At 55.2% G+C, this 69,112-nt stretch overlaps 2 protein-coding genes across 8 annotated transcripts; both read right to left on the bottom strand.

Moving 5' to 3' along the window:
• Positions 1–216: 216 nt before the first annotated feature.
• Positions 217–21,368, bottom strand: GNG2 (G protein subunit gamma 2). 2 transcript variants are annotated; one of them, XM_032112276.1, is made up of 4 exons: positions 21,083–21,368; positions 2,464–2,530; positions 1,451–1,566; positions 217–633 (listed from the first exon to the last, which is right to left on the bottom strand). In XM_032112276.1, exons 3-4 carry the CDS (start codon positions 1,535–1,537, stop codon positions 505–507), a joined length of 216 nt encoding a protein of 71 aa, XP_031968167.1. In that variant the 5' UTR covers positions 1,538–1,566; positions 2,464–2,530; positions 21,083–21,368; the 3' UTR covers positions 217–504. The 2 variants fall into 2 exon arrangements, with proteins under 2 accessions (XP_031968167.1, XP_031968168.1); XM_032112277.1 differs by lacking the exon at positions 21,083–21,368 and adding an exon at positions 3,357–3,449.
• Positions 21,369–25,539: 4,171 nt separating this feature from the next.
• Positions 25,540–63,979, bottom strand: FRMD6 (FERM domain containing 6). Of its 6 annotated transcripts, XM_032112143.1 has the most exons (16): positions 63,771–63,979; positions 63,473–63,545; positions 43,377–43,498; positions 36,133–36,318; positions 35,257–35,347; positions 34,972–35,114; positions 34,282–34,358; positions 33,605–33,791; positions 32,456–32,611; positions 31,860–31,925; positions 31,702–31,770; positions 30,852–31,026; positions 29,626–29,961; positions 29,406–29,531; positions 28,600–28,691; positions 25,540–28,517 (listed from the first exon to the last, which is right to left on the bottom strand). In XM_032112143.1, the coding sequence occupies exons 4-16, from the start codon at positions 36,229–36,231 to the stop codon at positions 28,233–28,235; spliced, it is 1,902 nt and encodes a 633-aa protein (XP_031968034.1). In that variant the 5' UTR covers positions 36,232–36,318; positions 43,377–43,498; positions 63,473–63,545; positions 63,771–63,979; the 3' UTR covers positions 25,540–28,232. The 6 variants fall into 6 exon arrangements, with proteins under 6 accessions (XP_031968034.1, XP_031968035.1, XP_031968037.1 ...); XM_032112144.1 differs by lacking the exon at positions 43,377–43,498; XM_032112146.1 differs by lacking the exon at positions 63,771–63,979 and having other exon boundaries at positions 63,473–63,697.
• Between the last annotated feature and the right edge of the window lie 5,133 nt (positions 63,980–69,112).

The raw sequence follows: 69,112 nt of genomic DNA, 5'->3' as shown, positions 1-69,112 counted from the left end.
CAAACACTGAGTTAACAGCACGGCCACCTCACCTGTCGCTATATATCTGACAACTTAAACCAAAAATATTAGCTTGGAAAGGAACCAACAACGTCATTCCAAGAAGGTTATACACATCCTTAGCAGTTAACTTTGCTCAGCACAACTCTGGTGCTTCAAATACGGAACAATCAAACAATTTTGTGAGCAGAAAAGTGACACGGATTTATTCTTTACATGGGTTTGGGGTTTGGGGTTTTTTTTTTTGTTGTTTTGTTTTGTTTTGTTTTGTTTTTCTCTTTCTAGGCAACTCTACAGACTTCAGATCTTTTGCCTCGCAATGCAGATCATCTGATTCCCCCAAAGGTGGCCAGGTTCTTTAAACATGCACATCTCTGTAGCTTCCAGGCCGTGTTTTTTACTTATTTTTGTTTAAATTCTGCGGACCAGCAGGTCGTCCCCATTCCTAAAAACTCTACATCAGTGTTCAGGGTGGCCTGAGTGCCCGTCAGGCTCCTCCAGGGTTTACAGGATCACGCAGAAGAACTTCTTCTCTCTAAAGGGGTTTTCTGAGGCCGGGACGGGGGTCAATAGAGGGTCCTCCTTGGCGTGGGCTTCGCAGTACGCCATCAGGTCTGCTGCTGCTTTGGACACCTGGAAAAGGAGGAGCCCTGTGTTAGGGACAGGACATGGCACCTGGAGAGGTGCCACCAGCAGGGAAGAGCTGGCAGCATCCCTGGGCAGGGAACCACAGATCTGAGGCAAGAACCCGACCGACGCCGTGGCAGCACATCCCTGCTGGGGCTGGTTCTTCACCTCTGGGCTCTGAGCTGCTCTGTCAGCCCATATTCTCATTCCCAGCCTTCCCAGCCTTCTCCCCATCCCCATCCTTCACCTGACAAGGACCGACTCGAGCATCCCTGCTGGCTCTCTCACGCATCCCTTGGCAGGAACATCCACAGCAGCATTTCCTGCCCTCAGCCACCAACCTTGCTCTTTATTCCAGACATGGCAGCAGCTCCCAAACCACCAGAGCTCATCCCAGCCCTGGAGCACTTCTCCCCCTGGATTTAAGCTCTTAGCAAGGAGCTCAGATGCCTTGCGGACAGTCACTCCTTCCCACCACCCAGCGGGGCTCCAGGTGATGCTTCCAGCTGCCTCTCACCCCTGGCAGTGTCCAAGGCCAGGCTGGACGGGGCTTGGAGCAGCCTGGGCTAGTGGAAGGTGTCTCTGCCCATGGCAGGGGGTTGGAACAAGGTGGCCTTTAAGGTCCCTTCCAACCCAAACCATTCCTGGATTCTATGATTCCATGGGTGAGCATCTCCCTCTGTTCAGCCAGGGCCATCAGGATCACTTGGAAGAGCATCCTCCACAAACACCACCTGGCTCCACATCCCAGCTCCTGCCACGAGCTTTGGGCAGCAGCCAGGACCTCCCAGCATTCCCACAGGCAGCTCCCAAGAATCCCTACCTTTATCCTGTCAATGTTGGCCTCCATCTTCAGCTGCTCCACCAGCTTGCGGGCTTGCGCTATGCTAGCAGTGTTGTTGCTAGCCATGGGCAGGCCAGGAGCGCTCCCGGGACGGGCTGCGGGCAGGAACACACCGGGATCAGCTGCTGGGCTGCTCCCAGCCCTGCAAGCCCCCAAAGGATGGGTTGGGGTTGCACGTGTGGAGTGTTAGAGCCGCTGGAATGACGGGGTGAGGGACACAGTGCCAGTGGTGCCATCGTCCCCAGAGCAGGGATGCCCCTTAGGTGACAGTGGCACTGTCCAGAGCCCAGCCTGCAGCAGCAGGACTCCAGCTGAGCTGTGCTTTGGTGTTTGCTGTTCCATGAAAACCTGTGGCAGCAACAGAAATCAGGGAACAGGCTCCTCCAGCAGCCCGAGCTGCCGTGCCAGGCTCATTCCCTGCCCATCATCCAGCCCGTGCCGGTGCCCAGTGTGTGTCCCTGTGCCTCGCTTTGTCCCTGCTGCCAGTTTGCACATTGAGATGCTAAACAGGATGCTGGAGTTTCCTGTTTCTCGAGATTTCTACCCCAGGCAGGCAGGGGATGCTCATTAAGGCCACGCCGGGCTGGATCCCGGATGTTTTTCCGGCACCTTCTCCCAGCAGTGAGCTCTGGCAGAGGCAGCAGAGTCCCAGCATCCAGCTCCTCCAGCAGCAAGGCTTTTCCAGCAGTGCTCCTGCCTGGCTGGGGCTGCCTGCCAGCTCCAAAAAGGGGGTTTTGCGGGATGTCCTGCAATAGCGGGATACAGCGAGACCCCTGGGCGATGGGACAAGCCCTAAAATAAGGGAATTGTGGTGTTTTAAGGAAAAGCTGAGGGCTCAAGTTCATCTTTTGGGATTTAGAGGGTTTGGAGAGAGAGGGGTTTATCGAAGAAATCACCGTGGCACTGGTGCCTGTGCTGGGAGAACGAATCACGCCAGGGCCAGCCGCGGTTTGAGGACGAGGAGGGGAGCACAAGGAGGGGTTAATTTTTACCAGAAGCCGATCTCTCCGGTGATTTGTGCCTCTAAGGGAAGCTCTGCTCCTCTTGGCCCTTCACTGCCTACAAATAAAGAGAACAGAAAATGGGGCTCGGCTCCATGGGATCATCACTCACGGCACCAGGGACCCCAGAAGTCCCTCGCAGACGCCGGGTGCCGCACCCCGGGTTCCTTCCGTGTGTCCCTCACCCTGTGCCGTGCAAGCCCAGCCCCCCAGTGACATTTTTTGTTTGCATTCAGCGAGGTTTTCAGCACAGGAAGAGGTTTCAGTCAGCGGGCAAGTAGCCCAGGGCTGCTGGCAGCCCCGGCAGCCGAGCGGGCTGGAGGATGCACAGGGACAGGGCAGGGACTTAACTCTGTCTGGGGCACAGAGCTCGTGCTGGGGTGGAAGGAGCATCCCCTGGGGAATGCTGCCAAAATCCTCCAGCCCAGCTCCCAGTGCCAGCCCGAGCTCCTGGCTGGATGTGCTCCCCCCAGGCCCAGCTCCGTGCCATTGCTGGAGGTTCTGCTCAGCCCCTGCGTTGTTTCTGGGTGGGTTTATCTCATCTCTCCCATATTTTATTTTTTTGGGGGGGGGGCTGGAGAAGGGTTTGAGCAGCAGAGTGCATCCCTCCTGCTTTTCCTTTTCCCTGCAAAGCCATGGAGTGTGCCGTGGCTCTGGCACAGCAGCTGGGAAAGCTGGGGCAGGTTCAACCAAGATGCTGCTGCTGCTGCATGGTTTGGGTGCCACAGAGACTTTCCTAAGGCAGCAAATGCCATCCTGGTGGAATTCTCATCCCTGGAAGTGCTCCAAAAGATGTGTGGATGTGGCATCTGGGGATGTGGGTAATGGTGGGCTTGGCAGCGCTGGGGGAATGGCTGGACTTGATCTTCCAGGGCTTTTCCAACCTAAACGATTCCGTGTTGTGCCCTTCCATACAAAGGACCTGCTCCAGTGGCAGGGAATCGCTTCAGGGACTTCAGTCACTCCATGTTTAGGATCTGTGGGAGCAGGGAGGACTGCTGAGATCATCTGCATGGCTCTTACAGCCCTGCTCCTTTAAATAATTCTCTATATCCAACCCTGCTGCCACCCTCCTATGAGGAAACCCTCCCTTGCTCTTAAGGCATCCAGCCCTAGGGGCACTAAAATGAGGAAAACAGCCCCAAAAATAAGGTGAGGGAAGGGTGGGAGGGGTCACCTATGAGCACAGGCCTGCTAGGACAATGCTGGGGACTCTGGGGCAACTCAGCCACCTCAGAGGAGCCTCCCAGGAGCCACCACACCCTCGGCCGCACCTCTCTGCAGGTGCTTCAAGCAGAAACGAGAACCAGTCTGGGGCCAGGGATGGTTTTAGAGCATTTCCACCCCTGGGGAAACCTGGGGCGTTTCCTCCACCGTGGATAACAAAAAAGCAGCAGGTGACACTTCAAAGTGAGCTCGTGAAGGTCCCGCCCTGGAAAACAGCCCTGCAGCAGCAGCAGGGCAGCCACAAAGGCAGCTTTTAAATCCCAAAGTCAGGAGACCCCACTGTGCCCCCGGGAAGGTGTGGGACCGCCAGGAGTAAACACAGACTCCTATGGGTTTTTTGTTTGGATTGGATTTATCACAGAGGGATGGAATGGGTTGGGTTGGAAGGGACCTTAAATCCCATCTCATTCCACCCATGCCATGGGCAGGGCCACCTTCCACTGTCCCAGGTGGCTCCAAGCCCCGTCCAACCTGGCCTTGGGCACTGCCAGGGATCCAGGGGCAGCCACAGCTTCTCTGGGCACCCTGTGCCAGGGCCTCCCCACCCTCCCAGGGAACAATTCCTTCCCAATCTCCCATCCATCCCTGCCCTGTGGCAGTGGGAAGTCATTCCCTGTGTCCTGTCACTCCAGGCCCTCATCCAAAGTCCCTCTCCAGCTTTTTTGCATCCCTTTAAACGAATTCCCCCCTTTCCACACACGTAAATAACCCACGGCCCCTCTGCACAGCAGACACATATCCAAACAAGCTGGCAAGATCCCGAGCTGCAATTACAGTGCAGAGCCCAAACGAGACAATATCTGTGTCCTGGCTGTGTTAAACATCATTAGCATGAACATAATGAGAAAGGACTCATTAACCTGTGGGCTCCAAGGCAGGAATCCCATTATCCAGACACTGCACGTGCCATTAAGTGAGGGAAATAAGGCGCTGTCTGAATTCCCTTGGGAATGCCATAAAACTCCTTCCCGGGTGTGAGAGCAGCCCTGTGGTAACGGGAAGACCAGGAAATATTGGGAAGCACGTTGGTTTCAGCTTCATGCTTGGGATTTTGCTGGCTGGGGCCAGGAGCTGAGCTCTGATGGAGGGGACCTGCTGATTAATTGGGATAATGCTGGCACAGCTCCCTCAGTGACCTGTATCCAAGTGCTGCCATCACTCCACCATCCTGGGAATGCCCAGATTCCCCAAATGGGGTCCGGCAGGCTCTCTGCATCCATCACATCTCCAACCCTGGCTCTGCAACTTCCCATCCCTGTGCCTGCCCAGGGAGGGATGTCACTGCCAGGAAATACAATGCCTGGAAAATCAACTTCCCTCTAAATGCCACGCTCAAATATTTTGGCATTTTTCCTCGGATCTGAGGATACTTTCTGGGGTGGTGTTTGGTTGACTGCAATGAGTAAAGAGGAACCAGGGGTTGAAGGAGAGGAGGATGCTCCAGCAGCTCAGCTGGGCTTAAATCTCTTCCCTGGGAGGGTGGTGAGGCCCTGGCACAGGTTTCCCAGAAAAGCTGAGCCTGGAAGTGTCCAAGGCCAGGCTGGGCGGGGCTTGGAGCAACCTGGGATAGTGGAAGGTGTCCCTGCCCATGGCAGAGTGTTGGAATGAGATGGGTTTTAAGGTCCCTTCCAACCCAAACCATTCCATGATTCCATGAAAAACGCTGGCAATAAATGTCTGGGCACGGCAGTTTTGCTGCTGATTTTTCCCAGATGGTCCCTAAGCTCCAAAAAAACCACCTCATTTGTTGCTGTCTGCTGAATGAAGAGCCTTTGATACATTTGGATGACATTTTCCTCTGTCACCCAGCCCAAACAGGCACCAAAAATCGGGATTTAGGTGGGCAAACAGCGAGGCACATCCTAGATCCCTGATGCAGCTGTGTCCGCTCATTCCAGCTTTGCCAAAATCTTCATCTTTCACCCGTGATGTGGAGCAACAAATGTGGATGTGGAGCAGCTTGATGGGATGAGATCGGGGTTTAAAGTGCTCTGAGCTAAAAGCCACCATTACTCTGGGCCAAGGGACAAGCAGCCCTCCTCCACCTGGATTCCTGGATGCATTCCCACACCAAATGGCACATCCAACCCAAAAAAAGCCACCGCAAAAGGAGCATTTCTTGATGCTGAGCCCTCCTGCTAAGCTGCCATCCCATTCTCCCCTCCCAGCCTGGGCTCCTGTGGGGCTCTGGCACCCCAGAGCTGCCAGCTCTGCTTGCAGGAGTAATTAAGCTTCGTTTGCCAGCTCCTCGTCAGCACCAGCTGCTGCCTGCTTTGCACAGAGCTGAGCTGAGAGGCTCTGGAGCAGAGAGGATCCTGGAATCTGGGTGCCTTGTACTGGATCCATCACCAGCTCCGGCTCTCAGCCCATGGAATCAGAGCTTAAGCACCTCCTTGAGGTTCTTCTCCTCTTTTAGTTGAGTTTTAGCTCAGGGTCTGTGTGGGTGGGGATTGGAATTCTCCTGAATGTTGAAAAAAATGGTATTTCCCCTGGATCCCTGGAAGTGTCCGAGGCCAGGTTGGACAATGGGGCTTGGAGCAGTCTGGGACAGTGGAAGGTGTCCCTGCCCATGGCTGGGGTGGAAAAAGATGAACTTTGAGATTGCTTCCAACCCAAACCATCCCACAATGTTATGATTTTAAGGGTGATTAATTAGTGCAATTACCCTAAACTGGCACTGCCATTGCAGAAAGGGTCTCTCAAAGCACATTTTGCACTGGGTTGGGCCTGTCACTGTCCAAAGGCAGCACTGACCCTGGGAAGCATCCCTGGAAAGCACTTCCTGACACTCCTGGAAGTGCAGACAGGCACTCAGTGAGATCTCATGGCTGTCACGAGACACCTCCTGCATCTCTCGAGGCCTGAGGCCTTTGCCCACCCAGCTGTGGTCCTTCCCACTTTTAAACCTGTGCAACACATCCTCTCCTGCCAGCTGGAATTGGAATAGGCAGGAAGAGGCACTGGAATTGTCAGTCCTGGAGGGATTTAAAATCCATGTGGATGTGGCACTCAGGGATGTGGGCCAGTGGTGGCCTTGGCAGAGCTGGGGGAATGATCTTAGAGGGCTTTTCCAACCTGAATGATTCCAGGATTCAATTTTCCATGCTTTTTTCACCTCCCAGCCAGCTTTTTCTCTGCTTTCCAGAAAACCCTTCTCTCCCCTCTGAACCAAAAGGAAAAGCAGGAATGAAACAGAAAGTGCTGACATTGGCCAGGCTGAAACCTCTCCGTTCCCTCACCGCAAAGACCGAAAGCAGCAGCACCCACCCCGAAATCAGCTCCTTTTTGGGGTGAAAGCAGAAACCTCCCTGCTCCTTGGTTTCAGAAAGAGTCACATTTTTCAACCCTGATGCACCAGCATTTTCCACTCAGTTATAGCAAAGTGGGGGCATCCCACTGGGACAGCCAGGATTCTGGGGAGAGCAGGGATCAGGTTTGTTCCTACCAGGCAGGCATCACCCAGGAGGGAGGTTGGTTCGGAAAAGGGGTGGGTTTTTTTGGACAGAAAAGGGGCTCACTGCATTCTCACTGCAGGCTCTCCCAAAAACTGCCTTTTCCTCCTCAAAACCAGCCAGGATGCAGCATCCAGAAGGGAGAACTGGGAATGCTGCCGGTCACCGTCCGGCTGGAGCGTGGGAATCCTTCGTGAGGGGCTGGATGGCTTTGCCAGGCATCTTGTGGCTTTTGCTAAAAGCCATGGCTAAAAATAGGCAGCTCAGCTGCAAAAAAAATTGCTAAATATACCCAGAAAAGTACAAAAATACAACAGGCAAAATAGAAAATAGCAGAGCCGTGTTTTCCAGGGGGTGGGAGATGGGATGGTCCCACCGATCCCAACGGGAGTTACAGATCTGACTGGGGAAGGAGCCTTAAAACACCCAAATTCCAAATGTTTCACTCTTTCCTTAATGGTCTGAGCTCGGTTTGTGCCTGTGGGCTTCCCTGGGGCAAAGCACCTTAATCCTGAGCGGTGATTCCAGCCACAGCTCCCAGCCCCTCTCCACAGGGATTTTATTCCCTTTCCCAGCCAGTTTTTTATCCCGGATATCCAATACGGTATTTAAATCCCTGGGAAGCAGCCTGCAGGTCGGAGACGCGCCGGCAGATAAATAAATAAATAAATGAATGAATTCAAAGACGACGGAGTGGAGAAACGAGCCTGTTTCCATGGAAACGGCTTCATTATCCCAGCAGCATCCGATCCCTCCTGCCAAACGGGAGAGGTGGGATGGGCGCCCGGTTCAGTCCCAGTTATTGATCCCAGAATGGTTTGGCTTGGAAGAGACCTTAAACCTCACCCAGTGCCACCCCCTGCCATGGGCAGGGACACCTCCCACTGTCCCAGGCTGCGCCAAGCCCCGATGTCCAACCTGGCATTTCCAAGGATGGGAATTATCAAGGCAAGGCAAAGCACTGGAATTGGCTCTGCAGAGAGCCTGGCTCGGGATGTGCCCTTCACCCACCTCGCGTGCCAGAGCTGACCACGACCGCAGCCCAGATGGAGTCAGGAGGCTCCAGCCTCACATTCCCGGTCTGTCCCTTCTCCCTGGAGCAGCCCCTGCCCCGTGGGCATCGCGTGCAGTGGGAACCTCAGCTGTTTGTTTTCTCTCAGGCCCCTAACGGCTCAAACCGAGACAAACAGGAACCATCCTCCACTTCCTTCTTTTGTTTTTTAGGGTTTTTATGGTTTTTTTATAAAGATTGTTCAGGTGAAGGAGCAGCAGCTTGGGACATCTGCTCCAGTCCCTCCCTCATTCTCTGGGACATCTGCTCCGGTCCCTCCTGCCACCATTCCTACAAGATGTTGGCTCTCTCCATCCCAGTACCACAGGGAGGGAGCACAGACCTGCTCCAGAGTTGGAAAAAGGGTCCAAAACCATGGGAATGCCACTAGGGATACACTGATAGCTGAGCAAGCCCCCAGCCTGCTCCAGGGTTGTTGTTTGGGGGAAAACCCTGGGAAAAAGTGTTGGTGCACAAGGGATAATCCCAGTGGTGGGAGCAGATCAGGCTCTGGGTGTGCCCTGCCCTTGGCCAAATACTGGGGAATAAGGATGCCCAAATTCTGAGGAATAAGAATTCCCAAATACCAAGGAGTACAAATGCCCACACAGAGGGCAAATAAGGAATTCCCAGATACCTGGGGAATAATGCTGCCCAAAGACCAAGGAATAAGGATGCCCACATCGAGGGGAAGAAGGATTCCCAGATAATTGGGGAATAAGGATGTCCAAATACTGAGGAATAAGGATGCCCAGACACTGGAGAATTCAGGGATACCCAAACACTGAGGAATAAGGATATCCAAATATCAGGGAATAAGGATGCCCAGATACTGAAAGATGAGAAAGCCCATACAGAGGGAAATAAGGATTCCCAGATATTTGGGGAATAAGGATGCCCAAATACTGGTGGAACAAGGATGTCCACATTTTGAGGAATAAGAATGTTCAAATAGTGAAGGATAAGGATGTCCAAATCCTGAGGAATAAGGATGTCCAAATACTGAGGAATAAGGCTGCCCAAATATCAGGGAATAACAATGCCCAGATACTGGAAAATAAAGATGCCCAAATACTGGGTGGAAGAAGGATGTCCAAATTTTGAGGGATAAGGATGCCCAAATACCAGAGAATAGGGATGCCCAAATCCTGGGGAATAAGGCTGCTCAAATACCAAGGAACAAGAATGCCCAAATACTGGGGAATTCAGGGATACCCAAAAGTTGAGGAGAAAGGATGCCCATACAGAGGGAAATAAGGATGCCAAAACAGTGGGGAATAAGGATGCCCAAATACCAGGGAATAAGAATATCCAAATCCTGAGGAATAAGGATTCCCAGATACTTGGGCAATAAGGATGCCCAAATACTGGGGAATAAGGATTCCCAGATACCTGGGAAATAAGGATTCCCAGATATTTGGGCAATAAGGATGCCCAGATATCTGGGCAATAAGGATGCCCAAATACCAGGGAATAAGGATATCCAAATCCTGAGGAATAAGGATTCCCAGATACCTGGGGAATAAGGATGCCCAAATACCGGGGAATAAGGATTCCCAGATACCTGGGAAATAAGGATTCCCAGATATTTGGGCAATAAGGATGCCCAGATATCTGGGCAATAAGGATGCCCAAATACCAGGGAATAAGGATATCCAAATCCTGAGGAATAAGGATTCCCAGATACCTGGGGAATAAGGATGCCCAAATACCGGGGAATAAGGATGCCCAAATACCAGGGAATAAGGATTCCCAGATACCAGGGAGTAAGGATTCCCAGATACCTGGGCAATAAGGATGCCCAAATACCAGGGAATAAGGATGCCCAAATACCTGGGCAATAAGGATGCCCAGATACCTGGGCAATAAGGATGCCCAAATACTGGGAGCAAGGCTGGCATCTCCTCCTGCTGTGACACAGAAGGGAAGGGGCCCGGGCTGTCACTCGCTGTGACACCCCAGCAGGGACAGAGCAGGGCACACATCCTGTCACGCCATCCCCAGCTCCAACCCCGTGCTCTGCACCAGGGCTCAGCCCTGCCACAGCTGCACTTCACAGAAAATGAAAATGCTTTAAGGTTTAATGGCTTTTTTTGGGGGGAGGTTGGGTTTTTAAGGTTTAATAAAACATTAAACAACACCCAGAGGCCACTGGGAGACTGGAGGCTGCTGCAGCACAGGAGTGGAGGAGAGGAGAGCACACGGCTTTGGAAATTCTCTGAAATCCATGGATGGATCGGAGTATCTCCTGCACACAGATCATGGAATTCCAGACGGATTTGGGTTGGAAGAAGCCTTAAAGTTCATCCCATTCCACCCCTGCCAAGGGCAGGGACACCTTCCACTGTTCCAAGTTACTCATCCAGCCTGGCGTTGAACATTTCCAGGGTTTGGGCATCCACAGCTTCTCTGGGCAACCTGTGCCAGGGCCTCACCACCCTCCCAGTCAGGAATTTCTTCCTTATCTGCTCATCCAGCTCTGAACTCCTGACCCTTAATTAAGGGAAGCAGCCAAGACCTATTATTTCATGTTAATTAACAGATCCAGTCTTGGGTTTCAGTTTTTAACATCCCGCTCTTAAGTATTGGCCAGGGTCGAGATCAAGATCTTGATGGGAAGATGGGAAATGAGGATTGGAAGGGAAGGGAAGATGAAGAGAGAGCTGCAAATGGAGCTGTTTCTCCCAGCAGCACATTTCCAAGAGGATTTGGAAAGGGACAAACCCACCCCAAGCCTCACATGAATCACCCCGAATTCAAGGCTGGGGAATGGTTCAGCTCCATGATCTCAGGGGTCTTTTCCGGCCTAAATGGTTCCATGATTTACCAATCCCTGCTCGTTGGCGTGAGGATACAGCCACCCCAGAGGAACTGGGACAAGACATTGCCCTGATTTGGCTAAAAAATCCTATTTTTAGGGGGCAACCTCCACAGGGAATGGGAAGGAGAATGTGGATTTTCATGCCAGGTTGCTGGGCCCACCCCTCTGCAAGGCAGTTTTCAGCTCAAATAAACCCCCAAATCCCTTTTTTTTTTTTTTTTTTTTTTTTTTGGCTAGAGCCTCACCTTTTTTTCCCCAAAAAACCTCCTGCAGCAGGCAAAGTCTCGGGCTGCAGAAATCCTCGTGATGAGAAATCATCCTCGGATGATTTCACCCCCATCAAACCTTTATTAGAATTTTATTTTAAGTAACACTCGCAGGGAGCCCAGTGACCCTTTGCAGCCGCTGGGAATCACCCAGTGAGTTACATCAGCAGAGAAACAACCCCGTTCAGCAGCCCCATTAGTTTGAGCCCCCCCCCAGGAATTACCTGAGACTGCTTTAATTAGGTATCCAGCGTGCAAAAGAATTAATTAATTGGTGAGAAGCACCTGAACCACATTACTCATAAGGCTCTATTTCGAGCTTCAAATACAGCAAACAGGCCGCAGCCCAGCTGAGAGGGTGGAGAGAATTCCCAGGGCTGCTGCCTGGTGTTCCTCTTCCCATCCTTACCACGGAAGGAGCAAGGCTGGGAATTTTTTTTTACCTTTTTTTTTTGGTATTCGTTTTCCTTCCATCCTTGGAAGTGTCCAGGGCCAGGTCAGATGGGGCTTGGAGCAACCTGGTCTATTGATTTTTCTTCTTTAACCCCATCCCTGGAAGTGTTTAGGATCTTGTTGGACAGGGCTTGGAGCAACCTGGTCTATTGATTTTCCTTCTTTATCCCCACCCCTGGAAGTGTCCAAGGCCAGGCTGGACGGGGTTTGGAGCTACCTGGGATAGTGGGAATTGTCCCTGCCCATGGCAGAGGTGGGACTGGATGATTTCCAGGTCTCCTCCAACCCAAACCATTCAGGGATTCTGTTTCTTTTCCAGGTTTTTCACAGCATCCAGAGCTGGTGCCTTTAGAGCCACTACTCCAACAGTGGCTGCGCCACACGGAGATGGGAGTTCTGTGATAATTTTGGGGGATTTGGTGTGTTTTAGGCGTGGGTTGTGGGGTAAAAACCCCGTTGTCTTGGGGCTGTGAGGGTTTCGCATCCCTGAGACAGCCGTGAAGTGAGTGAAGCATCTGCTGAGGGCCACATCCCAATGTGCAGGTGGAGGCTCCACATGGAACGGGGGAGGGTTTAGCAGATTTCTGAGGGGAAAAAAAAAAAAGAGGGAAAAGAAAAAGAGAGGAAAAAAGGGTATGAAAGGAGGGGGAAAAAAGAGAAATAAAAAGAGAGAAAAAAAGGGAAAAAAAGGAGGAAATAAGAGGGGAAAAAAGAAAAGATAAAAGAAAGGAGAAAAAAAGAGGAAAAAATTCCCTGTGTATTCTGTATTTCCGCAACCCAGAATTTTGAAAAGGAATTTACTGTGGCTTGTGCTGGCTCTGACATTTCACAGCCTGGCAAAGCTGAAGCTGTGAGAGGGGGTGCTCCACAGGGATGAGGGCAGGAATGCAGGCAGGGATGCAAACAAGGAAAAGGCCAGGGATGCAGGCAGAAACAGAGGCAGGGATGCAGGAACTGGAGCAGGCAGGGATGCAGGAACTGGTGCAGGCAGGGATGTGGGCACGGATGTGGACAAGATCTGGGCAAGGATGTGAGCAGGATGTGGGCAGGGATGCACACAGGGATGTGTGTGGGGATCTGGACAGGGATCTGGGCAGGGATGGAAGCAAGAATGAGGGCAGGGATGCAGGCAGGGATGGAGAAAGGGCTGTAGACAGGGATACAGGGATGTGGGCAGGGCTTCAGGAAGGGATACAGGAAGGGATGCAGGAAGGGATGTGAACAGGGATCCAGACTGGGATACAGGAAGGGATGTGAACAGGGATCCAGACTGGGATGCAGGAAGGGATGTGAACAGGGATCCAGACTGGGATGCAGGAAGGGATGTGAACAGGGATCCAGACTGGGATACAGGAAGGGATGTGAATAGGGATCCAGACTGGGATGCAGGTAGAGATCTGGGCAGGGATGTGAGCAGGAATACAGGCAGGGATGCAGGAAGGGATGCGAGCAGGGATCTGGGCAAGGATGGAGAAAGGGCTGTACACAGGGACACAGGGATGTGGGCGGGGATCCAGGCAAGGATGCAGGCAGGGACGCAGGTGTGGATCGGGGCAGGGATGCAGGCAGGGCTGGAGCCCTGGCAGAGCTCAAACCGGGTTAGCTGGGCGGGCAGGCAGAAGTAGGTTGTCGGTGCTGCCGCTCCCCCTCGGTCGCCGCGCTGACCCATATTATCCCAATTAAATTTAACTCCCTGCCCCGCTGCTGCCTCCTTTTCCCCTGTGCCCTGCTGCATTCCGGGCTAAAGTAGGCCCTGCTACGGAGGCAGTGAGTACACCTGGGCCCTTCCCGCGGAATGAGGAGAGGAGGGCACGGCCGGCGTGGCAGAACTGGGACAGGGACGTGGCGCGGGGCCGAGAGGCAGCAGCAGCAGCAGCAGCGTGTGCTCAGCAGCTTCCTTCTGCTCCAGGCCTGACCCACCTACATTTTCCCTGACCACACTGCTCCTGCAAAACAACAGAATTGGCTTTTCCCTCCCCAGCTGCGCCCTCGGAGCCTTTCCGTCCTCACCCACCCTCATTGCTTACTGACCTCCACACATAACATCTCAGCTTTCCTACAGAGCCCTGAATCCCTGAACCAGCCTGTTTTCCCCTTAAAACACTGGCAGAACATCCCTGCCACGCTTCCTGCTGAGTCAAGGGCCTTGCTTTTCCCACCATCCCGGCTGTGGAATGACACATGCTCAGCACAGCCCAGGATTACGCGGGCGGCAGGAGAAGCCGCCAGCCTGGGCGGTGGTTTTACACTTACACGGCAAAAAAGAATAAAGGATGAAAAACTGGAAGCCCGAGGAAGGCTGCAAAGCCTGGATTAAGCAGCACAAGACAGCTGGATTCCCTCCCTTCCCATGCACGGATCCCTCATGTGCCAGAGATCAACCCATGCCGTGGCCTCACGTGCTTCATTTATCCCCCTCCGTGTCCGCTCCCAGAGGTTTGATCCTTCTGGAATCACTGCCTTTGCCACCACGAGCTGCCTTCCCGAGGATAAACACCTTCCCCTGCCTACCTGCTGCTGGGAAAACCTCAGCTCCAGTGGATTCCTGTATGTTTCCTGAGCTGTAAAAGCACTGGAAGCAGCTGCTCTTTGTGGGCTCTCAGTTCCAGGGAGGATGTAGGAGCAGCGTGGATTCAAAACCAGCCTAACTTTTCCATCATTCAACAGAAGCACTTACACAGGGCTTAGATTTTGGGCTTAAAAAATAATAATCAGCGCCTCCCTTATTTGCTGCTTATGCCTCTTCTTAAGCCTGGCTTGCTGCATTAAAATAATCTTTTTATTCCCTTCATTCCCTGTTTTTGTTCACGGTGTGGAGGGAGGAAGGAGGAGGGAGAGTCCCCCCCCGCTGCCACTGGCATTAAGTGGGGAGTGAGGGAAGCACCGGGGGTGGATACAAATCCCTGAGCAAGGATGTGAGGCTGAGCAATTCTATTAAACCAGCTGATAAATAATGCAGGGATTTTGATGGGGCCGGCCCTGCCGGCGCCACACAAACACCTCCACGTCTCCAGGATATTCAAAAATCCAAGGGATGCAGCACAGGCAGGCTTCAAGAATTGAACCCAAAGCCTTTCCCAACAACTGAAGCTGTCCCAGGGTCACACTGGAGCTCTGTCCCCACCAGGCCCTTGCCTCTTCCCAAGGTTCTACACAAAGCCATGGAATCCACCAGGCCTGGTCCATGTGCAGCGTTTCCCAGGGTGGGAAAGCTCTGCTTGGGCACTTCCCAGCAGGATCAGAGCTGCTCTGGCAGCAGCCACAGGCCTGGAGATTAATTAGAAGAGGTTCAGATAGGCTGTGATCCCCCAGCTACAGACCCCAAACTGCTGCAGACCCAGCAAGGGGGGTAGGAAGTCCTTGAGAAGGCACTCAGAGACATGGAGAAGACCTGGAGCATGGAGAAGACCTGGCCATGTTCCTGCAGGACATCCTGGGGACACCTGGACCCCCATGGACTCATTTGATGGCCATGGGGACAGCTCTGATCTGCCCTGAGTGGTGGGTGAGAGCAGAGATTCCTTCCCAATCTCCCATCCAGCCCTGCCCTCTGCCACTGGGAAGCCATTCCCTGTGTCCTGTCCCTCCATCCCTTGTCCCCAGTCCCTCTCCAGCTCTCCTGGAGCCCCTTTAGGCCCTGCAAGGGGCTCGGAGCTCTCCCTGGAGCCTTCTCTTCTCCAGGTGAGCACCCCCAGCTCTCCCAGCCTGGCTCCAGAGCAGAGGGGCTCCAACCCTTGGAGCAGCTCTGTGGCCTCCTCTGGACTTGTTCTGGGCACTGGGAATTTTTCCTGTCCTCAGGAGACTCAGCCCAAGCCCCGCCTGTTTCTCCCAAGGTTTATGTGCAGAGGACCTTTGGCTGCAGACATAACAAAGCTGGAACGATGACAAATGTCACAGGTGGAGACACGCTGGCACTGCCCTGGTGTCTCCTGGTGACAGCGGGATTGTGGAGACATTTTTCTGGCACTCCTGACTCTCAACACCTTCTTCATTCTCCTTCCTTCCCTTCCGTGCATCTGCTCCAAAGGAAAACCAAAGGCTCCAAAGGGGAATCAAATCAACGCTGAGCATCTCACATCTGCTGACAGCTGGTGCTTCCTTACCCAAAATGACCCCAAAACTCCTCCAAACCCACGCCTCCTGCACAGCAAGTCACGGCTTCAGGGAGGATTTTAAGACAACTGAAGCCTGAAGAATCCCTTCAACTTCCTTCCAGCATCCCTTCAGAATTCACAGCCTCAGGCTGTGACTCGTGGACACCTGGCAGCGCTCCCTGTGCCATCCCAGGGGATGCTGCAACAGGTGAAATATTCCTGAACTTCATCCAGCTCCTGGTCTCTGCTCTGGGACACAGCTCGGATGGGAACAAGAGGGAAAACAGGGCTCCTCCACATCCCTGCAGAGGGACACTCTGCCTGTCCCCAGGGAGCCGTGTGGGTCCCACCACGATGGTGGCTTTTCCCTGGCTGCAGGGGCTCAGCACCACGTCTGTTCCTTGGCAAAGGAACCGGGAAAACAAATTATTAACAGGGAATTGGCAAAAACGGCACAGGAATTTCAGGCACTGCCCAGGGTGGAGTCCCCACCCCTGGAGGGATTTAAAAGCCGTGTGGATGTGACACTTGGGGGCAGGCTTGGCAGTGCTGGAGGAATGGTTGGACTTGAAGATCTTAGAGGGCTTTTCCAGCCTAAGCAATTCCATGATTCTAAGCCAGAGGTTTCCCAGTATAGCAGGGCTGACATGAGACCCCACAGCACCCGACCGACCAGGCCATAATGACCATAATGATCATAATGACCATAATGAGCATATGAACCCACCCCGGCAGTGCCACCGTTTTCCTGGAGGTGCCAGCCTTGGGAACACTGGGGCTCCAGGCAGGTGCAGGAGGAGACAGAGCAGGGGGATTCTCAGCACTGATTTTCTCTGGAAGCTGCCAGAAGCAGGTTTGTGTCTCTGCACAGAGGGGCTGGTGGTGGCACAGGGCACCGATGTCCCCATGGCACCGATATCCCTGCGGTCCCCGCTGCAGCTGCTGGCTCTGCCTGCAGGGATGGGCACAGGCAGCTGGAAGGCACAGGAAAAGCAGGAAGCAGCCAGGCTTTGGAGCAGGGATTTATCCCCCTGGACAGGGGATGCTGTAGGCAGCAGCAGGAAGGATGCTGAGCAGCCTGGTGGCACCAGCAACGCCGAGGAGTTTGCAGTGGGAATATCCCATGCTCTGCCAGGGATTTTTCCCTTCTGGAGGGATCTCCAGGAAGGAGCACGGATCCCTGATGAGCTCCAAGGCTCGGGCAAGGCTGCCCCTTCCCACACAGATCCCTCTTGCAGCTGCCCATCCAGGACCTCTCCAGCCAGGAAAGCTGTTCCTAGGGATGGACAGAGCCAGCTTTCCTTCCCAAATCCCTCGGGAGAGCAGGTGAGGGCAGGAAGATAAACCTGTTACACTGAGACACCAGCCCAGCGAAAGGAGCTCATCCAGCGGCTCCGGGTGTCCAGCTGTGCCAGGAGCAGCACTTTGGGAAGCACAGCAGCACCCCTGGAATAACCAACCCACAGCTCAGCTGGCTCGGGGATGCTGCATGAGAGCATCACCCACACCTGAGAACTCCAACCATGATCCAGCAGCACCTGGAGCTTCCCTTGGATGAACTAATTAACCCGGGTTCTAACGAGGATGACGATGCCAGACAATGGGGGAAGGAAACTGCCAAGTGAAAAGCCAGGGAAGGACGAGATAAGGTGAAAACGAATTGTGTTTGGGAGGATAAGCAGGTGCTGGTGCAGCTGCTTCCCAGGAATTATCCAGCTGCAAGGTGCTGATTTTTCAGAGCTTGGTCCAATGCCATTTCGGGAGGGATTTTTATTCCCAGTGGTCCTGTTGGTGCTTGGAGTCCAGCATTCCCGCACGAGATGCAGGAGATGAGCGGTTTTAGACTCCAGCCTCAGCACGGCTGTGTCCTCGCCCATCCCAGATGGTCTTTTAGATCCCTTCCAACCCCAGCCACCCCGTGATTCCCTCATTCCCTGATCCTGCATCAAGCGCCGGCGATTCCCTTGCACATCTCTAATCGAAGGCATCATTAATTAATCAATCAATCAATCACTGGCCTGACCCAACATCCACGCCCGACCAACACCGTCCCAGCCACTCTGGAGGGGATTTGGAGCAATCCTGATTTCTCCACGGAGCCAAATCCGTGTTCTCCTAGCAGCTGGATCCTGTCCTTCCCTGTCTCTCCATGGAGCTCGTGCCAAACGTGTGCAGAGAGCCGGGAGCCACAGCCCCTGTCCCTGCAGCCATCCCGAGCTTCAGGACCAGGACACCCCCCGGCCATTCCCTCCGGGATTTTGGGTGGACAAGGCTGCTCCAAAGGAAGAGGTTTTGGGCGGTTTGCACCATGCATGTGGCACCCAGAAGGAAAAATGCACATGGAAAGCTGTGCTGGGAGTGAGCAGGGAATAAAACTGGGGAAGGGCAAGCACAAAAATTCCCTGGTTAATGGACCTCATCCTGTTCCGTGGAATGAGGTTCCACCTCCCACTGCCTTTGCCCCCATCCCTCCTCCCCAAGAGGGGCTGAGCCCAGAGAGGGAGAACAACGAGAAAAGAGCCTGAAAAGCAAGAAAAACTGAAAATCCAACCTAATCACTCTGCTCGTTCCTCCCGCTCCCGTGCTGGCTGTGAACACACACGGACACATCCCGCGTTCCCATCCCGCGTTCCCATCCCGCTCCGGGCACAGGAGTGAGATCCTTGGACAAGTCACGCTGAGAACTGATGCCACTCGTGCCTAAAATGGTGTTTTCCCGAGATAAACCCCTTATTCCCAACCCGAAACGGGGCGATCCAGAGGGAGGGAACAGTCCCGTGGTCCCGGGAGGCACCACACGCGTCCCGGGCTGGAGCATCCCGGCTGGGATGCGCGGGATGGAGCGGGACAGCCGCCCCTGGGCAGCACTTTTTGGGGACGGGGGGGTCCGTGGGGCTCCAGCACCGTCTCTCCAGCCCTAATTACTGTGGGGACAGCCGGCATCAGCGCCTGCCTGTCCTCCTTCGGTGACTCACCGGGATTCAGCGGGAGAAGCAGCGCCCCAGCCACCACCGTGCCCCTGGAATTCCAGCGGGAGCATCCGCGGGGCTGCCAGGTGGGACGGCACTGCCCATCCCGACAAAGTTGCCTTTTTATTGCATTTTCCACTTGGCACGGGGTGGCAAAGCAGCAGGCGGGCTTGGGGATTAATAATAATAATAATAATTATTATTAATAATAATAATAATAATACAGCTTCTTCGCCGGCTCGCAGCCATCATCAATCCATGGGAATCCCACCGGGATTGCCTGCTCCTGGCCTTGAGAACCCCCATGCCAGGAAGCAGCCTCAGTTATCATCTCCTCCAGATCCAAAATGTGCCCCACGAGGCCACCACCAGCTCATGGCTGCGAGGAGAAAACCCCCCGAGATCCTTCGTGCTGGTGTATTATCCACTGGCAGCCGAGCTGGCAGCTCCCAGGGAATCTGGGAGAGAGGATGGGCACATGTGGGCACCGTGTGAGGACCACAGGTCCTCCCCAGCTGGGAATATCCCATTTTGGAGGCGAGGCTGCCTCCAGTCGTTATCCAGGTGATGCCGAACTCGCGTTCCAGGTGAGCAGCCGGCAGCACGTTGCATCAAGCAGCATCCCTGCCTCCTCCTGCAAGGCTGGAAATGCCGGAAAAAAGCCCCAAAACTGGTGCCAAGGAGCAGCTGGGGCGATGCCCGGCCTTGGAGGGCCAACACAGGAGCTGGGGTGGGATGGGGCTGAGCCACATCCCTGAATCCCACGGCACAGGGTGAGAAAAGCTCCATTAGAACCCCGGGAGCACCTCCAAACCTCCTCCTGGAGAAAGGCTTGGCCCCAGGGCTTTCCTGGCAATAATTAATTGAGTCATATTTCAATCCAGCCAGCGGCCATATGGTAGGAAAGAGGATTAAAATCGCATGCTCCAGTTGCATCCAGGGAAATCCAGTTATGAGGAAAAATCCTCAGTGCCTGGCTCCAGCCTGCTGCCAGGCTGCTGTCATCCATCCACACGGCCCCAGCCCCTTTTCCAGGATCCCTTTTCCAGGAGTGAGGAGCGCGGGATCGCTGGTGAGGAGATGGATCGTGGGCAATTCAGGGGGGAAGGGGGAAATAGGGACAGAAATAATTGATGGAACCTGCAGCAGCAGGAGCAGCGGTGGCAGATCATTGCTGCTCCGAGCCACTGCCCTCTGGGTACCGTGCTCGAAGTTCATTAGGAACTCATTAGCAATTGATTAATGAGGGGGCATCGCTGTGCGCCAAGATTCTCCTTAAATATAAATCATTTTCCACCAAGGAGGCGAGAATCATGGGATCACAGAGGTTCGGGTTGGAAGGGAGCTTAAAGCCCATCCCGTTCCGTGCCATCCACACCTTCCACCATCCCAGGCTGCTCCAAGCCCCGTCCAACCTGGCCTGGAGCAATTCCAGGGATTTGGGGCAGCCACAGCTTCTCTGGGCACCCTGTGCCAGGGCCTCCCCTCCCTCACAGCCAGGAATTTCCTCCTAATATCTATTCCAAATCTTCCCTCTGGCAGCTTTTTGCTGGATTCCCCTCCCACTGGGGCAAGCGAGCCCTGGACCAGTTTTCCTTGAGCTCATCTTCCCGGCGATTTTCCCGGGAATCCTTCACCCAAAGCACTGCTGGGAAAAATACGGATTTTGGCAGAAACGCTGGGAGAGGGACAGTGCTGTAAGGGATAGCAGGACGGATGCCCTTCCACCTGCGTGGACATCACCCCAAATCCCTCCAAGCCAGGCTGGGGCTGATCGCAGCTGAGGCTGCTGCGGGGATTTGGGGTTGGGAAAGTCTCCCTGCTCCTTCCTTCCCGTGATTAAAAAAAAAAAATCGGGAAAGAAAGAACACTACGCCTCATTCATCCACGGAGAAAGCCTTGCCTGTGATGGCAAATCAGTTGATTAAGGAGGATCAAACCCTCTAAATCCAACCTTTGTTGGGAGACTGAACTCCCTGTACAAGGCACCTTCCCGGCTCCCGGGGGCTGGGACCCCCGCGCCCCCATCGCCCCCCGAGACTGTGGGGTCCCCGTGGGGTCGGAGCATGCTGCGATTGGCTCCCTGCGGGATTTGGGGGGATTTTCTGCCGATTTAGGAGCGGCTCGGTCCCCACGGGGGTCAGTGACAGCGAGTGGCGGGGGTGGGGACCGCCCTGCCCAGCCCCACCGTGCGCCGGTGCGGGCAGTGCCAGCCCTCCCAGTGCTCCCAGTGCTCCCAGTGCCCCCAGCCCCGCTCCCCCCTGTGCCCGGCGGTACCTGGAAGCGGGCGGCGGTGCCCCGGTCCCCGCGGGGCGGGCGGCGGCGGGACGGACGGACGGATGGAGGGATGGATGGACGGACGCTGGGATGGATGGATGGGTGGAGGGAAGGATGGAGGAAGCGATGGAGGAAGGGATGGAGGAGGGAGGGCCGGAGGGATGCGGCCGCAGGAGGAGGAGGAGGGTGGTCAGCAGCAGCCCCGAGCGGCGAGTCCCCACCCAGCTTTGTCTGCGCTCATCCCGCTGCCTACAGGAAGCGGCTCAGCCCCGACTTCCTCCTCCTCCTCCTCTTCTCCTCCTCCTCCTCCTCCTCCTCCTCCTCTCCTCCTCCTCCTGCTCTCCTCTGCGATCCCCGGGTTGTGCGGATCGCTTTTGCCCAGACCCCTCTGCCTCCTCCCCTGCCCCGCACCCCGCGCCAGCCCCTCTCCGTGGCTCTGCTCATCTCCTGTCCCTTATATCGCCCCTTGTCCCTCGTCCGCCCCATTCACGCCCCGACCCTGCACCCCACACACGCTACGTGCCAACCCCACAACCCACACAGCCACCCGCTGTACCCCCATCCTGCACCCCACACCCGTCTGCGCCCACATTTCCTACACCCAGCCCCCCCCGCACCCCATACACACCCCCTGCACCCATCACACCCCCTGAACTGTCCCTGAACCCAAGATACACCCCCCTGCACCCATCACACCCCCTGAACCCCATATGTGCCCCCCTGAACGAATCACACCCCCTGCACCCCCCCTGCACCCATCACACCCCCTGAACCCCACATATCCCCCCCCGAACCATCCCACCCCTAAACCACCCCTGTACCCCATCACACCCCCTGAACCCCACACACCCATCCCTGCACCCACAGCCCCCCTGAACCCATCCCTGCCCCCTCTCACCCCCTACACCACTCCAAGCACCCCATGCCTTGATCCCTCCATGTCACCCAAGCCCCCCAAAACCCTGGATCCCTCCCATCCCTTCCCTCACCGACAGCCCCCATCCCTCTGGCACACCCAGACCCCTCCCTGTCCCTCAAACCCTTCCTCACTCAAAAGCTCCCATTTAGGGCCCAGCTCAGGGGAGGATCACTCAGTATTTTATATTTTCTTTTCCATCAATTTGAGCCCACACCGCAGTTTGAGGGATTCCAGGTGGAAGACTTTGGAGGGAGCTGATGGGTTTTTTATAAGGCGGCTTTTCCTTTTCCTCCACCTGCCCCAGCTCAGCTGTGTCCTCATGGAAATCCTTCCCTGGGAGGGTGGGCAGGCCCTGGCACAGGGTGCCCAGAGAAGCTGGGGCTGCCCCTGGATCCCTGGCAGTGTCCAAGGCCAGGTTGGACGGGGCTTGGAGCAGCCTGGGACAGTGGGAGGTGTCCCTGCCCATAGCAGAGGTGGAATGGGATGGGCTTGAAGCTCCCTTCCAACCCAAACCATCCTGGAATCCCATGATTTATAAGAAAAGAAGTTCCTGTGTCCCCCAGGCAGGGCTGGGGCGGGGGGCACAGCGGAGCTGGGGAGGGGCGCAGCCCCCAGAGCAGCGCTGCCAGCGCCCACAGCAGCAGCAGCAGCACCGCGGGATGCAGCTCCCTTTGGGAACATCCCAAAAGGGTGACATCGGGAGCCCCCCGGGGCCGCAGCGGGGGACACGGGGGCTGTGTGTCACCCCTCCCCCGGCCAGGCTCCGCAGGGTCCTGGCAGAGCCGCGCTGGCTGCTACGGTCCGGGTTTCCCCTCGCGTTTCCACAGCAACACCCGCTGACTGATTTCCTTCGATGACTGATTTCCTCCGCTGCCCTGCACAGCCTGGCACAGCATCCCGACATCCCAAAAACGCACCCAGAGCTGCCCCTGGAGCGCTGGCACCCGCCTGGGACGCCCCTGACACCCAGCATGGAGCTGGCAGGGTCCCCCCCCAGCCCTGCACAGTGACCCCGGCACGGCGCAGGGCACCCGCGTTAATTAAAAGTGTTGCATCCAGGGATCATTTCAGGGTGCCAAAAAATCCCTAAAAAGCCACCAGCACACGGGGGATTTTTGTGATTCTCACCAATTAGTCCCTGCTGCCTCACTGGGGTGGTGCTGATGGGCACGTCCAGCCGTGATTGTTTTGGGAGGGGCTGATAAGAAGAGGGTGCAGAGCCAGGCACCCACCCCTGCTTAACAGCAGGAGAAAGCAGCTCCCGTTTGGATCTGGTCAAGAAATTAATTAATAAATTAAGGATGCCACTGCAACATTTCCCTTTTTGCAGTCGGCTCCACGAAAGTGACATTTGCCCGTGGTCACTCCATAAACCCAAAGTCTCCAACTTCTCCGGCCGCCCCGGAATAGTGAGGGGAGCTGCAAAATTCGGAAATGAAGCGACTGGAGAAGAGATGGCCCCAGGGCAGCCTTTGAGTCAGGCATGGAGCGGTAAGGCAGAGCAGCAGGAGGGCTGCCAGCAGCAGGGAGCATCCCAGAGAAAAGGCCAGCGTGGGTGCCTGGGGACACGCCGGGATGGGAACTCGAGGACCTTTCCCTCCCCTGGGGACCTCCCCCGTGCTGAGATGAAGCAGGAATGGAAGTCAAGTCATCAGAGGGAGGGGGATTCATTAAATTCGTTCCCATTTAGCCTTTCCTAAGCACAGCCCGCGGGGAGGGGAGAGCTCCCTCCTCCTCCTCACCCCCGCCAGCCAGGGCTGGCCGGTGCAACAAACCCTTCCCCATCTGGTTTGAGGAAAATTCCGGGGTTTTATAGGGCAGGGATGAAATCTGGAGGCTATAGTTAGCAGCAGACAATGCAGCCCCCCTCCCAGAAGTGGCTCATGGCCTCGTGCTCCTCCCTCCTGCCCCGAAAATGTTGCATCTTAGCAGAAATCAGCAATTAGGGCCCCAGACCTGCGGATGGTCAGCGCCCGCCTCGCCGGGGCCAAGGGATATTTATAGAGGACAAAGGGAATTTGCTGGGAACATGCAATTATTTCTGGAGCCTGTGGAAAAGGCACTGGATGCTCCTGGCACTGTGGATGCTGAAGGTGCCAGGGGAGGGGGGCAGTGGGGCATTCCTGAGGGGCACAGCCCCACATCTCCATCCCCGTCCCTCTCCCAGGGGGTTTGGAAGAGGGATGGATGGAGAGCAGGCAGCATCCAGGGCTGCTCCAGGCTCCTGGGCCCCAGCCTTAAACTGGGACATGGCTGCATCCAGGGCCACAGGACAGTGGTGTGGGCTGGGAGAAACCGCTCTGGAAGCTTTACTGATGCTTCTTCCATGGGGAAACAGGCTCTTCATCATCATCTTCATGGAATCCCAGGATGGTTTGGGTTGGAAGGGATCTTAAAGCCCATCCAGTTCCACCCCCTGCCATGGGCAGGGACATCTTCCATTATCCCAGGCTGCTCCAAGCCCCATCTCTCCTGGCCTGGAACAATTCCAGTGATCCAGAGGCAGCCACAGCTTCTCTGGGCACCTTGTGCCAGGGCCTCAGCACCTTCAGAGCCAGGAATTCCATCCCAATATCCCATCTAACCCTGCCCTCTGGCAGTGGGAGCCATTCCCTGTGTCCTGACACTCCACACCCTCTCCCTGTGAGAGGATAAATACACTGAGGATCAAGAGACGCTCCAGAAACTGGGAATGGGGACACAGAAAGGTTGTGGGTGTTGGTACCTTCCACAGTTTTCCTTGGCTGGAGGAAGGAGGTGCCAGGATCAGCAAACCTGGCAAAACCACAAGGAAAAAACTGGCCAATTATGTTCTGAGTTTAATTAGCACCAGTGGGAGACGGGAGGGTGGTCCCGGGTGCTGTGGAGGAGAAAGGCAGCACAAACCCTCCAGCAGACACTGGAGAATCCACGTGCTCCACCCAAAAACATCCCCTCAGGATCCTGCTCGGAATCACACCTTGAACCAACACTATGGAGCTCCCTCCCTTGGGAAAACCCACCTGGGTGCTGCTCCCAAACACCCATCCCAGTGTCCCTATGGAGAGCAGGTTCCAAGCAGAGAAGGAAGAGGGAGGAAAGGGAAGTGTCACACAGTGAGTGCTGCCCATCCCCTGGCCGAGATGGGGAGCAGGATTGGGATCTTGGGGGGCTGGGACAGGCTCTGCCCAGCCAGCTCCACAAGGAGGGGTTCCACCCTTCATCCCCACAGCTCCTGAAGGTTGGGGACCGCCCTGAGCATCTCACCAGGATCCGTACTACGGACACGCCACGTATTTCAGGAGCTCCCACCTCGCCTCCTCCCAACTCCAGAGCGCTGGAACTGGCTGTCACTTCCACAAAAATCACCAAAAATCAGGACTGAAAGGCTCAGCCCATCCACTGCCCTGCCTGGGGCAGGAGTTTCCTCAACCTGCTTTCTGGAGCCAGGACTGCCGGAGCAGAGAACACAATAAATGCAACGTTGTCCTTAAATTCAGCCGTGTTCCAGCTCTCCCTTAAGCCTGGGAGCATTTTAGATCTCCAAGAGTCGAAGTGATGCAAACAACTGTCACTTTATTGTCACGTCCAGCCGTACTGCAAAAGGCACACAACAAACTTCATTGGTACAAAAGAATTTCGCTCCGGGGCTTTTCATGTCATTTTCCTTGAGTTTTCTATTTTTTTTTTTTGTTTCCTTTTGCAACACAGTCACTGGGCTCTCCCATCGCCCTGATGGGAAGATCCTTTCACAGAAAGGACTATTTTGTGCAGACAGACAGCCCCTTATTGCAGGGGGAACAGCCCCAAGGGTAGGCGGGCACGGCCACCCCCGGCCCCTTCCGGAGCCGCCCCGGCCACCTGCGGAATAACTGGGAATAAATGGCACCTCTGTGTCCCCCTGCTCCCTGGCACTGCTGCTGTTTGTAGGGATAAGCTCCATCAGAGCCCTCAACAACATCCCAACCCCATCACTCCGATCCCATCACTCCAGCTTCGACTGCAGGACAATGGGATGGGGAGGAGAAAAGGAGAGGCCCTGCTTTGGCTGACCCCTCCCCACTTCAGAGCAGCGTTGAGCATTTCTTTACACGATTTATCCCTTTTTTCCCTCCAGCTCTGGGTTTCTGCAGGGTGAGGATCCCATGGAGAGCACCCAGGGTGGTGCTGCAGCCCCCAGGGGCTGCCACAGCAGGGAAAAAGAGGCTGGGGATGAATTTGGGGAATTTTCCTGCCTGTGCCAGCATGGAAGCTCACGCTGCTGGTGCACACACTGCAAACCCAGCCATGGATGGGGTCTGGAGTCACAAACCTTATCCCAGCCATGGATATGGCACCCAAAGAGAGATTTTTGGGGTATTTGGTGGGGTCTCCCCCAAGCCAGAGCGGGATACACAGCCCTGAGCCCCAGGCAGCATCGCTCCAGCTGCCCTGTGGGGATTTAGGGAGAGCAGGATGCTTTAGGGACCCCCATCCTGCCCTGTAGGGATTTAGGGACCATCATCCTGCCCTGTGGGGATTTAGGGAGAGCAGGATGCTTTAGGGACCCCCATCCTGCCCTGTGGGGATTTAGGGAGAGCAGGATGCTTTAGGGACCCCCATCCTGCCCTGTGGGGATTTAGGGAGAGCAGGATGCTTTAGGGACCCCATCCTGCCCTGTGGGGATTTAGGGAGAGCAGGATGCTTTAGGGACCACATCCTGCCCTGCCAGCATTTGGATGTTGACATTTTTCCCATAAAACCCCTCAGGCAGGGCCAGATCAAGCTCTGGGGCGGGGACACGGTGCCAGTGGCACGGTCCCACAGCAGCTCTCCCATATCCCAACATCCCAAGGGATTTTTTAGTGCACTCTGCCTATAGCTACGCTCCATTTCTTTTGGTACCAGCTCCCCTTTCTCAGCTCCCTCCCCCAACATTTCTTATAAAAATAAGATTGTGCTTATTTATAAAATAATTACAATTTTTTTTTGTTTGTTTTTTTAAGAAAAAGCTTCCAGTTAAAAAAAAAAAAAAAACGGTGGTATATCAAAATATGGCAAAACTTTGGCTGTCAATGGCTAAACTCTAATTAAAAATACCCACTACAAAGGCATTGTGCTGTGATCATCAACTCTGCAATGCTTTACCCTCCAGAACCAACGGCAAATATTCCACCTGGGCTGTCTGGCTTCCCTGGGACGCACTCAGAAACCACCCTGGGATTTTCCTAGCACGTCACCATCATCCTCTGGCAGAATGATTCCAACTGTAAGACACCTAAAGATGCATGGAAAGCCTTGGGAAACGGGAACGGAGACGGCAGCGGGAAGAGCCACACGGACGAGGCGGTTGGATGCACGTTCTCCTCGAGAGGAAAGTCTGTTTTCTCACCTTAGTGCTTAGGAAAAATATAGGATTGCTGACAGAGTTCGTGAAAGAAGAGAGGCAGATCCTTTGTATAAAAGGTGTTTTAGAGCAGGAGTAAAACACAAATGGGTCTATAAGATCCAGACATATATAAACATACATACCTTGATATATTTATATATGTATTCTCTAGATAGTCAATGTTTGGGATGCATTATTGCATTATCCTTATAGGGGATTTATCTTTTTCCATCCTCCTTTGCTTTCTTCTTCTATTTTTTTTTTTTTGGGGGTGGGTTTTGGGGTTTTTTTTTGGTTTTGGGGGTTTTGCTCTCAAAAAAAAAAATTTTAAAAAAAGATAAAAACAAGTTGCAAATGGCTCTGAGAGCTTCCAGCCATCATCCACCTGGCTGGGACTGCTGCGGCCTGATCTCCAGCACAGGTTTTTGGACAAACTGGGATCATGCTCTGCCCCAGGAGCTGCTGGCCGTGCCTTCCTCCATGGAACATCACCGTGCCCGGAGATCCCTGGCTGGTTATTGCTTGATTCTCCCTTCCCATACTGGCCTTTAGGGTTATTTACATTTCTTTGGCTTGGCTTGAACACGACAGTCTGGCACTTTCCAGCTGCCCTGGAGTCACCTGGGGGCAAGGAGGGGGAGAGGCCACCTCGCCACGAGGCCACGAGAAAACACGGGTGGGCTTCTGCCGGCTCACACGGAGCCGTGCTCCTCCCAGTCGGAATAAGACAACTTGTGTTTGGCACAAACTCCTCTGGAACCAACTCCGTGCCCGGGCACCCCCATCCCGCCCCTTATCCGGACAATCCTCCGGTGCAGTGCCACAGTTCCCATGGTTTGCAGGGAGCGGGGCGGGGGGAAGGCGGCGTCGGAGCCTCCCCACGCTCAGACCACGAACTCGGGGACTTCGTCGTGGGTCAGATCCAAGGAGAAATATTTGCTGGTTCTTTTCACCGGGAAGGTGTCCTGGATGTTGATGCACTGCTGGGCCAGGCAGCCGTTGCAGTAGAGCCCGTCCTCATCCAGGCCGTGGGCGCAGCCGAAGGTGAAGCTCTGAGCCGTGTCCTGGCACAGGTTGGCCAACTGCAAGAAGTCCTTCTGGTAGAGCCGGATGTCATCCAGGCTCAGGCTGTGCCGGTCCGTCGACGTCTTGGGTTTCCTGCACGTCGTCTGAGAAAAGCCAAGAGGAGGCTCAGGGTCTGCCAGGGAGCCCAGGGGGTTGGGGAATCCCAAAGCCCCCAGTCCCACGTACCTGGGGTAAGGAATCGGTGCTCTGCCCCCGCAGCTTCACCACCGTCTCCGAGGAGCTGGAGGTGGAGGAGCTGATCTCCTTCACGATGAGTCCTGCACGAAGGAGAGAGGAAGAGGAGGGTGCCAAGGTTATTTTGGGGTGGCTCAGCTCTGCTGGGATCCACTCTTGCTGTCCATGGGGACAAAGGCTCCCTCAGCGCAACGCAGGGTCTTCAGCCCTACAGCTCCACTTGCAACCAGCGTTACCTACAAAGCCTCCCAAATTTGCCCCAAAATGGCATTCAAAGCTGTCCCCAGGGAGCCTGGCATCCCAAAGACCTCCCAGTAGCTCCCAGCACAGAGCTGGAAATGCAGGTGACTTTCTGGGTGCAGCTCCAGAGAAGATCATCAAGTCCAACCATTCCCTGAACACTGCCAAGGCCACCACTGCCCTGTGTCTCCAAGTGCCACATCCACAGAGCTTTTAAATCCCTCCAGGAACAGGGACTCCACCACTGCCCTGGGCAGCTGTGCCAGGGCTGGACAAACCTTTGCAGGAAGAAGTTTTCCCTGATATCCAATTTAAACCTCGCCTGGCACAACTTGAGAGAGGTTCCTCTTTTCTTTACCCCATCTCTCCTTCAACCCATTGGGTGAACAGCTTTTCCTCATGTCCCAGTGGACACCCTGGGCTAATTCCACTCTGCCAAACACCAAAGAACCACAGGATGACCAGGGTTGGAAGGGACCTTAAAGATCACCTCATTCCAGCTCCCAAAGGCATGACTTGCACTGGGGGATTGGGAAGAGAAGCGGCCACCACCTTACCCGAGTGCCCGTTGAACTTGCGGGACAGCAGCATGTCCTCGGTGATGTAGACGCACATGTCGGGGCTCACCTCCATCTCCCCGGCCTGCTCCAGCTCCCGGGGATCATCCACCAGCATCTCGATTTCTGCGGGACACGAGGAGACAGGACAAGTCAGGTGTGCACCTTCAGAGCACCCTCCAAGCCCAAAACCACTGGAAAACCCAAACCAGCGCCTCACCGTCATCCTGGGAATCCTCCTCCAGCCGGTCCTTCCCGCCGCTCTCCACGCCGGAGGTGTGGGAGCTGCCATGGCTGGTCATGGAGCTGCACGTCTTCAGCTTGCGGTGGGCGCCGGTGCCCGAGAATCCGTCCTCGGGCCCCATCTCCCGGGGTTTGGGGTCGGCCTCGATGCCGGAGGTGTGGGAGCTGCTGTGGGAGGCGGTGGAATGCCGGGACAGCCGCTTGTGCCGGATGCTGCCGGCGCTGCTGCCGCTGGCGCGTGAGCGCTTCTCCAGCTGCTCCATGTCCAGGTCCAGGGTGTCGCTGATGTAGGATTCCCGGTACTGCTTCTTCTCTGCAAGGGGGGCACGGAATCAGCATGATTCCCACGACCCCCAGGGAAACCGGACCCCCTGGAAGGGCATGGACCCCCTGGCACCCAGAGGAATTGTCACCCGAGCCCAGCGTGGTGGCACAGCTGGAGACGGTGACAGAGGGATGGTGGAGCAGGAGCCCCAAACCTGCTATGCTCTGTGAGGGGCTGTCCCTCCAACAGAGGAGGAGGAGGAAGAGGAAGAGATGTCGAGGAAGAGGAGAAAGACAAGACAGAAAATAAGGAGGAGCAGGAAGAGAAGAAAATAAATGAGGAGGAGGAAGATGAGGAGGAGGAAGAAGAGGGGAGGAAAGAGGAGGATGAGGAAGAGAAAGGAAGATGAGAAGGGGAAAGATGAGAAAGAGAAGGAGGAAGAGGAGATGAAGGAAGAGGAAGAAGAGGAAGAGTAGAAGGAAGAGAAACAGGAAGAGAAGGACGAGAAGGAGGAAAACAAAAGAAGAGGAGGATGAAGATGAGAACAAGGAATAAGATGAGGAAGACAAGGAAGAAAAAGATGAAGAAGATGAGAAGGAGGAAGAAGTTGAGGCAGATGAGGAGGATGAAGAACAGCAGGACAAGAAGAACAACAAATAAGAAAAGGAGAAAGGAAGATGAGGAAGAGAAAGAGGAAGACAAGGAGAGGAAAGAAGAGCAAGAAGACCTTAAGCTTTCACAAGGACGAGGGGCACTGGGAAAGCTGTGCTGAAGCACCGGGCAGAACTGGGATATCAGGGGTGGCCGCAGGCCTTGTGCCCATCCCACAGCAGTGCGGGGGCTGTGGGCACGGGGCTGGCACAAGCACCAGGTGCTTTCACAGGCAGAAACGCCCCGTGGGAGCCTGTCCCGGCGGGATTGGGGCCTGGAGCACCTACCCTCGTTCTCCTCCAGCCGGCGGACCTGGCGCAGCACGGGCTGCAGGTTCATGTAGAGCCGGTGGCTGCTGCTCAGCAGCTGCAGGAGGTGGCGCGAGCGCAGCGGGCAGCCCGTGTAGTAGATGAGCTTCCGGGCCGAGGGCAGCCCGTCCGGCAGGATCTCGAACTTCTTGCCCTGGGTGGGACAAGGGAGACATCAGCCCCGAAGAGGAGAATGCTCCCATTCTCACCCAGTCCTGCTGCAGCTCCTCGTTAACCCCATCGGTTGTCATCGCCTGCTGGGGGTCTGTGCCAATGGCATCCCACGCCCACAGCTGAGCCCAGGGGATGCCCCGCCTGGGGATCGTGGAATCACGGAGTGGTTTGGGGTGGAAGGCACCTTAAAGACCATCTAGCCCAATCCTCTTCCACCTTCCACTATCCCAGGGTGCTCCAAGCCCTGTCCAACCTGGCCTGGAATACTTCCAGGGATGGGGCAGCCACAGCTTCTTTGTGCCAGGGCCTCCCCACTCTCACAGCCAGGAATTCCCAATTCCCAAGATCCCATCCATCCCTGCCCTCTGGCAGTGGGAAGCCATTCCCTGTGTCCTGTCCCTCCATCCCTTGTCCCTCTCCAGCTCTCCTGGAGCCCCTTTAGGCCCTGGAAGAGGCTCTGAGCTCTCCCTGGAGCCTTCTCTCCTCCAGGTGAACACCCCCAGCTCTCCCAGCCTGGCTCCATAGGAAATGGTGCTCCAGCCCTTGGAGCATCTCCATGGCCTTCTGTGGACTTGCTCCAACAGCTCCATGTCCTTCCTGTGCCGAGGACCCTGGAGCTGGAAGCAGTACTCCAGGCGGGGAAGGTGGCACTCACCACAAAAACCAGTTTGCCCACATTTGTCCATGGGAAGTCGTAGAGCAGCTGCTTTTCCTCATCCAAGTTCTGCAAAAAAGAGGAGATGGAGCCATGGCTGAGGGTTCTGGCAGGGGCAGGGAGCTGAGCTGAGCCATCACCTTCATTCCGTCACCCACCTGGAAAATCTGGATGCCTCGTGTTGTCAGCCCCAGCGTCAGCGAAGCCTCCACTTCCCTTTTGTCCTAAGGGGGGAGAAATGGTTTTAGATACACAATTTGCAGCATGAAGTGGATAAATCCACCCCACCTCAGCCCAGGGGTCCTCCTGCAGTCACCCCAGTCACCATTCTGTGATTAATGTGCCAAATGAAAAATGGAAAGCGACTTTGCATGCTGACAGGATAAGGGGGAATGGTTTTAAGCTAAAAAAAATTTAGATGGGATATTGGGAAGAAATTCCTGGCTGGGAGGGTGCTGAGGCCCTGGCACAGGTTGCCCAGAGAAGCTGTGGCTGCCCCTGGATCCCTGGAAATGTCCAAGGCCAGGTTGGAGCAATCTGGGATAATGGAAGGTGTCCCTGCCCATGGCAGAGGGTGGAACTGGATGGGCTTTAAGGTCCCTTCCAACCCAAACCATTCCGAGATTCAACTGAAACACCTCCGGCTCTCCCGGCAAACAAACGGCTTCATTCCCAGGAGAAAAACCCAGGCTGTATTTCTCAGGGAGGGCATTCCCAAAATCAAGATCCCAACAACCACAGGGCCAGGGCTCACCTTGTACAGCCTGTAGTAGTGCACGGCCACATCGTCCAGCCTGACGGCCTCCTTGATGTACTTGAGATGAGCTTCCGAGGCCGTCAGGGCAAACTGGTCCTTGTGCATGTTGGGCACGTGCTTCAGGATGTAATCCTTGCCCCTCTTGGCAACCACCTGGCAGGAGGAGGAGAGAAGCTTGTCCAGCTGCCCCGGGCTCGCTCAGGGCTGCATCCCCAGCGCTCCTGGGAGTGGTGGTTTCAAGGGAAAAGGGGGAATTGGAGCTTTGTTCTAGAGATCTCCAAGCAAAAATTAAATAATTACAGCAGCCAGTGACTTCTTGCCAGTGGGATTTCCCAGTGGGAAGGGTGCTCCGTGTGCCCATTCCACGGAGCCTACACCACTGGTGGCACCTGTGCTGGGGCAGGGACAGTCACACATGGACTCCCTGCGTGGCTGGGGACACAGCCCCGGGGCCACCACTCCCCAGTGACGTGTGTGAAAAAAGGAGAAGCTGGAAGATTTTGGGACAAAACCAAGAAAGAGGTCGGGAAGGAGAAGAAAAGGCTTCAGAGAGAGCTTTGAGCACCTGAAGGGGCTCCAGGAGAGCTGGAGAGGGACTTGGGACAAGGGATTGGAATGACAGGATAAGGGAGAATGGCTTCCCACTGCCAGAGGGCAGGGATGGATGGGATATTGGGAAGGAATTCCTGACTGGGAGGGTGGGCAGGCCCTGGCACAGGGTGCCCAGAGAAGCTGTGGTTGCCCCTGGATCCCTGGAAGCGTCCAAGGCCGGGTTGGATGGGGCTTGGAGCCACCTGGGACAGTGGAAGGTGTCCCTGCCCATGGCAGGGGATGGAACGGCGTGGGCTTTAAGGTCCTTCCAACCCAAACCATTCTGGGATTCTGGAATTCCGTGCCACCAGTTCCCAGAGGGCTGCACCTGATGGTGGTGGGGCAATGCCCGCAGGGAATCCCCCGGGAGCATCCCAACAGCACACAGGGAATTCCCACCAGCCCCACACCAACCCCAAGCCGCCGCTATTTCCATCCCCACAGCTGTCCCAGGTTATTTATAACCAGGATTAACCCAGGGACCGGGATTGGGCCGGAAGGCTCCGAGCAGCCCAGCGCCAAGCTCAGAGCAGGGAGCACATCAGGATCTCTTACCCAGGCAGGGAAATAGGCCTCGGGCTCGAAGTACTTCCCGTAGTGCTTGTTCCTCTTGAAGTCTCCCAGGTCGGCTTGGAGGGCGAAGGCAGTGAGCAGGAAATAGGCCTCCTCCCTCAGCACACACTGCGAGTGCAGCACCTGCTTCCTCAGGTGCCAGTAGTAGTAGTACCGAGCTGTCCTGTCACTGGGGAGGGACACAGGACACAAGGAGGCATGAGCAGCCAGGGGACACCCACTGGGAAGCTCTCAGGGAGGCGTCACCCAGGGGTTTCGCTCCCTCTTCCCCGTTGGTTAAAATTCCCACTCAGCGGCGTGAACGTGGAGCCGCTTCACCAGCCAGGTGGAATAACCCCCCAAGAAAAAAATCTGTGGAGGTGCCACTGTGTCCCCAAACCCATGGAAATCGTTTTAGCCCTCAAGCAGGACCTGCAGTTCCCACCCAGCCATAGCTAAGTCCAAATCAGGCTGTGCTAAACCCCTGAACACGACGTCCTCACTCCCCGAAAGGCTTTGTCATTGCTGGCTGGGGGTGGTGTCCCCACCTGCCCCTGTGAGAAGCCACTCAGCACCCACCCACGAACAGCCCCAGCTTTTGGGATGTGCTCAGCACCCCACAGCACCCCGAGGCTGCAGAGCCATGCCAGGAGGTGCCCGTGGGGGTGGGCACACCCTACCTGATGAGCCGCCCGTTCTCCACGTAGTACTGCACTCGGAAGTGGATGATCATCGGCGGCCCAAACTGGTCGATCCCCTGGAAGGGAGGAGGATTTCAGGAATCCTGTGGGGATCCCAGCATCACATCCCAACCCCTCACCTCAACTCTCTGGGGTCATGTCTGTCACAGCCAGCCCTTGCCTGCCATGGCACCAATGGCATTTTTGTTCCTCCACTGTCCCCCATTTTCCCCCACAAAATGCTGGAAATGAAGGGGATTTGGAATTAAAGAAGCAGGTTGGTTGGGTTTGAGAAGCCCAGGAGTTCTGCAACCCCTCGTTGCTGCTCTCCCTCTCTCAGTCCATCATCAACCAGCTCAGCGCCAGCATCGGAGCCTGGACACCCCTCGGCACTGAAATAATGAGAAGGTGCTTTGGGGAGAAAAAACCCCAATTTGATTTTAGAACTTGGAAGAAGGGACCTTAAAAACTCTGCTGAAGTATAAGGCAGGAAAAAAAAATATGAGCTCCAGGGACTGAGCCTGGAGGATGCACCCCCAGCTGGGGCACATGGTGGCACTTGCAGTGACAACCCCAGGGATGCCACCACCACCATCCCCAGGGATGTGGTTTCGCACATCCATCCCCCAGCCCCACACTGACTAAATGCCCCCCCACCCCTCGGCAGCGTTCCCGGGTCCTGGAAGTGACCTGCGACGGGGACAGAGGTGGCCTTACTGCCGTCAGCTCTCCATGCAAGACCTCACCGCTGACCTTGCTGGCCTCCTTCTTCCACTCCTTGGGGCAGTACTTGTAGAGTTTCTGGGCCAGGTCCATGTACACGTGCTCATTGTCTGGGAGGGACAGAGGTGGCATCAGCATCCCCACGTGTCCCCTGCCTCCCGCCACGACCCATTGGTCACCCAGCTGTGACCTCCTCGTCACCCAACGAGGCCACCAAAAGGGGTAAGCTGCACGCTTAAGCCACTGACTTACTCTGGATGACGCTGAGCCCGAAGAGGTGACAGTCCTTCAGCCTCAGGAGGTCACACACCTGCACCAGTAACTCTTGGCACAAAATCTTCACCTGCAAAAAATCCCTTCTGTGAGCCCTGGAAGCATCTGTGTCCACCTAATCTCATTCCACCCTCTGGACACCTTTCACTATCCCAGGTTGCTCCAAGCCCAACCAACCTGGCCTGGAACATTTCCAGGGATGGGGCAGCCACAGTTTCCCTGAGAAACCTGTGCCAGGGCCTCCTCATCCTCACAGGCAAGGATTTATTCCTATTATCTCATCTAAATCTTTCCTCTTTTAGTTTAAAACCATTCCCCTTATCCTATCATTATCTGCCTCTTTCCAAATCTCTCTCCATCTTTTTGATAAGCTCCCTTTGAGTTCTGAAAGGAATTTAAACATTTTCCTGCATCAACAGCAACATTGGGTAGGGGTGAAGTAACAAAAAATACAACAAAAAGTGGGGGAATTCCACATTCAATGCTCCATCCCAATCAGAGCCAAAGCCCCTCCTGTTTATTCCCTGGGCTGGACGAGGCTGAAGTGCCATCCAGAAGGGATTTGTGGTGTGAGGCTGAAGGATGGGGCTCATGCCACGCCGTGGGGTGCCAAGCAGCAGCTCACCCTCCCCAAACCCCGCTGCTGCCAGCAGCACGTCGAGCAAGGAGAGGAAGGAGAGCGTAAAACACCGCCGCAGCCTTCGGGGGAATACCTCATGAGCATTTCCCCGGCAGGGCGAGGCCAGGCCGGCTCCAAATGACACCCAGGAGCAAACCCAGGGTGTGCAAACACAGCCCCGGGGGAGGGGGGTGATGGAAATGTCAGCGCTCGGGGGCTGCCCAGCGCCGCCTTACGTTGATGATGATGTTGAGGGAGTCGTCGTTGGGGAGGAAGATGCACACGCTGCGCCGGTCCTGCATGACTCTGTTGTTGTGGAAGGGCAGCTTGTTCATCGTGCTCCGGGCAGGGGGCTCGGGGTGGCTGGTGGGGAGCACCTCACCGGCGGGCCGGGGCGGCCTCGGGCCCCGCGGGCGCCATCCCTGTGGGAAAAAGGGGGATGAACCCTGGGCACGGCACCCTCAGCTCCCCATCCCCGTCCCCCATCCTTCCCAGCCACCAGCATGCTCCCACAAGGTACGGGCTCATGGTCAGGGTGTCCCCCAAAACCCCTGAGCACACCCCACCACAGCCACCCCCATGGTTTTTGGCCCCAGAAACCTGAGCCAGCAGTTTGATTCTCCTGGCTTGAGTTCAGAAAAACCTCAGGAAAGGCTTTTCTGGCATCATTAAAATAAATAAAAGTTTATCCGCTGGGAACAAGCCAGTTGGGCCAGCAAGGAGCAGTGCTGGAAGCAGGAGGTTTCCCTGCCAGCCATGGAAAGGTAAGGAAAACCCACAGGGGGACCCCTAAATTCCTTCCAACATCCTTCCCCCCAGTTCCGACTCTTTGCTGGGGTGAAAAAAAACAGTCCAAGCACTAACAGGGATTTGCAGATGGGAATTGCTATGCAGAGCCGATGAATCCATCCTAGCACTGACCCCAGGAAATTCTCAATTCTGAGGGTGAATATTCCCAAAGCACTTTTTACCCCACCATCCACAAGGACACAAATTCCCACATGACATCACGAGGATGGACTTTAAACTCTGACCTAGTTCAGTCTTTTCCTACCCCAGATTTACGCTGGCACCCAGGCAGAGTGTCTCCCTTGTCACCAAATATTTGCTTTGGTCTACATGGAAGCGCCTTTGGCTTCTGAAAGCCTGGAATTTGCGTATTTGTGCAGCAGCACGGAGGAAAAAGTGCCCCGAGGTGACTTTTTGTTGGTGGTTCCTGGGGTTTTGCAGAAGTTGGGAAATCCGGAGGCGATGCTTTCCCATTGCCAAGGAACTCTGGGACTGCACCAGGGAGGTTGTGTCCGTGTATTGTGCGTTGTGTGCGTGCATCGTGGATTCCATGCGTGGCATCCATGGATTTCGAACATGTGTCATGTCCACGCAGGGCATCCATGCATTGCATCCATGTATCACGGCATCCATGCATTGCATCCACGCCTTGGGATGGTGCATTGCATCCACGCATTGCATCTGCGTATCACGGCATCCATGCATTGCATCCACGCCTTGGGATGGTGCATTGCATCCACGCATTGCATCCGCGTGTCACGGCATCTATGCATTGCATCCATATATCACGGCATCCATGCATTGCATCCACGCCTTGGGATGGTGCATTGCATCCACGCATTGCATCTGCGTGTCACGGCATCCATGCATTGCATCCATATATCACGGCATCCATGCATTGCATCCACGCCTTGGGATGGTGCATTGCATCCACGCATTGCATCCGCGTGTCACAGCATCCATGCATTGCATCCATATATCACGGCATCCATGCATTACATCCATGCATTGCATCCGCATATCACGGCATCCATGCATTGTGTCCATGCCTTGGAAAGGTGCATTGCATCCAGGCATTGCATCTGTGTATCACGGCATCCATGCATTGCATCCACGCCTTGGGATGGTGCATTGCATCCACACATTGCATCCCTGCATCCTGGCCATGCACTGCACCTACACATTGCATCCATGCATTGCATTCATGCCTTGGGATGGTGCATTGCATCCACGCATTGCATCCGCGTATCACAGCATCCATGCATTCCATCCATGCCTTGGGATGGTGTGTTGCATCCATGCATTGCATCCCTGCATCCTGGCCATGCACTGCACCTACACATTGCATCCATGCATTGCATCCATGCATTCTGGTGGTACATTGTTGCATCCACATGAATCATGGCCCTCCGCTGCATCCATCCATTGTGGCATCCATGCATTGAGCTGGAACATCTTGGTAGCCATGCATTGCACCCATGCGCTGGGGCCATGTATTGCATCCATGCACTGCATCCATGCATTGTGGTGGTACATCACGGGTTCTCTGTGTTGCATCCGTGGGCATCATGGCCTTGCACTGCATCCATGCCCGGAGTTGGAACATCATGGCACCTGTGCACTGCACCCATGCATCATGGCAGTCATGCATTGCATCTGTGCATCTTGGCAGTCATGCATTGCCCCTACACATTGCATCCATGCACTGTGGCATCCATGTGTTGAGTTGGAACCTCATGGCACACATGCATTGCAGTGGTGCATCATTGCATCTGTGCACTGTGGTATCCATGCATTGTGTTGGAGCACCATGGCACCCCTGCATTGCATCCATGCCTTGGGACGGTGCGTTGTGGCCACGCATTGCATCCATGCATTGTGGCATCCACGCATGGAGCTGGAACATCATGGCAGCCATGCATTGCATCTGCGCAGCACAGACGTGCATCCTGGATGCCCGTGCCTTGCACCTACACATTGCGTCCACGCACTGTGGCATCCATGCATCGTGCTGGAGCACCGTGGCATCCATGCAGTGCATCCCTGCACCGTGGCTGTGCCTGGCACCTCTCCATGGTATCCATGCTCTGAGGCTGTGCCCGGCCGTGGCTGATCCCGACAGGAGCCGGCAGCGCCATGGTCGGGTTGGGTTTGGGGTTCATTAAGAACCCCGGCATGCACGCAACGGGGCTGAAGGGATTTGGCACGTCCTGGCCCGGCCGGGCACCGGCAGCTCCCAGGCACCGGCGTGATGGGACTTGCGCGGGCTGAGCTGGGGAGGGGCCGGGTTCCCGGCGAAGCAGCCGTGTCCCGGGGCACCTCCAGCACCCTCCGTGTCCTGCTCCCACCCTGAGGGCTCCTTGAGTCCCCGTGGTGCACAAGAGCTTTTTCCATAGGCTACAGCCAGCTTGGAATTCCAGCCACGGGCAGCACCCACTGCTGAGTTACCGGTGAATCCATCACTGGGATTCTCTCCTGGATATCAGCCCCCACACGGGCAGGGACACCTTCCACTAGCCCAGGTTGCTCCAAACCCTGTCCAATGTGGAAAACTTCCAAGGATGGGGCAGCCACAGCTTCTCTGGGCACCCTGTGCCAGGGCCTCCCCACCCTCCCAGTCAGGAATTCCTTCCCAATATCCCATCTAACCCTGCCCTCTGCCAGTTTAAAACCATTCCCTCTTGTCCTGCTGCTCTCTGGCATTCCAGGGCTGTTTGCCCCCACACCAGTCACTGCATTTCCTCCTCCTCCTGCAGCCTGGATTGGTCCCAGAGCACCAGGGATTAAACTGCACGAGCTGGCGTCAGCAGAGCATGGACATCGGAGGGAAAAAACAAAACCAACCCCAAACCGTACATTTTGGTATTTGTATAGAAAACATCCCAGTTCCTGCTGCTGAATGGGAACATTCCATCAGCCCACCACATAGGGACAGTCCCTACGGAGAATCCCTCAGTTCCAGGCGCTTCCCAGGGGCTCTGCCAGCCCTGGGAGCTGCGGGGATTCAGCGAGGGGACACACAAAGCCCTTTCCAGGGTGCTGTGCCTGCAGCAACCTCAGCCAGACGCCGGCAAATTCTTTCCAAGCATCTGCTGCTCATTCCGACAATGTCGGCTTTGATTCCCTGGGACCCCGCGCCGAGTCGCTCCCGCTCCGGAGGAAGCGTTGACAGGAGACACAAACATGGAAGCATCGAATGGTTTGGCTTGAAAGGGACCTTTAAAGATCCAGCCCAGCCTTCCCGCCTCTGAGCTGGAAAGATCCTGGATTGCAGGGAGAGCCCCCCTGGATTGCCCCGCAGCAGAGGGGGCAACAGAGGTCACCCCACACTCCAAGCAGGAACTTCCACCCCAAGCAGTTTTCCAAAGGGTTTTCCATCCAGAGAGCAAAGTCAGCTGGAAAAAACACTGGGAATGAGGACTTGGGCATGGATCAGCAGAGTGAGGAGATCCAGGTCTTCCAGCCATGTTTTCCCTGCTGTAGGGAAAAGAGCACTAAAACTCCATAGGAAGGCACCGCAAACTGCTCGTAACTCCAGAGCTGTGCCAAGAAAATTCCTCGATCCACCGTGTTTTCCAGGCCCAGGCTGCTGGAATATTGTCTCCCTCCCTGATGCCATGGGATAAATCCCGTCGCAATACTCTGCTGCAAAGAAAACATCCCGTGAAAAACCTGGGAAAAGCAGCCGGGGCTGGTGCTGCTGACTCGGCGAGGGATTTGTTCATCCCGGGGTCCTGCAAACACATCCAAGGGCAGGCAAAGCCTGGGATCGGTTCAGACGGAGGTGCTGGAGCAGGCTCTCGTCAGAAATGGGAATTTGGATGCAATTCCAGCGTGGGGATTGAACATGGCTTGAACTTGCTGGCTGAGGTGGGGTTTTCTCCCAGATTCTGTGGATGTGAAGCGAGGCTGGGTGGATGTGCAGTGTTTTTCCCTCTCCATGGATTTAAATGGATTTTAAAGAAGCGGATGAGTTGCTGTCCTTGTGGGTTTGGGTCAGGTTTGTCCCTCTGTGGTACCCACCCGACATCCCAGTGCCCCACATTCAACCCAGCCACGACCCAGAGCTTCCAGGCAGATCCTGCCCATTTCTCCATCACCCAAATCCATCCCTCCTTGCCAAAATATCCGCTTTTTAAAAAACTCAGCCCTGTCAGACATCTCCATCCCTGGAGGGATTCAACAGCCATGCAGCCGTGGCACTTGGGGACACGGGGCAGTGGTGGCCTTGGCAGTGCTGGGGGAATGGTTGGTTACAATCCTTTTCCAACCTAAAGAACTCCACGATTCCCTGATTCTAACCCACTGCCAGGCTTTTGTTCCAGCCCTCCTGCAGCACCCCAGGGGCAAGGGAAGGGATCCAGCCCAGGACCCACACGTAGGCAGGGGCCATCCCGAAGCCAGAGGCTGCCCAGAGCGCGGGGCGAGATGGGAAAATGAATTCATGGGGCAGGAATTTCTTGTTTTGAAGAGTCTGGAGTGGGTCTCACCCCACATCACAGGCGCAGGTATGCACAGAGCTGTTATTACAAGTTTTAGGGCCGTCCCTTAATGCAGCTTCTCCGAACCCAAAAGCCAGATTAATTCCTGCTTGCGGTTGCCCCGTAATTAAAATCGTCTCCAATTCTTCATGAACTCAACAGTTTCCTCCTAATGAAGAGAGGCAGATGAAAGAGACCTTCACTGGGAAAAAGGACTTGGTTATAAATATTCCATGACTTCATCCGCCACGAAAGCTATTTGGATGCTGGAAACTCAGCCTGGGCAGCCGGGGGCCAGCCCCCACCAGCCCCAGCAGATGCCCCCGAGTGCTGGGGGTACCCAAGAAGCCTCTCCAAGGAAAGTTCCTCCAGGAGCTTGCCCATCTCCACCTCTCCAACATTCCTCCTCTTCCTCATCCTCCTCCCCTTTGGCTACTGCAGTGGGACAACAGCGATGGGCAGGGATGGCTGAGCCACGTGGATCATCCTAAAAACGGGATGATGTCCTCTCCTGCTTGGGATGAGCCCCATGGGACACCACATTCCATGGGGAAACACAGGCTGAGCCACGGCAGCTCAGGAAACTGCTCCCCTGCCTCTCCTCATGCATGGAGCAGAATCCAGGCTGGAAGCGCTGATTTTCCATCCAACCCACAGCAGAGCCATCCCAGGCCTCTCCATTCCCTGACTTTGGAGCACTAAAATATAAACAAAGTGTCCCAGCCTCCGCCAGGGGTGGATGCAGAGATGGATTTCTCCTGGCAAGGGCTCCAGCGAGGGAGGGACAACGCCTGCTCTCCCTCTTCCCTCCTCTGCTGCCGAACCAGCCCCTTCCATCAGATTTCCTTCCGGGAAACTTTGCCTGAGCCTTTGGGATTAGAACAATGTCAAGACTGGGTTGGAGAGGGTCGTGCTCAGGGCAGCCAAGCTCTCCCATCCAGCTCCAGAGCCCATCCCACAGCGTTCCCAGGCATTTTAGGAACCATCCTCCAGCACCAACAAGCCCAAATCTCCCAGAGCTCTGATCCCACTCCCAGGATGACAGGCATCACTCCCAAGGATGCACATGGATGTGGAGCATTGCCTTGGCTCCCCTCTCTGTGGGCAGGCTGCAGCCCACACCAGCAGCAGCTGCCATAAACCCCTTGGGATTTGGCTGTGGGATCCCTGGACCACAAAGCTGCCCTAAGGGGCAGAAGCACCATCCCAAATCCCTGCGCCACAGAAAGCACAGCCCTGAGTCTCCAAACCGTGGAGCTCCCTATTTGTAAGTTAAAGTCATATTTTAAATTTAATTAACAATATAATATTATATAATTAATAATGGCATGTAAATATGAATATTAATAATATATAACAATGAATATTTACGTTATTTTCTATAATAACACACCCCCAAGATGCTCTGACCCTGGGCAAACCCTTCCTTCCCAGAATGGGGCACTTTTGGGGAGCCCCATTCCCAATATCCCGCCCACAGGCACACTCCATATGGGATTGGTGCCCAAACCCATTCCCACTCTGGGGAATGTGCAGTGCTTGGTGCACACAGAGGGGAAAAAATCGGATGCAAAGTGCTCTGCAGACACACCAGAACCCAAAAACCAGCTCCATTTTGTGCCCAAATACTCAAATCCATGCCTGGACTATGTGGAGCTCCCGCTGCCCTCTGTGGCGTCCTCGCCTCCAGCTCCAAATCCAGCAAAACGAAGCCAAACCAAGTTCCTGATTTTTTTATTCCTGGGGCGGGCAGAGGGAGATTTGTCTTCCCTCAGCAGCGCCGCTCTCCAGTTTTCCAGCTGGGAAAGCTCCTCGGCCACGCCACAGCCTCCACCAACTTCCATGCCCAGGGCACAATCAGGGAAAGCTTTTTGGGAAAAATATCCTAAGCCCACTTTTCAGTCAAGGGGGGAAAAAAAGCAGCATAAAACTCAATTAAGGAGCAGGCAGATATTTTAACCAGAGCCATGGTTTGTATACTCCATCTGGAGTCCAAAGGCTGCCGGGTTTTTTTTTTAGCAGGAGGGAACTGACATCATCTTAATTTCAAATTCCCATTTATTTTTACATCTGGTCTGAATTAATCTTTCTCAGCATCCTGACTTTCATGTAATGGAATAATTGCTTACAGACTCGGGGTTTAAAGAGCCTGAATAAACCCAGTTTAAAAAAAGAAACCCCTTTAAAAACCGATAGTAAAAATCCAGTACCTAGAACCAAACTCCAATATGCCTTCGGGATTGGGAATTTTAAACGGAACAACATCTCTTTCAGGCAAGAGAGCTCGAATTAATCCCAGCTCTATCCAAGATTCGGAGAGGGAGAGCGAGCCCTGTGGAAAAACACCAACACAAACCAGCCCGGAATTAGGCAGAGCAGCAAAGCTCCATCAGTGCCACGCGGAAGCATCTCTGGAAAAGCAGAGTTTGGCTTAGAGGGAAAAACATCCTGATGGCCAGAAAGGCATTGGCCATGAGCAGGAAGAGGAGGATTCAGGAATGGGAGACAGCAGCGAAGGTGGTGGGGGACCAGGGGCATGGCAGGGTCGGGATGTGCCTCACTCCCACGGGCGAGCCAAAGGACACGGGAACACCAAGGACGGTCCTGGGAAAGCTCAGTCCCAATTTCCCTGCTGCCACGAGGGCACCGTGGCAGATAAAGCCCGGCTTAGGAGCTGCACGGATTTATCCTCGCCGCTTCCAGAACGTGTCAGGGATAGGCATTCCCGGCGGGAAACGTGGACAAGGCCATCAGTGACACTACCAGGGACCAGCTGGCACCCCAAGCACCTCCACGGGGTGGGGGGCACCCGTGGGTGAGGGGAGCCCATGGACAACGGGGTCCCACAGTGGCTGTGACCCAGGAACAGGAGGATCCACAGATGAGAGGAGCACAGGGAACCAAGAGACGATGGGAACTGTGGCTGAGGGGACCCATGGGTCACCACAGCCCACGGAAAGGAGCTGGCACAGGCACAGAGGACCCGCAGGTGAGGGGATGTGTGAGCCAGGGGTGAGGGGATCCATGGGGAAGAGGACTTTTGGGTGAATGTGGCCCAGTGACAAGGGGGCCTGCGGGGGTGGGTGAGACCCAGGGGTGAGGGGACCCATGGGCAAGTGTGACCCAGGGACAAAGGGACCCCTGGGCACCTGGGAACCTGGGGGCAAGGGGACCTGGGGGTGAGTGTGACCCAAGAGCAAGGGGTGTCACGAGTGAAGTGACCCGTGGGTGAGTGTGACCCAGGGACAAGGGGACCCGTGGGCGACTGTAAACCGCGAATGAGGGGACCCAAGGGTGATGGCGACCCCCAGGTGAAAGGACCTGTGGGTGAGTGTGACCTGAAAGCAACGGGTCCCATGGGTGGGGGGACCTGTGGGTGAGTGTCACCCAGGGAAAAGGGTCCCACGGGTGAGTGAGACCTGTGGGTGAGGGGACGAGGCGGCCCACGGGTGAGCGAGAACAGTGGCCAAGTGTGACCCAGGGCAAGGGGACCCGTGGGCGAGTGTGACCCAGGGGCGAGGGGTCCCGTGGGTGAGCGCGCCCCTGGAGCGCGCCCCGCGCCGGAGCGGGTCCGGGGTGGCCGTGGCAGTGTCGCGGCCGTGTCGTGGCCGTGTCGCGGCCGTCGGGGGCCGTGGGGGGGTTCCGGCAGAGCCGCAGCTCCCGCGGGCGGGCGGAGGAAATGACTCGCATTCCTGCAGCCGGGGCCGCTCGCACCGCTCCGGCTCCAACTCGCCCCCGAGCGCAACAAGCGGCCGCGCCGGGCCCACCCGCGGCACAGCCCCGCGGGGCCGAGCCGAGCCGGACCGGGCTGAGCCAAAGCGAGCCGAACCGAGCGGAGCGGAGCGGAACCGGGCTGAGCCGAGCCGGGCTGAGCCGAGCCGAGCGCGGTGCGGGGCGCCGGGCACGCACCTACCTGCGGCTGCGGGAGCGCGCTGCGTGCCAGCCGAGCCGAGCCGAGCCGAGCCGAGCCGAACCCCGCCGTGCCGAGCCGAGCCGAGCCGCGCCGAGCCCAGCCCAGCCCAGCCCATCCCGCCGCCCCCGCCCCTTCCCGGGCCGCCCCGCACCGCCCCGAGCGGCACCGGCACCGCCTCCCGCCCCGGCGCCGTGCCCGGGACAGCGGGGAGAGGGTCGGCAACGGGGCGGCCCCCGGGCGGCAGAGCCGAGTGTTGGCCCCGGAGGAGGCGTGGGGAGCCGGGCAGCCGCCGCCACGGTGCCCACGAAAGGCTCTGGAAAGAGCCCGAGCATCCCCCGGGAGGACACACGGGCACGGTCCCTGCGGGGCTTGAGGCACCCGAATGTGCTCAGGAGCGGAGCTGAGCATCCTCCTGCGGGGAGCGCGGGGGAGCGAGGCCGGAGGAGGCCACGGAGATGCTCCGAGGGCTGGGGAACCTCAGCTCTGGAGAGCTGGGGGTGTTCGGCTTGGATTGACCTTAGAGCCCCTTCTAGCGGGGCTCCAAGAGAGCTGGAGAGGGAGTTTGGATAAGGGGGAATGGCTTCCCACTGCCAGAGGGCAGGGTTAGATTGGATATGAGGGAGAAATTGTTGGCTGCGAGGGTGGGGAGGCCCTGGCACAGGGTGCCCAGAGAAGCTCTGGCTGCCCCTGGATCCCTGGAAGTGTCCAAGGCCAGGCTGGACAGGACTTGGAGCAGCCTGAGCAAGTGGAAGGTGTCCCTGCCCATGGCAGGGGGTGGAACGAGATGTTTTTTAAGGTCTCTTCTAATCCATACAACCCCGGGATTCTGTGATCTCCCAGGGAAGGGACTCACGTGTCCTCTGTGGGCATCCAAACGCCCTTGGATAGAAGACCCCCACACCCACCCCAGTATCGCCAGCCCTGGCTGTGCCATTGGCACATTAAACCATTTCTTAGGATTCAGGTTGAGGCAGGAGCAGAGTTAAACCCCATTCCCATTAAATCCCCCACTGATGCCCTGGCAGCTGGATAAAGGCGAGTGGGGCTCACTCCTGGGAGGCCTGGCCACCCCTCGGAGCCGATGCACACACGGATCCATCTCCGTAGGTGACCCAGGCCCGGAATAGCAACAGCAGCAGCGCCATAAATTAGCAGCAAAGCATCTCCGAGCCGCTCCTCCTTCAGAAGTGCCATCTGGCGAGATTGTTTTTGGAGGAGTTATTTATTCCTCACTTTTAAGCGTCTACAGGCGTTTCTCGCGCTGACCTGCGAGGCCGCCTCGGCCCCCGCAGTCTCTACGAGGCTCCGGGAGAGAGGAGCCGCTTGTTCCCAGCCCTAAATAAAGAGCAGCTCTGCTGTGAACACCCTGACGCTCCTCGCTGAAATCTGTTTGCAGCTCAACAGATCGTGCTGGGTAATTACATTATGGGAGTGCACGGTACCAGCGCTGGGAATCCAACGCGCCGCTCTCCTCATGGAAAAAAACAACCTGGCTTTCTGCAGAGCTGGGGCTGGAAAACCCTTGGTTTGGGGCTCGTTCTCATGCTCCTGGTGGAACTGGGAGAGGGTTTCTACCCCACACCTCCTGCTCGAGTCCTTACAAAGCCAGTGGTGCACTGCCGAGGGCACAGGGATCATCCTCTCCAAGCAGGGCCTGTCATTCCAGCCAGAAATGTCTTTTTTCCAAAAAAACTCCCTCTGGAAGCACCCGTCCTGCAGGTAACACAGGGGGATAACCAGGCAAAGCCGCCCTTTGTCTCATTTATCCAAACCCATAAAACATTTTAGGGCTGCGGGGAGGCGCAAGCAGGACACGGCCCCACGGCTGCGGTGCTGAGGAGGACGAGTCAGTCCTGCTGAGCCCATCCCCAGCCCCATTCCAAGGCCTGTGGAATACAGGAATACAGGAACCCAGCGCCTGCCTTGCCGCAGAGGCTAAATAAAGCAGCAGGAAGAGCTCTCGGATGCCAGCGAGGCGATGGATAAACACCGACGTGGATGGCGCGGGTGCGAGCGCTGCTCCAGAGCCGGGGGAAATGTCTCGGCTCATTCCACAGGGAGATGCTCCCAAGGCTGGAGGAGACGCCCTGGGAAAAGCCATCCCAGGCTGCGATGTGGGGAGAGCTCGGAAAGATGGACCTCAGCCAGTGTCCGCTCTGCCTCTCCTCTCGGGGAGAGGAAAAGCCCAAAGACTGCGGTGACATTTCTCTCACAGTTCTGGATTTAATCTCGCTCAGAGTCCCAAGGAGCGGAAACGCAGATGGAGAATGGAAAAAAGAATGGAATTCTTTTGGGGTTGTTTTTTTTTTTTCTTTCTGCCTAGCTAATGGCATCGCTAGGCCTGTCTCCAAATTAATAATACTAATGAAAAAAAAGGTGTTGTGGTTATGACTGAAAATACCATTCCCATAAAATACAGGGATTTTTCTCATACTGGATGTATTTATATGGAGAGGACAGGAAATAGCAGCGGCTCACTGTGATCCTGCATTATCACCAGCCGAGCGTCTCCCATCCCAGAATTTCAATGCCAGCATTGTCACTGGCAGGGATGGACACAGAGACGTGGGAGCTCTCTTATCTCACAGTTTCCCTCGGATTTTGTTTATGGCATGAAAATTATTCCAAAAGCAACAGAATAACAACTAAACCCATCCGAATCTCTGCATCCCATTCCCTTCCCAAAGACTGATGGATCAGTGGTGCCGACCCAAGCTTGCTGCTGTCAGTGCTCAGCATCCATTGCTAGGGATTTTTGGGATGCCCTGCTAGGAAAGTTTATCCTGGAGCAGCAGCACGGGGACCTCAGCACTGACCACGAGCCTTGTGGGGTGCATTTGGGGACAGGGTTGTCACCGCTGCTCGATGACACCTGGCACAGCATCAGACTCGATGATCCTGATGGGCCCCTTCCAACTCAACATATTTCAGGGCTCCAGCTCTGGCTGCAGCTGGGATTTAGAAATTCCTGCCTGGACAAGAGAGGAAAACAAATCCCAGCTACTGTGAGCAGGCTGTGCTGGGGCTGGGAAGGTTCTCAGCCCATAAGGGGAAGAAATTAAATAAAGAAACCCCGGCGCGGAGCCACAACAGCCGGAGCGTTGCTATAAACTCCGCAGAGGAGCTGGACCTCGCTCCCATTCCTGCATTTCACGGGGATTTCCAAGGAAGCTCTTCCTCCCTCCCTATCCAGGCTGGGCTGGGCGAGTCCCTGTCCCCCCAGCACAGGTTGGTGGGACCCTCTCCGGCATTTTTCTGGGGTGTTTGGGAGAATTCCGTCTGATTTTTGGCCATAAATACCCAATTCACAGAGATCTAATCAAGCCTCTGCTTTAATTGGGTTTATAATTAAAAGCCTGAGCACACATTGGGATCCCTCCTCAGGGGTTTTGCCCCAGTGCTGCCCCACTTTTCTTTCCCACATGAGGGCAGCTCCAACTCCATCCATGCCAGCTGAATTTTGGGAAAGCCGGTGCCCAGCATGCAGGAGCCAGTCCTGGATGGTGCCAGGAAAGGGGGAGCATCCCTGGGAGTGGCCTGGAGACACCCCAGCTCAGGAGCCAGGTGGAGAGCCGGATGGCTCCTTGAGCATTCGGGAATGCTGGCAATGCCAAACCACCCCTGGCTCCCTGGGAATTCAGGGGATGCTCCCAGAGGGGTTTTTCCATCAGATTTTACCTGGGGGAGGATGTTACAATATTTAACCGGCCCCTCAAATCTCCCTCTGTATTTACTGTGCCCAGCCTTTGCCTGGGAAGTCGGCAAGGACGAAAATAAAAATGAGCTGCATTGAGATTTAAGTCCAACGAGGCCGGGAAGGGAGAAAATCCAGCCTGAATCCCCAAGTGTTGGAACCATCAAGAAAATCCAAGCGTGCATCTCGGCAGGGAAGCATCCCCCCGGCTCGGCACTGCTGATCCGGTGCGTTCTGCTAATCTACCCCGCAGCATTCACAGCTCCTCCAGCCCAGCATCCTCCGCAGCAGCGGGATGCGATTTGAGCCCGGGAGATTCCTCGGGATGGCTGGAGGGAAAGGCGGGATCGTCCCCCAAACCGAACCCCCCCACCCTCACCCAACCCGGGGCGCCAAGATGGGGTTTATCACCAAATTATTGATAAATCCGGGGTGAGGTGGGCAGGGATTTTCTGTGCAGTAAGCCTGGTTTTCCCACAGCCCTCCCCCCCCGGCTAATTCCCAAATCCACAGAGCATTTCCACAGCCCCTTTAAAAAGCCCGTTGTCCCCCCTCCCACCGCAGCTCCCCCATCCTTTCCGTTTTCCGGGGCCCCCAAAGGCTTTTCCGTGGCTCTGGGCCTGGGGGTTGTTCCTAGAGTTTGCTCTCAGCCTGCCAGAGCTGCTGAAATCCCATGGAATTGTGCTGTAAAGCAGGAAAGGGCGGCGGGGAGGGGCGGACGGGGAGGAAAGATCACAGGAGCGAGCGGGGGAATATTTTTAGCCCGTCTGTGCTCCGGCTTCAACACCACTCCGTGACTCCAATCCCGTCTGACAGAGGGGCAGATGCCTCAGGGCTGGAACGGGAGAGAAACCCCAGCAAGGGCCCCCTCAGGGGGTCACCAACAGCCCCGAGACATGAGAGAATCCCCCCCTCTCGGCGTGGTGGGGTGGGAGGAAAACTGGGAATTTCTCTGCTGGAAAAAAGAAAAAAAAGTGGAATTCGGGTGGTGAAAGACTGGCAAAGATCCAGGGTATCCATCAGGGTGCTCCAAAGGAGGAGGATTCCATCCCTGACCTGGTGATCCAGCTCCTTGCTCACCTGCATCCAGGTATTTTCCATGGCAGCAGGGTTTGGCTACCAGTGTGCAGGAGCCAGGGTGAAATCTGGGAATGGAGCACAGGTTTTGCTCCAAGCCTGATCCAGGGAAGCGTGGCTGCGGGCTAAAGCCGGGATAAGGGGCCAGTGCCAAGCAGGTCAGGGGAGCAGGGCTGAGTTTGCTCTGCGCCCACGCAAAGTGCAGCGACATTAGGCATGAGCATGAGGGGTCCTGCACCAGCACCACATTTGCACTGGGAGAGCTGGAGATCCTCCAGTGCCCTTCCTGGAGCAACCCCAGCCGCACCTTCACACCCTGAGCCAGTTAAATTAGGATTTTCCCATGGTTTAAACCCCAGCTCCATCACAGAAGGACACAAAGGCTCCCACGGGCTCAGCATTTCCTCCATCCCCACCACCGTGCCCTGGGGTGGCACTGGCCTGCCGGGATGTGCTTTCCTGGTGCTACCACGACTTTCTGGGATGCTTTGGGGAGCAGATGGTGCTGTTTGCATCCCCAAGGAAAACAGGCAGGCACCTCTTTGTCCAGGGAAACAGGGCCCCAGCCTCATGCTTCGTAAACAGGTTTGCAGCAGGGAAAAGCCAGCCCAGGCCACCCGTCCCCCTCTCCATCCCCAGGGACAAAGCAGCCCAGGGAGCCCACGGAGCTTGGCTGTGGCCCCATGTGTCCATCAGCCATCTATCAATGATTTACCGCTGCTGTGAAGAGCTGTTTGTGCTCCGGGGCTTCCCGGCGGCCCCGGCCAAGGTCAGCGCTCCATTTGGCAGGGGAAGGGATGGATGCCAAAGGGGAGAGGGGTTGGGAGTGCAAGGCAGGGAAAAGCAGAGCTCCCTTAGACCCCAGCAGCACCATGGGCTCATCCTGAGCATCCCTGCTCCCACCAGGCTCGAGGAGCCTGGAGCAGCTGGGGACAGAATCGTGGGAACATGGAATGGTTTGGGTTGGAAAGGATCTTAAAGCTCATCTCACTCCATTAACCCCTTCCACATCCACTTGATCCCACTCTGGCACCCCAAGGGGTTATGGGGCTGGTGCCAACAGCCTCTGCCCAGGGTTTGAGTCCAAGCAGGGCTGAAAATCCCCTTTGGAGACAGCGGGAATCGCTTCCCACCAGGGTCACTGACACAGCGGGCAGCACAGCCTAAAACCAGTCCCAGGAAAACTGGCAGTGGGATGTTGGGGCTGGATCAAAACAGGCACCTCACATGAGGGGTTTCAAAGGTGCCGGTGCTGTCGGGCAGGATTTGTGCAATTCCTGTGCTTTTTGAAGCCACTGTGGCCTCTCCCGATGCCCACCCAAACGAGAATCGATTTTTATGAAATGGACTGAGGCAGCCTCCAGGAGGATCCATAGCTGGGCTAATATTTGTCTAATGGGCTCCCACAAATAGCTCGTTAATCCCTTTGTGTTTATTAATGGCAGGCAGGAGCCAGCCAGCTGCAGCCAAGCTCCCTGGATCCCTGAACTCCCAGGGTCTCCAAGCTCCCCAGGTCCCTCAGCTCCCTGGATTCCCCAGGTTCCTGAGCTCCCTGAGGTCCCCAGGCACGTTGCTGCGTTCCCCAAATTCCTGCATCCCTCCACTATGGCCACCCACTTCTCCCAGTGCCTCTCCTTCCCCCTCCCTCATTCCATCCCACCCCAAGGGGATCCCCCTCTGCTCCATCACCCCCCAGGGCTAAAAGCCCCATTTTTGGGGCTGCACAGTGAACCAGCACTGGACACCAGCTCAGAAACAACCACAAGTTTTGGCTGGGCTTTATCCCAGTCCTGTTCCCTCACTGCAGTGGTGGCACCACCGAGCGCTCTGGCACCGATGGGACACTCTGGAGCTGGCACCATGTCCCAAAAAGCCTTGAAGCCCCACAGCTTTAGTCATGGATTGGGAATATCTCCCTGCTGTTGCAGCAAACACTTTATTCATGTGTTTATTTGCTTATTTAGCTGCGAATTAATACCAGGAATGTTTTTGTAAACCTGTGAGTGAGCAAATGCATTTGGAGGGCTTGCAAAACCACGGTGCATTATTGCAGTGTATTTTTCCAGGCAGGATTTTGGGGTGCTCCTTTGGCAGGGAAAGCCTGTGGAAAAGTGGATATACATATTTCTATATGTATGTAGAACATTTGGTTATTAAATCTAAAACCTGAGCAACCTGGGCTAGTGGAAAGTGTCCCTTCCCATGGCAGGGGGTTGGAACTGGGTGGTCTTTCAGGTCCCTTCCATTCCAAACCATTCTGGAATTCCATGATTCCATGACTCCCGCTGCCCTCCCTCCCTTCTCTGCAGCAGGAAAAGGCATCGTTTTGGTTTGGTTTGAAGGGGCAACTCTCAGTGGAAGCCTTTCCCAGACACGCCACTTCCCCGGGAAGCAGCAGCTGCGGCATCTCCGGCCGCTTCCCGCTGCCAGCTCCACACGCTGCTCCCGATCCATGGCACGGAGGAAAGGACATGTTTGAGCAGTGAGTCAGGCACAGGCACTGCCCTGTGCCAAAATGCTCATCCCCAGCTTTCACCCAGCAGGGATATCCTGCTCCGAAAGTATTTATCCCTCGGGAAGCTGGTAACGACCCCGCTGGAAGAATGTTGTCTCCCAGACCAGCACCAAATTGAGTTTCTGGACAACGTGGCCCTGAAATGACATCATTCCCTCGTATCTGGGATGTGCAGGATACCTGGATGGGCTGAGGGTAAACACCAAGGCCAGGTCAGGCTCAGGGATGTGCCCCAAACCAGCCTGGCCAGGGAGGAACAGATGATTTCCATCCCGGGGTGAACACAGCGCCCAAGCCACCCACCGTGGGTGCCAGGGGCACCCTGTGGATGGAGGAGCAGACAGTGCTCACCCCAGCCCGGGCTCCTGCACTTCCACAAGGGAATTTGCTCCATGTTTAGATCCCTCCCTCCCTTCCCAGAGTCTGGGGAAGCTGGGATTCTCAGCAGGACCCAGGCACTGGTTCCATTACAGCAAACTGGGAGGGAAAGAGCCGGCTCGCCCTTCCGCAGGGCTGTGTCTGGGAGTCGGTGCAAGGCAGGAGGGAGGAATCACGGCTTTGGGGACGGATCTGGGCCACCTCAAAAATGTCCCTTGCTGACCTGGCAGCTCCCAAACCTCTGCCCTATCCCTGGAAGTGTCCAAGGCCAGGTTGGATGGGGCTTGGAGCAAACTGGGATAGTGGAAGGTGTCCCTACCTATGGCAAGGGGGTTGGAACTGGATGATCTTGAAGGTCCCTTCCAACCCAAATAATTCTGGGATTTTAGGATTCTACCCCATTTTGGGGTCCCACCACACCAGCGGGTGCTGCAGCCCCTCCCCTCATCCCTGGGCAGGGCATTATCAGGACAAGCCCCAATCACCAAAACCTCAATCCACTCTCCCATGAGCTCACATTTTCATGGCACCCTCAAAATCCCTGGGCTCCTACCCCAAACATCCCACAGCAGCTGGACCTGGCCCTCTCCACTTCCAAACCCAAGCTGTTTATGAGCTCTGTGAGCACGATAAACCAAAAGCAGCTGTGGCTACGAGCTCCTTTTACCCCCTTTTATGCAATTCCTTTTTTCCTTCCTCCCTCCTCTGAATTTTTATGATCCAGATACAAAGCCCTGGGAAATGGAGGTTTAAAGGACGACCCTGACAGCCGTTACTGCAGGGGCATGAAATGCAGTGCCCTGACTCTCATCCATCCCGGGAGATTATTTCCAATGATTTTTTTTTTTTAAGAAAATCCTAAAAATAAAGTGCCTGGAAGCTCATGGTGGGCAGTGAGGGAGAAATCCCAGGTGTTCCTTGTTCAGCCTTGCCCACCTCGTGTTTGCACAACTCTGCCCTGTGCCAATGTTGCTTTGTCCAAGGCCTTCCCCGAACAAAGGATGCTGTGGGCATCCCAGGAAAACACTGGGGAACTGTCACCTCACTGAAACCCTGCTCAGAGCAGCATTCCCAGCTTCCCCTGTTCCATCAGCACTTGCTGTATTTAAAATTAACGTGGTTTTTGCAGAGGAACCGGGGTCCTGCTGTGTTATCCCACCCAGTAACTCCCATCCTGGCTCACCCCATATCCCATCCTGCTCTGAAAGCCCAGAGTGGGAGGCACAGATGCCTTCATCTCCAGCCATGACTTTCTCCACCCCTTTGCACCTTTCCTGGTGCAAACCCAGCCCTCAGAGCCCTTGTTCTAAAGGAATTCCTTAATTTTGGTGCTTTGCAGAGGGGGAGTCCCCAGGCTCAGCCATCACCGCTAATCAAGCCGCCCCCAATTTATGGGATCCCAGAATGGTGTGGGATGGAAGGGACATTAAAGCCCATCCAGTCCCACCCCCTGCCATGGGCAGGGACACCTTCCATTATCCCAGGCTGCTCCAAGCCCCATCCAACCTGGCCTTGGACACTTCCAGGGATCCAGGGGCAGCCACAGCTGCTCTGGGCACCCTGTGCCAGGGCCTCCCCACCCTCACAGCACAGAATTCCTTCCCAATATCCCACCTAACCCTGCCCTCTGGCAGTTTGAATCCATTTACACCCCAAAATCCTCCCACTTACATCCCAAATCCTCCCACTGGATGTGGCAGCACAACCCACTCCCCTGATGTCCACAAGGCCTCAGCACACTCTGGGAGTCCCTTGTTTTATGCCACCAGTGATTAGAGAGATGCTACCTTGAAGAAAGGAGGGATTTGGGCTGTCAGAGCAGGAATTCACGGCTCTGTCCAGCCCCACGGTGTTCTGGAAAGTCTGGAGGTCCCCAGGTCCACAGCACCTGTTCCAGCTCATCACCCAAACCCCAAAAATCCCTCCCAAACAAAGCTAAAACAATCACAAAGTCCCCAGTTCTGTGTTCTGTGTGTAAGGAAAGAGCTGCAGCATCACTCCCCGGAGCAGCCAGGACCCCTGTGCCTGGCACAGCCTCTGCCAGGCCTGTGGAGTAAAGGCTGGTGCCACCTCCTCACCACCCTCACCCACAGTGGGGATTTCCCCCTCTCTACAGCAATATTCCCAATGCCTGAGGCTTTCCCAGTTTCTCAGGAACACGGAATGCTGCTGCAGACACGCATCTGCCCGGCCCGTGCTCCTAGGAGGCGATCAGCTAAACAAAGTAGAGAAAATAACACTCACAGTTTATTTTTCCAAGTATAAATCCCTGTTTTTCAGGTAGAATCAGGCCACTTTCCAAGGCACAAAAAGCCTTTTCCATTCCTCCCCCTCCGAGCTCAGCAAACAACCCTACCTGAGGAGCCAGCCTGGATTTATCACATTCCCATGGCTGTGTTTATGACAGGGCTGGATCTCACGCTGCTGCATGAGGAGTACCAGGCCTGCCTTCCCTTGAGCTGGGCTTCACACCCAGCCTAAGCCTAAACCTAAGCCACATCTCATCCCTCAGACACCCCAATTACCCTGTGCAGGGGTCGCTCCTACCAGCTCCCGGAATGGTGCTGCTCCTTCCACACGCCATGGAGAGATCCTTTCCTCCCCGCTCATCCCAGCAACACCAGGAAAGGACAACACATCTGTGGGACCAGCAGAATTCCAGCCTGGAGCTGCCCCATCCCAGCGCTGCCCCATCCCAGCGCTGCCCCATCCCAGCGGCGTGGGAAGCTTCCCACACAAGTGCCCAGGCCAGCCGGGTGGGGTGAGCCTGGAGAAGACATTTAATTACACAGGGCTGGCTGTTTTTCCAGTTGCAGAGGCCCAGCTGCATATTCCCTCCCTGTACCAGGTGCCATTAGTGCTGTTTGACTGCAAAATAGCAATTAATAATATCTTTGCATTATGCAAATGAGTTCTAAACACCTGCAGATCAATTATTTTGTGTTTGCGGAGTGCAGTGGTGCTTGGGGGCTTGGACAGTGGGGGTTTTTTTTGCTATGAGCTGGAAAAGTGGGTGTTTAGGGGTGCCAAAGGACCATTCCCACAGCATCCAGCATGAGTGGCCAGCCCAGGGGATGGCTGGCTCAGGAATTTCCCTGGCTGACCCATGGGATGGGTGCGATGGCTGCGGGGCAGGGCTGGTGCCCAGCTGATGAAAGGCCACTGGGATGTGTCTGTCTGCCCACGGCCGGGACGTGCCAGGCTGGTCCTGCTCCAGGTGCCACGGGGGAGGAGGGAATGACATTAAAACCAGCCTCAAATCCCAACAGGAGCAGCAGCTGAGCGGGATCGAAGGCAGCATCAAGGCAGCTTTGCTTATGCTAATGGGGGAGAAGACTGCAAACAGCTCCAGGTGAGAAGATTGGGCTGGGATTTTCCATGGGCAGGCAGCCAGCCCCAATCCCTTTTATCTGCTCTTGGGAATGTCTGATTCCTGGGGGGATGGATGCATGGCTGCCCCTCAACCTGAGGCCAGCATCCTTGTGTTGCTACATTCTCGGGCCCCATTCCCCACACTGGGGCTTTCAGGGGGATTTGGCTGCCCCTGAGCATCTCTTTCCTACAAACATCTGCAGGAGAGTGGGAAGAAGCTGGATAAGCAGCACAGGGTGTTCCAGAGGCTTTGGGGTTATTTCTGGGAAGGGCAAGAACCACGGAATCGTTTTGTGTTCTATTGCCAGGGGTTTTTATGGGGGGAGGAATTGTGCAGAAAGGTCCTTTTCCCTCCATAGCCCCATCTCAGCAGGATCAGCTCCCTTGGGATTGTAAATAAATGGTGGCAACCCCTCCTCAGCCATTTACCTGCTTTAAATCCATCAGGATGCAAAGCCGAGGTGATTTTTCCTAGCACAGGCTACTGGCGCCCCAAGCTGTGTTCCCACACTGTCATTCCCTTTAATTTTGGGGGATCAGATAGTTCCTGCCAGCCCTGCTAACTCGGCTGGCTCCCCAGCAAGCCTCACTCTGGGCTTACAGAGGCATCTCTAGGAAAGATAAGCGAGATAAAGGAATTACACACCCCAAAAGAAAAGAAGAGGCTCCCCAAGTGCAGTGGGAACACCTGCCCGGAATTCTGTCTCCCTCACTCCAGGACTGGTTTTGCAATCAGATCTCCCAGCATATGAATTCACACAAAGAACACGGAAAAGCAGCAAAGGCCCCATTTTTCCCCAGTCTGGGCAATTCCCAGCAAAAGGTTTGCAGATCTGGAGAGCAGGAAAATATAAGTCACTTGTGCAATGGGCTGTGTGATGCTGTCAAGTGCTCAGGGAGCTCTTTCAGGGAAGGGAAAGCGATTTGGGAGCAGAGCAAAGGTAATTTTTTCCCTGTTTCTGCCCAAAAGCTTTGCCTGACACTGAGCAGAACCTGCTCAGAGAGCACATCAATAAACACTTTCCTTCCCAGGCTACACATGAACTTCTCACAAAAAAATCATCTGTGTTCCTTTGATGAATCATTTGCATTCAAGGTAATTAAACCTTAATCAGCAAAGCCAGAGAAAATGAGATTTTTTTTTTTTCCTCCAGCAGAGATGAGATAGAGCTGGACCTGATTCCTATCAGACCCAACGTGCCCCATTAACACTGCCCAGCTCCTCCAGGTCTCCCCATCCCTCTTGTGGGAAACTGGATGAGGAAGAACAAAGGGCGCGAGCAAACAGCAGGATAATCCATGGGTTTTCCAAGTGAAGTGGCAGCGCTGAGTTCATGGGGGTAAAAATTACCTGCTCCTTCCCGTCGGCTTTCTGGTGCCTCACTTGCAAACCCTCAGTGCTGGAAAAACCCTCCCCACCCAGGCGGGGCAGCCGAGGGTAGGGCTTCCCTGAGCCGGCTGAGCCGGCAGCCGGCGGGAATGCAGGAAGGAGGCTGCTCCCTTTCCCTTTCTGTCCCTTCCCTCTCTCCATGCCCATCCCCGTCCTTGTCCCTGTTCCCATCAGATTCCCATCCCTAAGCTTGTTCGTGTCCCCATTCCCGTCATCAATCCTTGTTCCCATCCCCATTCCTGTCACCATTTTCATCCCCACTTCTGTCACCTTTCCCATCCCCTTCTCCATGCTTATCCCCATCCTTATGTTTGTTTCTGTCCCTATTCTCATCCCTATCCTCATTCCCATTTCCACCCCTATACCTATTCCTTTTCCCATCTCCATTTGCACCTTCATTCCTGTACCCATTCCCATTCCTTTCCCCATGGATGACAGACCCTCTCCTCCAGCAGCCAGTGTGATTGGAGGTTTTTTAGCCAGCCCTGTTTTTTATCAGGATTTCAGCTAAATCCCAGGTTTTTAACTAAATCCCAGGTTTTATTGGTGAGGATGAGGCTGGTCCACATGCAGGGCTCAGCCAGGCTGTGGGACCCAGCTCAGGCACTTCCCTAAAGGATAAAACTCTGGAAAGCAGAGATGGATGATCCTGATCTAGTGCGTGACATCCCTGCCCATGGCAGGGCTTGGAACGGGATCACTTCCCACCCAAACCATCCTGGGATTCCATGAGTCTATGAAGAGCATGGATGTGGAGCAAAACCAGCCCTGGGGACAGTTTGCAAACCACCAAGGACTCCTCCTGTTCCCTGCAATCCTCAACACACTTCCCCCTCTGCTAATAACTCATCGGGATGTCACAATAGCAGCCTGCACCCTTCCTGCGTCACGGGGCACGGCGGCCCCTCTGCCAGGAAAAACGGCCAGGAAAATAACTTCAATCCTTATATTTTAGGGCTAAAATTGGGTCTTAGTAGGGAAAAGGCTGGGATGGACCCTGGATCACCTGCTGGAAGCAGTGTGGGTCCCCCCTGCCACCCACTGCGTGGACAGGAGACCAAGAGCTGGGTGTCTGTGCAGGAAGGGTGATGCTTTTGGGAAGGGGTGATGGGGATATTTATGGGATGGAGGTCCCCGATGTTTGCTTTGCAGGGAAGATGAGGGAGAGGGTTCACTGGGAAGGGAAGGGAAGGGAAGGGAAGGGAAGGGAAGGGAAGGGAAGGGAAGGGAAGGGAAGGGAAGGGAAGGGAAGGGAAGGGAAGGGAAGGGAAGGGAAGGGAAGGGAAGGGAAGGGAAGGGAAGGGAAGGGAAGGGAAGGGAAGGGAAGGGAAGGGAAGGGAAGGGAAGGGAAGGGAAGAGAGGAGGAGGAAATGCAAACTAATTAACTAATAAATATGCTGGGTTGGCTCGGGGCAGCAGGAGAGCAATCCAGAGGGCTGACTCACTCTGACTCAGGCGCAGAGGAGTGGGATGGAATCTGGCTCAGGAGCATCTCCTGCCTCAGCCACGCTGTCAGGACACAGGGACTGATCCCAAACATGCCAGGGCCGAGCATCCCATAGAGACCTTCTTCACGTGGGCTTTGCTTTCTTTGGAGAAGAGAAATCCCTTTCTAGAGGGAAACAAAGCCAAATTCATCGGCTGGAGCAAGCAGCTGAAATGGAGTCAGGCTTTTAGGATGCAATTCCCTGTCTCTCCATTTTCATCTCAAAATCAGGCAAATGCAGGACAGGTGGGAAATCCCCCTACACACAGTCAAAGCCACTGTGGCTGTGGGAGGCGATGATGTTATCACCAGTGCTGGGATCCCAAACATGAATCCCAAAGCCAGAAAAAACATCCAGAGCCAGCAGGGTGACCAAAGGGATCACAGAGTCATAGAATCCTGCAATGGTTTCGGTTGGAAGGGACCTTAAATCGCATCTCATTCCACCCCATGCCACGGGCAGGGACACCTTCCACTAGCCCAGGTGGCTCCAAAGCCCCATCCAACCTGGCCTTGGACACTTCCAGGGATCCAGGGGCAGCCACAGCTTCTCTGGGCACCCTGTGCCAGGGCCTGCCCACCCTGACAGCTAAGAATTCCTTCCCAATATCCCATTTAACCTTGATCTGAGTGAAGCCATTCCCTGTGTCCTGTCCCTCCAACCCTTGTCCCCAGTCCCTCTCCAGCTCTCCTGGAGCCCCTTTAGGCCCTGTAAGGGGCTCGGAGCTCTCCCTGGAGCCTTCTCTTCTCCAGGTGAACACCCCCAGCTCTCCCAGCCTGGCTCCAGAGCAGAGGAGCTCCAGCCCTCGGAACAGCTCCATGGCTTTCTGTGGACTTGTTCCAGCAGCTCCACATCTTTCCGATGCTGGAGATGCCAGAGGCAGCTCTGCAGGTGGGGTCTCACCTGAGTGCATCAGAGGAGGACAATCCCTCCCCCACTTTCCCTGCTGCCCACGCTGTGGGATCAGCTCAGCACCCAGCTGGTTTTTGGGCTCCCAGCTCACATGGGCACCTCACATTGAGCTCCTCACCCACCGACACCCCCAAATCTTTCTCCCCAGTGCCGCCCTCACTCCATCCTCCGCCCAGCCCGTGCTGGGATGGCTTTGAAGGGACGGATGGAGCGGGGCCCTGTGGGGAGGCCATGCCGGAGCCGCGGGCCCGGCGTGTCGGTGCAGGCCGCCGGGGAGGTGCTGCCTTCCCCCGGCTCCTGCTCGCCCTGGATTCGCCCCGTTCCTGCCCGATGACTGGGTGCGATTGCTTCACCCCACACGCTCCAGCCCTGGGGCAAAAGTCCCTCTTGGCACCCACTCCCTGCTCCCCGCGGTGCCGCCCCGGGTACGGGCACGGCCACGGATCGAGGGATGGGCGATGTGGTCAGGAGCATCGCCCCTCTGCACCCCCACTTCCGAGAGGCTGTGCCTGAATTTTTGGAGGAGATGAGGCCCCTCCTGAGGGGATGCAGCTCTGATATTCCCCCTCCACCCCACGGAAGTGCCAGTGTGCTCTTGGAGGTACATGAGTTCGGGGAGACAAGTCCCACCCTCAGCGCAGGCATGAAGGAAAAGGGAGAGAAAAAAAGTTCTGCAGTCAGCTTGGGGTTTTTTCCCACCCCCGGAGGCTTTTGCATAGACTGACTTTCTTTTTTTTTTTTTTATTTTATTTTATTTGTTCTCGCTCCCTTTTTTTCTTTTTCAAAATATTTTCAACCGACGCGTTACTGAAGTCGTTTGCCTCCTGACAAAACCCAGGCTGCCTGCCAGCACATATTTCTGATAATTCATCCATTATTAAATGAAATCAAAGACAGGAGTTGCTTTTTTTTTTAAAGAAGAAGCCATGGGAGTGTTCGCATCTGAGAGAGACGCTGTTTACAGCTGGGCTGGGAGTTTCTTCCACTGCAAAAAGATCTCCCCAGGGGAAACCCACCCAAAATGCCTGCCCTGCTCCTCACTCTGCAAACATCTCTGCGTGGCCATGCTAAAATCCAGGGATTCTACAGAGTTTTCCTGCGTGGATAAAGGTGATTCCATCCTGACTTGGGTGGGTGCTGCTGGATATTCCCCTTCCTCAGAGAGAGCCTGCAACCCGTGGCCAGAGACAGCCCGACTGGATCAGCCGGTCCTTTCCAAACCGGAGCGAGAGGAAAATCTGATGGAGAGGGAGGGGCCCAGCAATTAGAGTCTTTTCTCTTTAATAACCCTCGCTGCTTCCCCGAGTCCATATTTACATCCTTGGCACCAAAGTAGTAATTAAAGTCTCTCCACTCAGGTCTAAACAACAGCAGACCCTCCTGTCATTAAAAGCAGAGGCAGAGCTGAAAATAAACCTGATTTTTATGGCTTTGGAGCCTCAAACCTCTTTCTATCAGTTGTCTGGGCAGCAGGTTTTGGGGCCATATGTCAGTGCTTTGCTAGGAGATTGATAAGCTGCATCTATCTCCATGGGATGCTGGGGATGGAAAACCATGTGGAAAACTGCTCTGTGCCACTGGTCCCTTCTTGTGCCATTTTTTGGCCATTCCCACTGCCCATAAGGGAATAAAGGGGCCTTGGGGTCTGCAGGCTCCAGCTAAAGGACTGAGCTGTTGTCGTGCCAGAAGCTGCTCAGCGGCAGCTCGAGTCCTCTTGCTTTAAAGAAGCTATCAAAAAAACCTGTGAGAAAATTAATTATTCTCTAAGACTGCTAATTAAGCTGATTTGCTCTGTGAGGGCATTGAAGGAAATGAGCTGGAGAAGCTCTTAATTGTTTAAAAAGAGCCGTCCTACAGACGCTCCTCCCAGGCTGCTCTGCTTGCCAAGACACATTGGTCCCATGTTCCACCGGGTCCAGAGGAGTTTCACACAGTCATGGAACGGTTTGGGTTGGAAGGGGCATTAAAGAACATTCAGTCCCACCCCGTGCCATGGGCAGGGACACCTTCCACTAGCCCAGGCTGCTCCAAGCCCCGTCCAGCCTGGCCTTGGACATTTCCAGGGATCCAGGGGCAGCCACAGCTGCTCTGGGCACCCTCTGCCAAGGCCTCCCCACCCTCTTCCCAATATCCCATCTATCCCTGCCCTCTGGCACTGCGAAGCCATTCCCTGTGTCCTGTCCCTCCATCCCTTGTCCCCAGTCCCTCTCCAGCTGTCCTGGAGCCCCTTTAGGCCCTGCAAGGGGCTCTGAGCTCTCCCTGGAGCCTTCTCTTCTCCAGGTGAACACCCCCAGCTCTCCCAGCCTGGCTCCAGAGCCTTGGAGCACCTTCTTTGTCTCCTCTGGACTGGCTCCAGCAGTTTGACAGTATCTGTGCCAACATCAACCTTGCAGGTGATTTCAAATCAGGAAAGACCAGCCATGAAGCATAAAGTGCTCCTGAGCCCTTGTCCCCAAACTGTGTGACCCAATGCAATCCGGAAGGGATCCCTGCCAAAAACACCCGAGGAACACCTACTCATACACATATATATAAAAACCCAAAGGCTACAGGCAGCTTGGAATTCAGCAATCCCAGCTCATTCCTCAGGTTATGGAAGCTTGGAAGCAACAGGCACCAGGACCGAAGGCAGAGCGCTGCACCCACTGCCCAGAGCACCCTTGGGTGGGTGGCTGTGGAAGATGGAGCTCTGGAAGCCCTGCGCCAAGGGAACTGGATCTCTCCCAGCTGCCGGGTGCAGGGTGGGAGCAGAGGTGCCCCCAGGACCTCACCCAGCCTCCCACAGCAAGGAGTGGTCCCCTGCCCACACCCAGCCTTGCCCTCCCACTCCCACCACCGTTTCACTTCGATCCCACTTCACCGGGACCTTCCCTTCTCGTCCTGTAGGGGTTGGTGGAGGAGAACTCCCGATGTCACATGGCAGAGAACAAAAGGAGCTGTTTTTAACCAAACAGATTCAGCTTTGACAAGGACAGGGCGATGCCACGTTGCTTCTCCCACAGGAATCAGTCCGGCACAATCATGGCGGGTTTGCTGACAAGGAGCACATCCCATCCACTCCAACACTTCCACCTCTGGCCGCTGCCAGGATGGGAGAAATCTGGGGCTTGGCGCAGGCAAAAGGTGGAAATCACACCAACAAAACCAAGAGAAAACCCAAGATCCAAGCAAACGGCATTGCACCGGGAGCTCAGGGTTTTCCCGAGACCATACCATCCTCCACAAGAATTCCCAGGCATCTTCACCATTCCTGGAACAGCTCTTGTGCCAAAATGCCGTGATAAAGGAAAAACATGGCCACAAGGAGCATGGCTGCCAACACTTGGCCAACCGTGTCCTCAGCAGGAGAAGGCAAAGCTTCCCGACACCATGATTTCCCTGAGGTCCTCTGCTGAGTTTCCAGCAGGTGGGAAGGATTCCACAAGCCATGGAAAACACCTGGACAGGCACCTCTCAGTCAACACCACAGCTCCACATCTCCAATGTCCCCACCAGTACCAGGTCACCACCTGCCCCCACCACTCCCTTCCCTCCCCAACACCATTAAAACAGGCCCTTGTTTCCCTACCTGGTGCTGGGAACATCTATGAGTCAGGTTCCTCCAGCAGCTCCATGGCGAGCTCAGCGTTGTCTCAGCACAGCTGGAAGATAAAACCACCAAGAGAAAAACTCAGTGTCCCTGCAGGGGTGGCGTTTTTCAGAGCAGGTTCCTCCTGCGTGGCCGCTGGGAGCCCATCCCGCAGGAGCCGTGGGGCTCTCCACGTCCTCCTGGGCTGGTGAGGCGCCAGGATCCCTGGGAATCGTGCTCTGCTTGGAAGGACCTACCCTTTTTGACTGGTGTCCAACCCCAAAGCGCGTGTTCTTACCTGCTCAATGGAAGACAAGGGAAGGCCGGACCACCTTTCCAAGAAGCACATGGATCTCAGCAGGGTGTGGATCTCCTGCTCTTCACCCAAACGTTGTTCAGGAGAAAAGGGGGCTGCGAAGTTGTGGGAAGCTGGAGAAAAGAGGTTGGGGGAGCAAATGCTCCTGCAGCTGGTGCCGGCACGGCTCTGCCGGTTGGTTCACAGCGGAGCTGTGATCAACAGGGATGGGGATGTCAAGCTGGGACTTGTCTCCTCAGCAAGGAAAGGGAACAGCAGAGATTACTAAGCGATGCAGGAATGTGGTTTGTTTAATATGAGCCATCAACACAGAAGAGTAAAATAATGACAGATGTGTAATCACATTTCCTGAGTCTAAAACCATGAGATCGAGAATTTAAACACCACTTTTCGCAAGATCAAGAAGAGGAGCCGTTTGGCTAAGAACTCATTTGGTTACTAATTTCCTCGGCATTAAATCAGCTGTTTCCCCAATCTCTTGACAGGCTTTGCTCCAAGGACAGGGCTGGTCCCTGGCTTGCTTTGATGTGAGGGTAAGAGGAGAGGGAAGATGCTTTGGAAACGTGGATATACCAACTGACCGAGCTGGCCTGGATCAGAGGCTCCTCAGCGTTGCTTAATTGGTTTATTTTAATGAAAGATGGCGAGATAAATTTCACATGGATCTTTATCGGGGGAGCGGTGAGTGGTGGGAGACAGAAACCCGTAGCTGGGCTAAGCCAACCTTCCAAGGGCAGGATGGGGAAAAGGGAGCCCTTTCCCCATCATGGAAAACCAGAATTCCTGCAAGGTTGGACTGCAGAAGACTCGTGGCTGAGGGACACCAGACCCGAAGCCCACCAAGACTGGGGAATGAAACCTCTGCTCAGCCCCTGGAAGTGGCGTTTTTCCCAAAGGTCATGGGTGCAGGACCTGGAAGGGAGCGGTTCCGTGGTGGGGTAGGGCTGGGAGGGAACGGTGTCATTTGCTTGTCAGATGTTTCTATTTGTCTCTTGAGATCAAAAGTGGGAAAAGCACCAAGGAGGGAAGGTGCTGCTGGCACAGGAGCCAGCTTTAGAAGGACTCCAGTCTGCCTCTCTTCTGGATTTGGGAAGCATGTTCCCTGTCCTAAAGGGCTGGGGGTGTTCACCTGGGGAGGAGAAGGCTCCAGGAAGCCCCTTCCAGTGCCTAAAGAGGCTCCAGGAGAGCTGGAGAGGGACTTGGGACAAGGGGATGGATGGACAGGACACAGGGAATGGCTTCCCACTGCCAGATGGGATACTGGGAAGAAATTCTTCCCTGTGAGGGAGGTTTAGGAAGCTGGGAAAGCCAAAAAAGAGGTCCCCAAAGGTGCAGGACCACTCTCCCAGGTTGTGGGAGACACGGAGAACATTTAAGGCCTAACAGGAAGAATAAAGAACAAAATTTATTCGTTTATTTTGTATTTTCCTTCGTGTCTCTGTGTTGGATCTCACCGGTGCTGGTGGGGCTCATCCCTGCTCGCTGCTGGAGGAGCTGTGCCAACCCTACAGCTGATGTCCCCACAGAGCAGAGGAGCCAGAAGCTCACACCTCCCTGCTGTGAGCCTGGGAATGTTCCTGCATTTCCAGGTAACTGAACAAAGTGGTTCCTCCCCTGAAGGTTCTTAACGAGCAGCGTCCCCGTATCCATGACCACATCCATGCTTTCCTCTCTGACTTTATTAGAGCCCACGAAGCTGCTGCCTCCTGCCACTGAAGAGACAGTTCCCTCCCCTAAATGGACTTTAATTAGCTCAACTCCCTGCTCGGAGCTATTCCAGTGACACCCATGCTCCAATTAAGTCATGGTTTCACCCCAAATTGTGCAGAACTTGGACATGACTTGTCCCTGGCTGGTGGGGACCGGGTCCAGCCTGGGGAACTGGGGAGCAAATCACTGGTCACTGCATAAAATCATGGAATCCCAGGATGGTTTGTGTTGGAAGGGACCTCCAAACCATCTCATTCCACTCCCTGCCGTGGGCAGGGACACCTTACACTCTCCTAGCTTGCTCCAAGCCCCGTCCAACCTGGCCTGGAACATTTAACGTAGCCTTGAACTCTCATGATGCAAAGGGATAACTTGGAAAACAGGGAAAACATCCCTTGCAGCGGATTTGGGAGCCTGTGGAAGCATTCCTGGAGCAGCCATAGGAGGCAAAGCAACCTGCCAGCCCTGCCTGTGTGGAGCAGCTCACCCTGTTCCCGGGGCACTGACGGCTTCCTGGGAGCGCCGTGGCCTCCGCTCAGGGCTGCCATCCCGTTGTCACCCGCGTTGTGAGGAGTCACCTCGGAAGGGGGGGATGCAGATGGGCTGAGTCAGCCGCTCCCAGCTGTGCACAGCAGTCTAGACGGCGGCTGATGTGGAGACATTTCCTCTGCGAGATACCTGCACCACGTCCCCACATCAAAGGGCCCTGAGCTGCTCAAGTGAGGATATAATTAAGCCACCCCACGGCAAGAGTTTCTCCCAGGGCCGGCTGATCTCCCTCTGCAGCTCTGTCCCTCGGGGTGGTGGCCTCTGTCACCCTCCCAGGAGGATTTGGTGGCCGTAGCAGGATCTGCTGTCCCACATTTTGGGGGGGAGTCGTGGCTGGTTTGTGCTGACCCTGCTCTAAAAGTCGGAACCCAAAATATTTTCCAAGCCAACCATGCTCTGCTCCAGCTTCCTGGCAAGGAGAGGAGCCCTGTGCAAGGACAGAGGTGTCAGGAGCTCCTTAAACCCTTTTTCCTGACAAATAGCTCCAAAAGCCAAGCAACAGCCTGGGCAGACCCTGGGAAGAGCAGGAAGAAGCTGAAGGCCTGGAAATCCTTGCAAACACCACCACAGCCCGCCAGCAACTCACTCCATAGGTGACCAAGCATTGAAATGCAGCAGGATGCAATTTTCATTTCAGGGAAAGCCCAGGAAAGCAGACACACAACCAGAGGAACCAGCTCCGTGTCACTCCTTGCTGTGAAGAGCATCAGAGTCTCATCTTTGCCTGTGCAAAAAGCCCCAAGAAACCCAATGCCTTACAGGTGGGAGATGCTGGATGGTGTTTCCCCTTTTAGTGGGGATTTGTGCAGCTGGACCATTGAACAGAGCCAGCAGCTGACCACAAAAAAAGAGAAGATTGGCACAAACAAGAATTGAAGCTCTGGTGGGCAGGGAAAAAGGATCCCACCATGGATTCTACCCGCAGCACCAGCAGGGCCAGGTGTAACATTGCCTTAACAAAGGCAGGGAGGGGCTCCTCAACTTGCTGTTAAAACCTAAGCGCCACAGAACATCCATGAAGTTCACATTAAAGGATTAAACGCTGGCAGGAAGATCCCAGGAGGCGGTTGTCCACCAAACAAAAACCCCACTCCATTAAGTGAAGCGTTGATGCTGCACTCTTAAATTACAAACTTAAAGAAAATCATCTGTTTAAAGGTAGGTCTCATCCACCCAGCTGCATCTTCAGATGGATTACCCCACAAAAGGGGGTTATTTAGTAGGGTGATCTTCTCCCCCATGCACGACTTCAACCATCTGAGCCTTAAGTGACGTGTCACAGAATCCCAGAGCAGTCTGGGTTGGAAGGGACCTTAAAAATCATCCCAGCCCACCCCCTGCCATGGGCAGGGACACCTTCCACTAGCCCAGGTGGCTCCAAGCCCCAATGTCCAGCCTGGCCTTGGACACTTCCGGGGATCCAGGGGCAGCCACAACTTCTCTGGGCACCCTGTGCCAGGGCCTGCCCACCCTCCCAGGGAAGAATCAAAGCTGTCCTTGTGCAGCCCTGATGGCTTGATGGTCATCTTCTCTCATCTTGGAATTGATTTTCCATTTTCCAAGAGAAGAGTTTCCCTCTGTTTTTCCCTTTCTCTATCCTCTGTTAAATCCAAACTCCACTGTGAGCACAATTTGGGCTCCTGCAGCTGCACCACGGCCTCATTTCCCAACAGAGGCAGCCAGGGAAGGCTTACCTGGGAAGCGTGGTGGGATTAAAAAAGAACACCCCTTTGAAATGTGGAAACCTCGTTTCAAGCTGAGTAAGGATTTGAGGTAAGGAATATTCTAGGAGCGAGCCAATGCAAAGTGACTTTTAGGATTCATTCTGTCTCCAGCCTGATCTGGAAGGAGCCGCAGATGTAGATGGTGGGTGACTTTGAGATGAGAGGGACAGTATAGATGCAAAGAGAATAAAAGGTGCAGTGACATGATTTTATGGGCTGGGTAATATTCTGTAGAATATAATAATATAGGGAATATGAATACATACCCTGCCCAGACAAGAGTTCATCCATGTGTTCATCCCACAGGATGCTGGACAGAGGGCAAGAGCTGGGCATCAGCATGCCTTATCCAGGAGCATGAGGGGCCAAGGGGCAGCAGTTATTCACTAATTATTCAATTATTTCACTCCACAGGGTGAGCAGGAGGACCTCTGGCCCAATGCTGTGCTCCCAGAGCCATTCCCCTTCCTCCCACAGCTTTTGCAGATCTGCTCCTTATAGAGGAGCAAAACACCAGCTTGAATTTGAGGCAGGAGGAATTACCCAACCTGACTGCCCTGAGCAGTTCCAGGGCACTGCAAATGCAGGAACTTGTCAGAGCTGCAGTTGATTTGCAGATTATTTATTTGCTTATTAGATCACATTTGGCTGATGGCTGCTGTGATCCTCCAGAGCACGAGCTCAGAGATCTTCCCTGGAGACCCACCAGCGTCTGGCTCGATGGCCAGCTCTGAGACATCCCTAATTAACCAGTTTTGCCTTTCTAATTGAGCCCTGGAAGTCAGCCAGCAAGAGCAGGAGGCGTTCACCTGGCTGCCACCCTTTGATGACAGCAGTGGAGGTGAGGAGGAGGAGGTGGTGGCCTGCCTGAAGCTGTGCCACGTGTCCTGTCACAGCCCCGACCTGCTGAGACCTCCTGTGGGGCCTGAGCTTGGCTCAGCCCGGATGTGTGTGCTGGAAAAAGGTCCTTCATTCCTATGCCAACGCCTCTCCTGGCATGGGAGGGGGTAGAAGGGGCTCTCAAGGTGAGCAGAGCCTTGCACAAAGTGTCACTGCAGTATTTTCCCAAGGGATTTGCTCTGTGTCTATTCTGGGGGAACATTCCAAACTCTGCTGCCATCGGAGCTGTTGTACCACTGGAGCATCCATCAACCTGCCTGGGAAAGCTTTCCCCACGTGGAAAAGCTTGCCCACCTCTGGTGCATCAGGCACCTCTTCCCATCCCACCTTCTCCCTGCACCATTGACAGGATCTTCTCCAGGGATCTGACATTCCTCCCCAAATCCTGCTCTTCCCATCCCACCTTCTCCCTGCGCCATTGACAGGATCTTCTCCAGGGAC

This window comes from Corvus moneduloides, chromosome 6, assembly GCF_009650955.1.
Source record: "Corvus moneduloides isolate bCorMon1 chromosome 6, bCorMon1.pri, whole genome shotgun sequence".
NCBI lineage: Eukaryota > Metazoa > Chordata > Aves > Passeriformes > Corvidae > Corvus > Corvus moneduloides.
This window is presented reverse-complemented; position numbering and strand designations above follow the sequence as displayed.

Excerpts from the sequence above, each read along its gene's own strand:
- GNG2 (XM_032112276.1), bottom strand. The coding sequence starts at position 1,537 with ATGGCTAGCAACAACACTGCTAGCATAGCGCAAGCCCGCAAGCTGGTG. Across the intron at positions 634-1,450 it reads CCAACATTGACAGGATAAAG|GTGTCCAAAGCAGCAGCAGA; the intron begins GTAGGGATTCTT and ends CTCCTTTTCCAG.
- FRMD6 (XM_032112143.1), bottom strand. The coding sequence starts at position 36,231 with ATGAACAAGCTGCCCTTCCACAACAACAGAGTCATGCAGGACCGGCGC. Across the intron at positions 35,115-35,256 it reads CGGGCTCAGCGTCATCCAGA|ACAATGAGCACGTGTACATG; the intron begins GTAAGTCAGTGG and ends TGTCCCTCCCAG. Across the intron at positions 29,962-30,851 it reads CCGGCTGGAGGAGAACGAGG|AGAAGAAGCAGTACCGGGAA; the intron begins GTAGGTGCTCCA and ends CCCCCCTTGCAG.